The sequence below is a fragment of the Somniosus microcephalus genome, chromosome 25 (genome assembly GCF_052327205.1).
Source record: "Somniosus microcephalus isolate GS21.2 chromosome 25, FLI_Smic_1.0, whole genome shotgun sequence".
Taxonomy (NCBI): domain Eukaryota; kingdom Metazoa; phylum Chordata; class Chondrichthyes; order Squaliformes; family Somniosidae; genus Somniosus; species Somniosus microcephalus.
The window spans coordinates 46,500,425-46,572,513 of record NC_141011.1 but is presented as its reverse complement, the minus strand read 5'-3'; the positions used below and the strand labels follow the sequence as shown (position 1 = coordinate 46,572,513).

General features: G+C 48.4%; 1 long non-coding RNA gene across 4 annotated transcripts; it reads right to left on the bottom strand.

Annotated features, from left to right (window-relative positions):
• Positions 1 to 14,524: 14,524 nt before the first annotated feature.
• LOC147100767 (uncharacterized) lies at positions 14,525 to 57,739 on the bottom strand. Of its 4 annotated transcripts, none has more exons than XR_015073564.1 (6): positions 57,524 to 57,739; positions 57,307 to 57,378; positions 54,298 to 54,479; positions 37,148 to 37,243; positions 34,224 to 36,416; positions 14,525 to 19,648 (listed from the first exon to the last, which is right to left on the bottom strand). It is a non-coding gene; the product is annotated as an uncharacterized LOC147100767 (long non-coding RNA). The 4 variants fall into 4 exon arrangements; XR_015073566.1 differs by having other exon boundaries at positions 54,298 to 54,449; XR_015073563.1 differs by lacking the exon at positions 57,524 to 57,739 and having other exon boundaries at positions 57,307 to 57,478.
• Between the last annotated feature and the right edge of the window lie 14,350 nt (positions 57,740 to 72,089).

Genomic DNA, 72,089 nt, shown 5'->3' with positions numbered 1-72,089 from the left:
ACAGTACTGGAGGTGCGCAGGTGCAGACCCAGGTAGGACTGGGCTGGACGGGGCTGTGATGCCTACCACAGTCGGATAACCTGTTGGCACTCACCATGAAGACTCACATTTGAAGTGTATCCCAAGGAGAGGAGAGGAGGGGGGAAAATTGAAGAGATAAAAAACAAGGAAAATGGAGTGGAATTTCAGAGAAAATCTTCCCTCTTTTTCCTCTGTAAAAGGGTTAATTTCCGTGTCTATGGTGCCAATGGGGAGTCTCTCTGGCCAGCAACACTTGTCAGTAATTTGGGCAATTTCCCCACGATTTTAGGTCTAAGGACACAGCATTTTCGTGGAGCTTTACACACCGGGAATGTACCTTGGGAGTTCATGTGCATGCCCAGTTTGCAGGTCCATAATTTCTGTCCTTCGCGGACAAACTCAATCACTGTCTGCACGCAGAACAGGGAAAAGCATTTGTTACTGGAACCAAATTGTTGGCAAGAATTCAGTACGATACCGACACCAGTACTTCACTGCAGTACTGTGGGAGTGCTGTCTTTCTCATCAGACTTTGAACCTGTACAGGTGGATATAAAAGGGTCCCATGGCACTATTTGAGGAAGTACAGAGAGTACTCTTGCTGTTGTGGCCAACATTCCGTCCTCAACTAACACCACCAAAAAAAACCCAGATTGACTGGTCATTCATCGCACTGCTGTTTGTGGGACCTGACCGTGTGCAGATTGGGGGTGGTGTTTAACTAGAGAACTAGAGAACAACTAGAGAACAACAGTGAACGCACTCAGCGATGAAAGACAGCTCCAAGATTGTAGAGAGGAGCTGAAACCTCAGTGATTTGATGTCTGGATCAGATCCTGCCTGAAGAATCTGTGCTTTTATTTAGTGGGACCCTGTTGCTGGAAACATTTTCAACAACCGGTCCAGTTAAGCTTGCAACTCCTCAACCACCGCCACAATCTGAGACCGGCACAGATCGGGGGATTGACCCTGGGACCTCCCTGGTCTCCTGTAGTTTGGCTACTCACTTCCTAAAGCCGCTGTGTGTGCAGCACTCTTTTTAAAAAAAAAAATCCTGTGCAGTCGCCATTCTGCTTCTTGGCTCCCCAAACCTACACATCCCCTGTGCGATACAAAGGAACGGATACTGGAACCAAGTGTCAAAGAGGCACCTGCCGCTCCTAATGAGGGAGTGGAGCACTTGGGGGAAGTGAAGGAAGGAATAAACACAAAAGCCCTTGCTGCATGTAATACAGCCTGTCCAGTTTAGTTAGTCGTTGAAGATACATAAAGAAAAGAAAAAGACTTGCATTCATATAGCGCCTTTCATGACCTCAGGATGTCCTAAAGCGCTTCACAGCCAATGAAGCACTTTTGGAGTGTAGTCACTGTTGTAATGTAGGAAATGTGGCAGCCAATTTGCGCACAGCAAGCTCCCACAAACAGCAATGAGGTAATGGCCAGATAATCTGTTTTAGTGATGTTGATTGAGGGATAAATATTGGTCAGGACACCGTGCCATGGGATCTTTTATGTCCACCTGAGAGGGCAGACAAAGACCTGGGTTTTAACATCTCATCCAAAAGACAGCACCTCCAACAGTGCAGCACTCCCTCAGCACTGCACCAGAGTGTCAGCCCCGATTGCTTTTTGTGCTCAAGTCTCTGGAGTGGGAACTTGAACCCACAACCGCCTGACCCAGAGCTGAGAGCGCTACCAACTGAGCCATGGCTGACACTTGAGTTAAGGCCTCCAATTAAAATAGTGGAGAGAGAACTCTCAGCTGCACAGATTAAGTGTATGGGTGCTGGTGTGCCACAGTGTCAGTTCAAAGCATCACAGCCTGGGACTTTATTCAGGGAGCAACCAGCCCTGTTCCCCATATGCTGGCTGGGGCTGGAGGTTCATGCAGGGGAGAAGGGGTGGTTTTAGGAGTCGACACTCCCGGCGGTGAGCCTCTCCTGCTGGGTGCCTATGTTGGACACTCTGCCCACTATTTTCCCTCCGTTCTCCTGAAAGCGCTGACACAGTTCACGTTGGCTTCAGAACTTCGCAGGAGTGACAGCTCTTCATCGTATGCGTGAATGCTGGCTGGCTAATGAACCCTGGGGGGCATCAGGGCTGAGTCCTGATCCTGTACTCACACATGTGCTGGGGGGGTAGGATGGGGAATAATTTTGACTCTGGGCAATGGTGTTTAACGGGCACCATCAGCTCGGCCGCCCGTTAAACACCACGCCCGATTTCATTAACTTCAATGGAAACTAAAGTCTGGAGAGGCGCTGGTGACCAAGGAAACGTCCAAAGCCAAAAATGACCCCCACTCACTTTCCCAGAGAATCACTGGATAGCAATCAGGAGCAGGAACCCGGGTTGAACTTTTCCTCCTTAGGTCAACTGTAACACCCCTAAGCACGTCACCGACTGAGATTAGCTGGCCCAGTCAAACCTTCTGGGCCAGCCTCCTCCAGCCCGACAACCTTCCGAGATCTCTGCGCTCCTCCAATTCTGGCCCCTTGAGCATCCCTGAGTTTAATCAACCTGCCATTGGCAGCTGTGCCTTCAGCTGCCAAGGCCCTAAGCTCTGGAATTCACTCCCCAAACCTTTCCGTCTCTCTACCACTCCTCCTTTAAGAAGCTCCTCAAAACCTATCTCTTTGACCAAGCTTTTGGTCACCTGTCCTATTATCTCCTTATGTGGCTCGGTGTCAAATTTTGCCTGATAACGCTCCTGTGAAGCGCCTTGGGACATTTTAGTCTTCTTTCTTAGGCAGTCCCTCGGAACCGAGGATGACTTGCTTCTACACTAAAAATGAGTTCTCAGGTGACTGATGAGTCCAATACGGGACCTACAGTCTCTGTCACAGGTGGGGCAGACGGTGGTTGAAGGGGCGGGTGGGTGGGGTGCTTGGGTTGACGTGCGCTCCTTGTGCTGCCTGCGCTTGGCTTCCGCTTGCTCCCGGCGAAGAGACTCGAGGTGTTCGGCGCCTTCCCAGATGCTTCTCCTCCACTTTGTGTGGCCTTGGGCCAGGGATTCCCAGGTGTCGGTGGGGATGTTGCACTTTTTCAAGGAGGCTTTGAGGGTGTCCTTGAAGCGTTTCCTCTGCCCACCTGGGGCTCTCTTGTCGTGTCGGAGCTCCGAGTAGAGCGTTTTAGTATGTTAAAGGCACTATATGAATACGAGATGTTGTTGCAAGCAGATAATTTTCTCAGTATGTGTCCTTCTGCCAGCATAAATCTAGAGCACTAGTCAATGTTGCAGCTGTAATTCCCAACTGAGCCATTGGGGAGAGCTGTATTTTCAGAATACACATAAAACTGACAAGTCTAGTGATGTAATTTTAATTATGTAGGTAAGCTTGTTATATGTACTAGTGCAAAAATGTGCACCGTTTTTGCCTGAAGAGGCTGATCTCGCACGCATGTTAAACATGAGTCGCAAAGGTATCCTTTTCCTGGTCTAACCAACGGGGAATTGACGGTTATAGGTTTTAATTGGAAGTCAGAGGAGGTAAGTTCTCAAGTTACCGAGTGGTAGTTTATGGGAGGTGAGTGATCTGTCCTGTATGTTCAGATGACCTCCTTGTCTGTTCATTGAAGGTTGATGAGACCCATCACAGCATCATTATTGCCTCAGCCTTGAAACAGGCTGTGTCCAGGCTCACGGCAGACAAAAGGGAAAAAGGAAGTGAGAGTAATTATCGGGTGTTGTTTAAAGCTTAAATGAGGAGATTTGTGGTTCTTAACAAAAAAAGGGGGGTTGGAAATGAGGGAGATTAAATTGGCCACCATCACAATGAAGGAAGGCCGAGAGTTTTCTTGTAAAGAGGCTCTCTTGACGCGTTGATGCTAATGCTCTTTCACATTATTCTATTATTACTATTGTTCTATTCAACATTAAGGTTGTCTAAACACAGCTCCTGGTGTGTGTTGGACAGAAAAAGCCATGTTAAGCAAATAGCCAGCTTGTCCCCAACTTGTGTGCACTCCTGAGTATTCACGTGACGGAAGCCTTCACGAGAAAATTGTGCGGCCAGAATTTCCAAAATGTGTTTCTACTTGGTGAGGCTCAGCCCTGGGAGTGCGGGCTTGTAACATTACCCACCTCTGAACTCCCAGCCCCACCCGCCATATGGGGAACAGGGCTGGTTGCTCCCCTGAATAAAGTCCCAAGTTGTGAGGCTTCGAAGCGACACTGTGAAACACCAGCACCCACACACTTGATCTGTTCATCTCAGATTTCTCTCTCCACTATATTAATCGAGAGGAGCGTGAGATGAACGTGTGAAACGTTTGTGCTCTGGCGTCACAGGGTTTGCGTGTCAGCTGTAGCTCAGTTGGTAGCACTCTCGCCTCTGAGTCAGAAGGTCGTGGGTTCAAGTCCCACTCCAGAGACTTGAGCACAAAATCTAGGCTGAGACTCCAGTGCAGTGCTGAGGGAGTGCTGCACTGTCGGAGGTGTCGTCTTTCGGATGAAACAGAGAAGGATCTGAGGAGGCAAAATCATTCTCCCGGCGCTCAGCTTTGCCAACCAGGAGTGCACGGGCACTTTGGTACCTCCTCCGATTCTGCCCTGTTGAGCATCCCCGATTTTAATCACTCCACCATCGGCAGCCGTGCCTTCAGCTGCCTAGGCCCGAAAGCTCTGGAATTCCCTCCCTAAACCTCTCTGCCTCTCTACAAAACTTACCTCTTTGACCAAGCTTTGTACTAATATCTCCTTATGTGGCTCGGTGTCAAATCTTGATTGATAATCGCTCCTGTGAAGCGCCTTGGGACGTTTTACTACATTAAAGGCGCTATATAAATACAAGTTGTTGTTGTTTTCTATGTGGCACTGTACCAAATTCTAGATATGAGCTCCAGGTGAGTGAAGCCCCAAGCAGGGAGCGCAGATAACAACAACAACCTGTATTTATATAGTGCCTTTAACATAGTAAAACATCCCAAGGCTCTTCACAGGAGTGATAAAACAAAATTTGACACCGAGTCACATAAGGAGCAATTAGGGCAGTTGGCCAAAAGCTTGGTCAAAGACGTGGGTTTTAAGGAGCGTCTTAAAGGAGGAAAGAGAGGTAAAGAGACGGAGAGGTTTAGGCAGGGAATTCCAGAGCTTAGGGCCAAGGCAGCAGAAGGCACGGCCACCAATGGTGGAGTGATTATAATCAGGGATGCTCAAGAGGGCACAATAGGTGGAGCGCAGATATCTTGGGGGGTTGTGGGGCTACAGGAGATTACAGCGATAGGGAGGGGTGAGGCCACGGAGGGATTTGAAAACAAGGATGAGAATTTTAAAATCGAGGCGTTGCTTAACTGGGAGCCAATGTAAAATGCTAAAATGACCAAGTATATTTCCCTGCACTTTCTTTGAGCCACATCTGTGTTACTGGGACATTCTCGCACAAGGTAGCAATTAAACTACACTACCTGTGGCTGCAACATCAGCAACAACTTTGCCTTTAATAGTGAAAACCTCCGAGGTGCTTCATGGCGTGAAGGATATTTTACAGTGACAGTGTACGGGTATTGGCTTTCATGAACTTTGCAGTCAATAGTCAGGGTCTCAGTCGCTATTCATAAGCAGGGTGAAGAAATTGTGTATTCCACAAAGTGATGGCTATTCAGAGGACCAAGAGTGTAGACTAGGGGAAGAGAAGGGGGTGGTCTCGCTCATCAGGCTTGATGTGAGCGCATGGTTGAAGGTGTTATTCATGCATCGTATGCATAGGCTGAACCAAAGCCAGGAGGCGATGCCACATCCCTGTCTGCGAGTCATCCCCTGACCACACTTGAGTCTCGGCTGCCACTGAGAGTGCGGAATACACAGATACAAAAGCGGATGATGGGAAATGTTGCTTTATTAGTGAGAGGGAGGATATGCAGCACCCAGAGAGACAAAGGTCATTAGATCTTTACGCTGCAAGTGAGAGAAGAGAATCTTGGACATTTAACTAAGCAAGGAGTGTGAAAGGAAGCAGAGGAATTCAGTCAACACCAGTAACTTCATGCATTAGGATTTTTGCAAAGAAGGACTCAGTTTTATCTAGGAAGACCAGAAGGGATGCCAGCCTTAGCCAATCCATGCGGGTTTACATTGTCGTTGCTGTCGGTCGTGTGGCGCCTTGCACGTTATAGCGCAAACTCCCCATTGACACGGCTCACATCAAGCCTGATGAGGGAGCCCACCCCTGTCTACACTCTTGTCCGCTCAATAACCATTATTTTGTGGAATACAAAATGTCTTCAACCTGTTTGTGAATGGCGACTGCAGAGATCATGAAAACCAATAGACGTGCAACATCACAATGGCAACAGTAAAATGTCCTTCATGCCGTGAAACGCCTCAAACTTTTTCACTATTAAAGACACTATATAAGAACATTAAGAATTAGGAGCAGGAGGAGGCCATATGGCCCCTCGAGCCTGCTCCGCCATTCAATAAGATCATGGCTGATCTTCTATCTCAACTCCACTTTCCTGCACTATTCCCATATCCCTTGATTCCCTTAATATCCAAAAATCTGTCGATCTCTGTCTTGAATATACTCAATGACTGAGCCTCCACAGCCTTTTGGGGTAGAGAATTTCAAAGATTCACCACCCTCTGAGTGAAGAAATTTCTCCTCATCTCAGTCCTAAATGGCCGACTCCTTATTCAGAGACTGTGACCCCTGGTTCTAGACTCCCCAGCCAGGGGAAACATCCTCCTTGCATCTACCCTGTCAAGCCCTGTAAGAATTTTGTATGTTTCAATGAGATCACCTCTCATTCTTCTAAACTCTAGAGAATATGGGCCTAGTCTACTCAATATCTGCTCATAGGACAATCCCCCCATCCCAGGAATCAGTCTGGTGAACCTTCGTTGCACTCCCTCTATGGCAAGTATATCCTTCCTTAGGTAAGGAGACCAAAACTGTACACAATACTCCAGCTGTGGCTCAGTGGGTGGCAAACTCGCCTCTGAGTCAGAAGGTTGTGGGTTCATAGTCCCACTGCAGGGACTTGAGCACATAAAGCTAGACTGACCCTCCAGTGTAGTACTGAGGGAGTGCTGCACTGTCGGAGGTGCCGTCTTTCGGATGAGACGTTAAACCGAGGCCCTGTCTGCTCTCTCAGGTGGACGTAGAAGATCCCATGGCACTATTTCAAAGAAGAGCAGGGGAGTTATCCCCAGTGTCCTGGCCAATATTTATTCCTCAACCAACATAACAAAAACAGATGATCTGGTCATTATCACATTGCTGTTTGTGGGAGCTTGCTGTGTGCAAATTTGCTGCTGCACCACAACAGTGACTACACTTCAAAAAGTGCTGTAAAGCGCTTTGAGACATCTGGTGATTGTGAAAGACGCTATAGAAATGCAAGTCTTTCTTTCTTTCAGGTGTGGTCTCACCAGGGCCCTATATAATTGCAGTAAGACGTCTTTACTCTTATACTCAAATCCTCTTGTAATAAAGGCCAACGTACTATTTGCTTTCCTAATTGCTTGCTGTACCTGCATGTTAACTTTCAGTGATTCTTGTACAAGGACACCCAGGTCCCTCTGAACACCAACATTTCCCAATCGCTCACCATTTAAACAATACTCTGATTTTCTGTATTTCTTACCAAAGTGGATAACTTCACATTTCTCCACATTATTGTAAGGGGGAGGTTGTTGTTGATGCTGGAGCCAGTAAACCACAGGTAGTGTTTTTATATTGATGTCAGCAGCGCAAACACCTCGCTGGCACCGACGAGAAGCGGCCATATAATGGGCATCTTTTGTTATATCGCCTTTAAGTGTTAGCCGTGGTTCAGTGGGCAGCACCCTCGCCCTTGAGTTAGAAGGTCATGGGTTCAAGCCCCACTCCAGAAACTTGAGCACAAAAATCTAGGCTGACACTCCAGTGCAGTGCTGCAGGAGCGCTGCACTGTCAGAGGTGCCATCTTTTGGATGAGAGGTTAAAACCAAGGCCCCGTCTGCTGTCTCAGGTGGAGGTAAAAGATCCCATGGCACTATTTTGAAGAAGAGCAGGGGAGTTCTCCCCGGTGTCCTGGCCAATATTTATCCTCAATCAAAATCACTAAACCAGATTATCTGGTCATTATCACATTGCTGTGTGTGGGAGCTTGCTGTGCGCAAATTAGCTCCCGTGTTTCCTACATTACAACAGTGACTACACTTCAAAAAGTACTTCATTGGCTGTAAAGCACTTTGGGACGTCCGGAGGTCGTGAAAGGCACTATAGAAATGTAAGTCTTTCTTTTTTTTCCCGTGGCAATTTTCTCAGTCTCCTGAAGGTGCTGGGAGACCATTCCATGGGCAACCAGCTGCCCTCTATTACCCCAGGCAAGCGTCTCATTATTCGTGTGTGAGTCTTGACAGTGATTGAGCTTTGTGGGAGGCATCACAGCTGAAGCTGAGGCTGATCTGACTCAATGTCATCACCTGTGGGCTTCCAGCCAGGATCACTCGAGAGCAATTAGGAATGGGAACCCTGGCCAGCCATTCCCTGCCTTACCCACAAATGCTGAGGCCAAAGATACTGGCCGCGAAATCCCCGTGCTTAGCGCCGGCTGTAACGGCCGGATTGAAGAAAAAAAAAAGACACTTGCCACTCCAAAGTGTCTTCTTCTTCTTAGGGAGTCCCTCGGAGCCGAGGATGACTTGCTTCCACATTAAAAATGAGATCTCAGGTGACTGATGAGTCCAATGCGGGACCGACAGTCTCTGTCACAGGTGGAGCAGACGGTGGTTGAAGGGACGGGTGGGTGGGGTGCTTGGGTTGACGTGCGCTCCTTCCGCTGTTCGCGTTTGACTTCCGCTTGCTCCTGACGAAGAGACTCGAGGCGTTCAGCACCTTCCCGGATGCTTCTCCTCCACTTTGTGCGGTCTTGGGCCAGGGATTCCCAGGTGTCGGTGGGGATGTTACACCTTTTCAAGGAGGCTTTGAGGGTGTCCTTGGAGCGTTTCCTCTGCCCGCCTGGGGCTCTCTTGCCGTGTCGGAGCTCCGAGTAGAGCACTTGTTTGAGTAGTGGCTTGGTGTAAGACATTTTAAAAGTTGTTAAAGTGTGCAGGGATTGTTGCTGGGGACTGCAACTAGAGCTCCCATGACTGGGAGCAAGTGGTGTACTCAGAGGCCTTGCTTTAAGAGCCAATGCCTTGCAAATGCAAGGAAGGCCTCTGAGTACACCACTTGCTCCCAGTCATGGGGGCTCTAGTTGCAGTCCCCCTTGGACTGCAGCATGGCATGGAGACGGAGCAGAGGCAGCAAAGGGGACAGAGGGAGGAGGAGGAGGAGGACTCTCAGCAGGTAGCCTTACCCACCTAGGGCCTTTAGGGAGCGACATGAATCAGTCATTCATGAAAGAAAGACTTATGAAATAATACTGAGCGGCCTACGGGTGGCGCTGTCCAGGGAGAGTATAAATACTCGGGCACGGGCCCAGCTTGCGCAGGACATTCTTAACAGGAACTAGTGAAGGACACAACTAGACCTCCATGTTGTAAAACAGTTGATTAAAGCTTTGTTTAACGCTTAGACCAAGTGCCTAGTAGTTTTCTTACGTCAGGGAGCACTTCTCCTACCTGCACCGAAGCCAGGAGCATTGCCTACAGGCACAAGCATGACTATACCTTATGGGAACCCCAACCCCGACAGGCTGGGGTTGTTTTCCTTAGAGCAGAGAAGGCTGAGGGGGGACCTGATTGAGGTGTACAAAATTATGAGGGGCATAGATAGGGTAGATAGAAAGGAACTTTTCCCCTTAGTAGAGGGGTCAATAACTAGGGGGCATAGTTTCAACGTAAGGGGCAGGAGGTTTAGAGGGGATTTGAGGAAAATCTTTTTCACCCAGAGGGTGGTTGGAATCTGGAACTCACTGCCTGAAAGGGTGGTAGAGGCAGGAACCCTCACAACATTCAAGAAGCATTTAGATGAGCACTTGAAACGCCATAGCATACAAGGCTACGGACCAAGTGCTGGAAAATGGGATTAGAATAGTCAGGGCTTGATGGCTGGCACGGACACGATGGGCCGAAGGGCCTCTTTCTGTGATGTATAACTCTATGACTCTAACTTCTTTTGCTGGCCTACAGGAAGGTAATGAAGTAATACTCTCCTGGGATGAAAGACTGACACAGGGGACTGGCTGCTAGAACCTCGAAGGTGTGAATGCCAACAAATAACACAACGCAGCTAATGTGCAACGCTGACAGTGACAGAAGTTAATCTTTCACACATAACCGTGAGGCGTGAGACAGGTCAAGGTGATTGAAAGCAGAGTGCTATTTGAAAGAGCGGCGAGTGGGACAGCCCTGGCACTACGCTTCATTCGTGCTGCTGAACCTGGCCGGTTCTCTGAATTGGCAGGGGGCGGGTTTCAGGGAATTTTGCTATCGTATTAGGGTTTCAGGGAATGTCAGGGGAAGAGTCCCCTACAGACCTGCACAATGTGGCAGCCTCCTCTGCTGGCTGTGCTGCAGTCTGTCAATGTTTCAGGAGCAGCTACAGTTGGTGGAGCTTTGAAACTAGATGTGTTTGTGAGCAGCCATTACCCACCCCTCTCTAATCTTCTCTCCTCCCCGGCTCACCTGAAGGTGCAGACACCTTCACTGGGACTACAACAACTACTTGCATTTATATAGCACCTTTAACGTAGTAAAACGTCCCACGGCGCTGCACAGACACAAATTGACACCGAGCCAAAGAAGGAGGCATTAGGACAGGGGACCAAAAGCTTGGTCAAAGAGGTAGGTTTTAAGGAGTGTCTTAAAGGAGGTGAGAGCGAAGCCATAAGGTTTGTGGAGCGAATTGCAGAGATTAGCCGGCTGAAGGCACTGTCGCCAATGGTGGGAGCAACAAGAGGCCAGAGTCGGAGGAACGTAGAATTCTCAGAGGGTTGTAGAGCTGCAGTAGGTTTCAGAGATAGGGAGGGGGGCGAGGCTATGGACCGATTTGAACAGTAGGATGAAAATTTTGAAATCAAGGTGTTGCCGGACCGGGAGCCAATGTAGGTCAGCGAGCACAGCGGGTGAAGGGTGAACGGGACTCGGTGCGAGTTAGGACACGCAGAGCAGAGTTTTGGATGACCTCAAGTTTAAGGAGGGTGGAAGGTGGAGAGGTCGGCATTGTAATAATCGAGTCTGGAGGCAAGAAAAGCCTGTTCAAAAGCTATGAAGCGCTTTGGGACATCCTGAGAACGTGAAAGGTGCTATTTAAATGCAGACTCTTTATTTTGATGTTATACAAGCCATGGCGCCAAGCGCACTAAACCAACTGCCTACACTTAGTGGACAGGGCCAAGAAGTTGATCTCCCCGGGAACAATGGAGGTGGGCTTGTTTATATTTACGAGCGCAGATGGTCACAAGGCAAGCGTGTGTTTGGGGTTGGCTGTGCTCTTTTAACAGAAAATCGACTTCAATGGGGCTTGAGCTTCTGATCACACAAGCTCCTGTGGCTGTACAGCCCCTATTCATTACATATGCTGGGGAAAAGGTGCGACTATTAATCAGGGCATGAAAGGGGACTGGTTGCCACCTGCCCCAGGGTGCCAACGTTTATAGTAGTTAGTGCTTCACACTGAATATGAAAGGCAATAATCTCTCACACAAAACCGTGAGCCATTAGTGGCTGAAATGCCTCCTTTAGTTGCAGGTTGCTTTTCCAACTCGGGTTCCCCGGACTCCAGGGGTCCTCAATAATATCGGCAACACCTTGTTTTTTAAAATTTCATCCTTGTTTTCAAATCCCTCCATGGCCTCGCCCCTCCCAATCTCTGTAACCTTCTCCAGCCCCCACAACCCTCCGAGGTCTCTGCGTTCCTCCAATTCTGGCCTCTTGCGCCACCCCGATTTCCAGCGCTGCGCCATTGGTGGCCGTGCCTTGAGCTGCCTGGGTCCCAAGCTCTGGAATTTCCTCCCTAAGCCTCTCCGCCTCTCTACCTCCTTTAAGATGCTCCTTAAAACTTACCTCTTTGACCAAGCTTTTGGTCACCTGTCCTAATGTCTCCTTATGTTGGTGTCAAATTTTTGATAACGCTCCTGTGAAGCGCCTTGCGACGTTTTACAACGATAAAGGCGCTTTGTAAATACATCAGTGTTCTTGCTCAGGCCAACATCCCCAGCATCGAAGCTTTGACCACACTCGATCAGCTCCGATGGACGGGTCACATTGTCCGCATGCCCGATACGAGACTCCCAAAACAAGCGCTCTATTCGGAGCTCTGGCACAGCAAGAGAGCCCCAGGTGGGCAGAGGAAACGCTTCAAGGACACCCGCAAAGCCTCCTTGAAAAAGTATAACATCCCCACCGGCACCTGGGAATCCCTGGCCCAAGACCGTACAAAGTGGAGGAGAAGCACCGAACACCTCGAGTCTCTTCACCAGGAGCAAGCGGAAGCCAAGCGCAGGCAGCGCAAGGAGCGCACATCAACCCAAGCACCCCACCCACCTGCCCCTTCAACCACCATCTGCCCCAACTGTGACAGAGACTGTAGGTCCCGCACTGGACTCATCAGTCACCTGAGAACTCATTTTTAATTAGGAAGCAAGTCATCCTCGGTTCCGAGAGACTGCCTAAGAAGGAGAAGCAGAATACAAATACAAGTTGTTGTTGCTGTTAGTGGCCCAAGTTAGGGAGGGGAAAATTCAGACAAGATCCCACTCTTGTTATCGACTGACCAGAACCCCCACCCGCCAGTGTCCCCGCCCACCCCCGCTTGAAATGCAAGTCTTTATTTTTTATCCCGACGGTAGAATTGTATGAGAAATTGAGGCACGGATGCGGGTGTCTTGGAATCTGAACTAAACAAATGGCCTCTGCTTATGGAAACTGAGGGGCAACTCGCGATCCAGCACCTCTGACCGTGCAGCACTCCCTCAGCGCTGCACTTGGAGGGTCAGCCTCGAGTTTTGTGCCCAAGCCTCTGGAGTGGGACTTTGAACCCGACAACCTTCCGACTCAGAGGTGAGAGAGTGCTACCCACGGAGCCACGGCTGACAATATAAAGGGATTCGGGATTCGGGATCAGCGGTGTAAACGCTGGGGAGCAGCTGATGGACGGGGGTGGGAGGGCATTTTTAACTTAACCCTCCGGTCGGGAAACTCACGGGATGGGGTGCAATGCTGCTCTTGCAGCCGGCCCGATTTTATTCTGCATCTGAAGTCAGTGGAGAGTGTTATTGGCGCGGGGCTTAAAACCGGCATTGCACTCGATCCCGTGGGTATCCCGACGGGGGACAAGGGGAGCGGTGGTTAGGTCAAAAATAACAACAGAAAATGCTGGAAAAACTCAGCAGGCCAGGCAACATCCGTGGAGAGAAATTAGAGTCAACGTTTCGGGTCAAACCCCTTTGTCAAGACAAAGGGTTTTTACCTGAAACGTTGACTCTATTTTCTCTCCACGGATGTTGCCTGGCCTGCTGAGTTTTTCCAGCATTTTCTGTTGTTATTTCGGATTTCCAGCATCTGCAGTATTTTGCTATCGTGGTTAGGTCAAGATTGCCTCCCTCGATCTCCCGGGCTAAACAAATGACAATGGGCAGGGGGGAGGGTGGGAGGTGGAAATGAATGACCATCGTGTAAACAAGTGGACCAGGTCACTGCGTTCACTTTGCTGAAACCGGCTCCTTTAATCCGAGGGCACCTTTTGCAAATTTATGTTTCCCAGACTCCACGATAGTTCGCTTCTCCGAGGCGTAGGGTGGAGTCGAGAGTAGGAGACCCACGTATCTCCCGTCATCCGGGCTGCTATTATATAAAAGCACTTCAAAAGCCTGTGGGAAAAGTTCCATTCAAATGGGCTCAGTAAGTAACCCACGGACAGGAAGGGACTGGGAGGAAGGCAATTGCTAAGCCTGCATGGGTCACACTCGCATTGTCCCGTTCCCATTGTGACTCAGGAAATTAGTGTAACAGGTATTACAGCTCCTAAGCTGTGCTGCTTTTTTTAAAATTATTCAATCAGGAAACTGGCAGGACCGAGAACACACAAAATAATGCTTCCCCCTCAACACCAGCGATTAGAATGCAAATAGTCTTCACGCACTTTGGTGTCGAGTGGCTGAGGCAGTTAATTGATGGTTGTTATTGAATTATTCTCAATGTGCTGAACAGGGACTGGATGGGGACAAGGCTCCCATTTTCAGTAGGGTTGGCTGGCTCGGGCCCCATTGCAACTTGAGGCCGGATTCTACGAGAGCTACCTACTGTTAAATCTGAGTCTCCGGACTGTAGGGCCACACAACAAAAAACACAGGTCCTACAATTCAGGATAAGGGAGAAGGATTTAAAGACAAAATACAGGCATGGAGCTGGCTCATTCCATCAGTGACTACACTTCAAAAAGTACTTCATTGGCTGTAAAGCGCTTTGGGACGTCCGGTGGTCGTGAAAGGCGCTATAGAAATGCAAGTCTTTCTTTCTTTTCAGAGATGCAGGCCTCCTGGATTCCAACCGAAAGGAGCACAAGTATAAAAGTGCCCAAATGCAAAAATCTCTCCTTCACTGTCATAGGAACACAGGAACAGGAGGAGGCCATTCAATAATAATTCAACTTTATTGTCATTGTACAATGCACAAGTACATGAACAACGAAATGTGATCTTGCAAGCTCCCATGAGTCCAGTACAAATAACATTAACATTAAACGTAAATAGCACCGTCCTGGGAGAAGCAAAGCCGCTGCGTCTGTGCGCGCCGCCATTCCATTTCCACCATTTCTCCTGTCTGACAATCTTCAGCCCAACGCCTGGGCCTGCTCACCAGCCGCCCCTCCCGGGGCTCCTTCCGTGACCTTCTCACCAACCGCCCCTCCTCAGGGCTCTTTCCATGACCTTCTGCACCTGGTCTTCCCTGATGGTCACCCCTATAGGTACTAACCAGGCCTGGCTCTAGCTTAGCTTCCAAGCCTTGCCAGTGACCCTGTCCCTAGCCCCTTGAGCCTGTTCCGCCCTTCAGTAAGATCATGGCTGGTCTATGACCTAACTCCATATACCCGCCTTTGCCCATATCCCTTAATACCTTAGGTTAACAAAAATCTATCGACCTCCGATCTAAAATTAACAATTGACCTAACATCAATTGCCATTTGCGGAGGAGAGTCCCAAACTTCTACCTCCCTTTGTGTGTAGAAGTGTTTCCTAATTGCGGTAGAAATTCACCAGGCAGTGAAGCTAAACGGGTGGAATCGCATCAGCCGCCTATTATACGCCCCCGCCCGATATTCAGTTCCATTGAAGGCAATAGAGGTGGTTTTGATGGAACTGGTGGCAATTCTGACCATTTACACGTTGCCAGTATAAAGACCAGATTTTTGTGTCTTATCCCACCACTAAAATACACGCTATCCCTTTTTTCAGTTCTCTCCTTCATCTGCCAGTTTTCTCCCCATCTCCTTGCTCTCCTCTTCTGTCGATGCCAGTCACCCGCTGCACCCTCACCCGTGTGGGCATTCTTCACATATCAGACAGTGTCTGTCCGACCACGAGAGTACTCACTGCTGGATCTGATCCTGCCCTCACCCACTGCCTAAGCATGTGCACTTAGAGCAGGGAGGGTGCCTGATAGCAGGCAACTCTAAACCAGGACTACTGATGCCAAATGGCCCTACGCCCAGAGATCAGCTAACACAGCACAGGCAGGGGATCAAACCTGGGGCTTTCCTGAGGTGCTTACGCACTTAGTGCTTCTGTAGTTCAGCGGAGAGAAAGTAAGACTTGCATTTCTATAGCACCTTTCATGATCACCGGTCGTCCCAAAGCGCTTTACAGCCAATGAAGTACTTTTGAAGTGGAGTCACTGTTGTAGTGTAGGAAACACAGCAGACAATTTGTGCACAGCAAGCTCCCACAAACAGCAATGTGATAATGACCAGATAATCTGTTTTAGTGATGTTGATTGCGGGATAAATATTGGCCCCAGGACACCGGGGATAACTCCTCTGCTCTTCTTCAAAAGAAGTGCCAGGGGATCTTTTACGTCCACCTGAGAGAGCAGACTTGGTTTAACGTCTCTTCTGAAAGACGGCACCTCCAACAGTGCAGCACTCCCTTAGCACTGGACTAGAGTGTCAGCCCTAGATTATGTGCTCAAGTCCCTGGAGTGGGACTTGAACCCACAACCTTCTGACTCAGAAGCAAGAAGTGCTACCCACTGAGCCACAGCTGACGCTGCTAGAGAGTGGCATCCATGTGCCACCTGCCCGTGTTCACATTCCTATAGCCCCGGAGCAGGATCTAAGATTCTGCTGCCAGGATAAGGATGCCTCTGGCTATCTGTAGTAAAACAGGATGTGCTTGTGATTTCGGAGCTGGATAGCCCATCATCACTAGGTGCTAAGTAATAAGTTTGATGGGCGGGGAGGTCAAATTAACATGCAAGCGAGTGGCACGGAGAAAGCTGGTGAATAAGGCAGTGTTGGAACAGTCAACCACCTCCTGAAAAGGGGGCTGAGTGCTTTGCAACAAACGTGTGAGACAGAGATTCAGTCACATCCACACAGTAAGTGTGAGGAGGCAGTAAGGAGAAGGTGCAAGTCTGTCACTGACGGCGTGGGAACTGGGCTGATTTGTATACCCGGAGACCCCAGGAACAGGATCTCACATGGACAGAGAGTCATGCATGATCGATGAGCAATTTGTCGTGAGCGCTCTGCGCAGGCGCCACGCACTTCGCCGCCGGTTCAGAGGGAGACTGGCAGCGTGACTGGGGTATAAGTGCGGGAGAGTGGTATGCTCTTTTAGTTCTGCTCTCCCAACATTTGACAGATTGTAAAATAAAAATCCCATGCCACTATTTTGAAAAAGAGCAGGAGGGAGCTCTCTCCGGCGTCCTGGGGCCAATCTTCTTCATAGGCAGTCCCTCGGAACCGAGGATGACTTGCTTCCACACTAAAAATGAGTTCTCAGGTGACTGATGAGTCCAATGCGGGACCTGCAGTCTCTGTCACAGGTGGGGCAGACGGTGGTTGAAGGGGCGGGTGGGTGGGGTGCTTGGGTTGACGTGCGCTGCCTGCGCTTGGCTTCCGCTTGCTCCCGGCGAAGAGACTCGAGGTGTTCGGCGCCTTCCCGGATGCTTCTCCACTTTGTGCGGTCTTGGGCCAGGGATTCCCAGGTGTCAGTGGGGATGTTTTCAAGGAGGCTTTGAGGGTGTCCTTGAAGCGTTTCCTCTGCCCACCTGGGGCTCTCTTGCCGTGTCGGAGCTCTGAGTAGAGCGCTTGCTTTGGGAGTCTCGTATCGGGCATGCGGACGATGTGACCCGTCCATCGGAGCTGATCGAGCGTGGTCAAAGCTTCGATGCTGGGAACTTGTGGGAGCTTGCTGTGCGCAAATTGGCTGCCGCGTTTCCTACATTACAACAGTGACTACACTTCAAAAAGTACTTCATTGGCTGTAAAGTGCTTTGAGACATCCTAGTGTCATGAAAGGCGCTATAGAAATGCAAGTTCTTTCTTCCTTTCTTGAAAGAGCACTGCAATCAAACTCACAGCAACAGCTCTCTGTATTTATATAACTGGAACAGGCTTGTGAGGTCTAGAGTGCAGCTGGTTCCTGGATCCTGGACTTCGCTACACTTTGGAATGCAGCCAACAGAGGGAGGGCTGCTTGCGTGCCGGCAGTTGGCTGCACGCTTGTAAGTACCTTCACACGGTGACTCTGCTGAGGCACAGCTATCAGCCCAAGGTCTCCCACATATGCTGTCTTTCATTATACCGAGGCACTGCCTTTCTGCTCCAGTGGATGTCAAAGATTCCCACGAAGAAGAGCAGGGAATTCTCCTAGTATCCCGACCGGCATTCCTCTCTCAACCAGCGCCAACAAGATCAAAGTAACGCCGGGTCGATGTTGGCCAGGACACCAGGAGAACTCCCTGCTCATCCAATTTTTACATCCATCTGAACAGGCAGGTGTGGGCCTCAATTTAGCATCTCATCCAAAAGGCAGCGCCTCCAACAAAGGCGTCACTCCCTCAGAACTGCTGCGAGAACTGGTGTAAGCACTGTAAACGTTGAAAGCTATTCCGTGGGCAATAATCCCCCTCACTCCAAAACGAAAATAGTGCCAATATTAAAGCACTTGTATTCCAATGGTCTCCAGGCCGGTCTCCCATCGTCCACCCTCCATAAACGTGAGCCCCTCCAAAACTCTGCTGCCCGTGTCCAAACTCGCACCAAGTCCCGATCACCCATCACCCCCTGTGCTCGCTAACCTACATTGGCATCATCCACCAACGCCTTGATTTGAAAATGATTATCCTTGTGTTCAAATCCATCCATGGCCTGGCCCCTCCCTTTCTGTGTAACCTCCTCCAGCCCTACAACCCTCTGAGAACTCTGCGTTCCTCCAACTCTGGCCTCCATCATTGGCGGCCGTGCCTTCAGCTGTCCAGGCCCTAAGCTCTGGAATTCTCTCCCTAAACCGCTCCGCCTCTCTCTACTCCTTTAAGGCGCCCCTTAAAACCTACCACTTCAACCAAGCAGTTGGTCACCTGTCCTAATGCCTCCTTCTTTGGTTCAGTGCCAATTCTTGTCTGATTTCGCTCCTGTGAAGTGCCTTGGGACGCTCAACCATGTTAAAGGATCTTTATTTGTGTCAGCTGTGGCTCAGTTGGCGTAACTCTCGCCTCTGAGTCAGAAGGTTGTGGGTTCATAGTCCTACTCCAGAAACTTGAGCACAAAAATCTAGGCTGAGACTCCTAGTTGGAGGTGGCGTCTTTCAGATGAGGCGTTAATCCGAGGCCCCGCCTGCTCTCCCAGGTGGATGTAAAAGATCCCGTGGCACTCTTTCGAAAAAGAGCAGGGGAATTATCTGCAGTGTCCTGGTCAATATTTGTCCCTCAATCAGCAGCACTGAAACTGATGATCTGGTCATTATCACATTGATGTTTGTGGGATCTTGCTGTGCACAAATCGGCTGCCGCATTTCCTACATTACAACAGTGACTACACTTCAAAAAGTACTTCATTGGCTGTAAAGAGCCTTAGACGTCCAGTGGTCGTGAAAGGCGCTATAGAAAGGCAAGTCTTTCTTTTGCTCTTATAAATATGAGTTGTTGCTGTATAGTGACTGCGGGATCTACAATTTTGAAGGCAGGTCTGACCTCTTTTTGCCACCATAACCACGGCATTAGGAAAGGCATCCATCATCCACCCAAACAACAGTGTCAACGACCGCACCAGGTCTGGGCTGGCGTGAGTAAGAAGCTATGAAGGCTTGTTTTATGGCAACAGTTCACTTGGGACCACTTCCGTTAATCACAGATGTTTATATTTATATTTCCTGCATTCTCGTGCCTTGTTTCTCAACAGGAGTGCGTGTGCAGGCATGCGTTATAATGAACCTTCGAACCCCTGCAGGCAGTAACACATTCGCTTGTACAGTCAATTCCTGTTCATCGAATAACTGATTTTCTGCACCACTTTATCCAATTACCAAAAGAATTTGGGACTCACGGGGGGAAAAAATTTCTGAAGAGCCAGCTTTGAACATTTCCACCACTGGCATTCCTGTGTGGTACTGGGGGAGCGCTGCATTGTTGCAGGTTATGTCCGTCAGAGGAGGCCTTAAACTGAGGCCCTGTCCGCCTGTTCAGGTGGACGTTAAAGATTCCATGGCGCGACTCAATGAGGAGCATAGTGTTCTTCCGGTGTCCCGGACAGTATTCCTGTCTCAACCAAAAAAAAAAGCAGATTAAATTAAATGGTCACACAGACGGAAATGACGGACAGGAAAAGACCCACTAGTCCATCCAGCCTGTCCCGTATAATTGTGATGTCTTGTGCACCACAAGACAAGAAAGAAAGAAAGACTTGCATTTATATAAAGCGCCTTTCATGACCACCGGACGTCTCAAAGCGCTTTACAGCCAATGAAGTACTACTTACTACTTAGGCAGTCCCTCGGAACCGAGGATGACTCGCTTCCACATTAAAAATGAGTTCTCAGGTGGCTGATGAGTCCAATGCAGGACCTACAGTCTCTGTCACAGGTAGGGCAGATGGTGGTTGAAGGGGCGGGTGAGTGGGGTGCTTGGGTTGACGTGCGCTCCTTGCGCTGCTTGCGCTTGGCTTCTGCTTGCTCCCGGCAAAGAGACTCGAGGTGTTCGGTGCCTTCCCGGATGCTTCTCCTCCACTTTGTGCGATCTTGGACCAGGGATTCCCAGGTGTCGGTGGGGATGCTGCACTTTTTCAAGGAGGCTTTGAGGGTGTCCTTGAAGCGTTTCCTCTGCCCACCTGGGGCTCTCTTGCCATGTCGGAGCTCCGAGTAGAGAGCTTGTTTTGGGAGTCTCGTATCAGGCATGCGGACAATGTGACCCGTCCATCGGAGCTGATCGAGCGTGGTCAAAGCTTCGATACTGGGGATGTTGGCCTGAGCGAGAACACTGATGTTGGTGCGCCTATCCTGCCAATGGATTTACAGGATCTTGTGGACGCAGCGTTGGTTGAACCTCCCCAGTGCTTTAAGGTGCCTGCTGTACATGGTCCATGTCTCTGAGGCATACAGGAGGTACTGAAGTACTTTTGAAGTGGAGTCACTGTTGTAATGTGGCACAAGGCAGACACGCCTCACCCCACCTGGAGCCATGGAATCTTGTGGGAGAGGCGAGAAACCAGTTAAAATCCAAACCAATTAGGGGGAGGGAAAAATTGGAAAATTCCTCCCTGACCTTATTAGACGATTGAAACTAGCCCAGGAGATCACATCGGCCCTGCTTCACATTGCAGGATGACCTCCCTCTTGTACGAGGTGATCTCCGCGCCAGCCAGAAACAGGCCCCGCTCTCTCTTGAAGATATTCAGCCAACCTGCGTTCACTGCACGAGCCGGCAACCTGTTCTTAGTGCTCTCTGTGGGATCTTGCTGTGCACTAAATGGCTGCCACATTTGCCTCAATAATAGTAAACGTACATTTAAGTAGTACATCGTATTGAGATATTTCTGAGAGGTGTGATGAAGCTCTCTATAAATGAAAGTTATTTCTTTTATAATTACTTAGCGAATCCAGAATGTTTCAACACAGAAAGAGGCCATTCGGCCCTTCAAGTCTGTGCCAGTGTTTTTCTACACGTGAACCATCTTGTCTAACCCCACTCGTCTGCTCACTCCCTGTGACCTTCTCAGGTTTCTCCTTTTACATAAGGACATTAAGAAATAGGAGCAGGAGTCGGCCATTTGGCCCCTCGAGCCTGCTCCGACATTCAATAAGATCTTGGCTGATCTTCTACCTCATCTCCACTTTCCTGCTCTATCCCCATATCCCTTGATTCCCTTAATATTCAAAAATCTATCGATCTCTGTCTTGAATATACTCAATGACTGAGCCTCCACAGCCCCCTGGGGTAGAGAATTCCAAAGATTCACCACCCTCTGAGTGAAGAAATTTCTCCTCATCTCAGTCCTAAATGGCCGACCCCTTATTCTGAGACTGTGACCCCTGGTTCTAGACTTCCCAGCCAGGGGAAACATCCTCTCTGCATCTACCCTGTCAAGACCTGTAAGAATTTTGTATGTTTCAATGAGATCACCTCTCATTCTTCTAAACTCTAGAGAATATAGGCCTAGTCTACTCAATCTCTCCTCATAGGACAATCTCCCCATCCCTAGAATCAGTCTGGTGAACCTTCGTTGCACTCCCTCTATGGCAAGTATATCCTTCCATACCTCGGGAGCCTACTGTCAACAAGGACAGACGTCGACGACGAAGTCCAACACCGCTTTCAGTGTGCCAGTGCAGCCTTCGGTCGCCTGAGGAAGAGAGTGTTTGAAGACCAGGACCTCAAACCTGGCACTAAGCTCATGGTCTACAGGGCAGCAGTGATACCCGCCCTGCTGTATGCCTCAGAGACATGGACCACATACAGCAGGCACCTCAAAGCAATGAAGAGGTATCACCAACGCTGCCTCCGCAAGATCCTGCAAATCCATTGGCAGGATTGGCACACCAACGTCAGTGTTCTTGCTCAGGCCAACAACTCCAGCATCGAAGCTTTGACCACGCTCAATCAGCTCCGATGGACGGGTCACATCGTCCGCATGCCCGATACAAGACTCCCAAAACAAGCGCTCTACTCGGAGCTCCGGCACGGCAAAAGAGCCCCAGGTGGCCAGAGGAAATGCTTCAAGGACACCCTCAAAGCCTCCTTGAAAAAGTGTAACATCCCCACCGACACCTGGGAATCCCTGGCCCAAGACCGCACAAAGTGGAGGAGAAGCATCCAGGAAGGCGCCGAACACCTCGAGTCTCTTCGCCGGGAGCAAGCGGAAGTCAAGCGCAGGCAGCGCGAGGAGTGCACGTCAACCCAAGCACACCACCCACCCGCCCCTTCAACCACCGTCTGCCCCACCTGTGACAGAGACTGTAGGTCCCACATTGGACTCATCAGTCACCTGAGAACTCATTTTTAATGTGGAAGCAAGTCATCCTCGGTTCCGAGGGACTGTCTAAGGAGCAGGAAGGATCCTTCCTTAGGTAAGGAGACCAGAACTGTACACAATACTCCAGGTGTGGTCGCACCAGGGCCCTGTATAAATTTCAAGCAACTTCCAACAACAACGGTTTATGGTGAAGGTTTCCACATTCTGTTCACTTCCTGTGTAAATAAATTATTTCTAGCCTCGCCTTTAATTCTTTTTTGTTATCAGGTGAGAGGATAACATTCTTCTGACAGACTTTACAGTTGAATTTACTCAAGTGTTAATACAGGAATGAATACAATGGGTGTAGATAGAGAAGTGTTTGGTATTTCCCACTTTTATTCTTTAATCAGAAACACTCACTTCAGTGCAGAGTGATTGTACATTCAAACCAAACAATGAGAGACAGCAACTTCTAATTTTAAAATACTTTCAAATAAGTTTGCTGATCTGATCGAGCTGTGAGGGAAAGATAGGGACACCAGCTGAGTGACCCCCGGTGCTGTCCCACATTGTCCCGCCTGCCGTTTGCCGCGACGCCACCGTGCTCCGCGAGATGGGAAAAAATTCCTGAGCAACATCGACCTTCCCATTCACCAAGACTTGAAAAACCACAAAAGCGCTTAAAATCGCGCCGGCCATTCTGGGAAACCGCAGCCAGTATTCACGCAGCTGGTATCAACCCGCTATCCAGGTGGGGGGAATCGTGGGACCCAACGCAACATAAAGAACCAACAGCTCATCGCTGACCCAACAGCACAGGTCCCTGGCTTCGACCTCCCTCGAGGACAGTGGACAGTGCTCAACCCAATCCACACAGGGTACGGACGATGCGGCTGCCTGCTCCACAAGTGGAAGATGAGGGGACGGCCCGAAGTGCGACTGTGGCCACGAGACCCAGACCGTGGAACACATCACACCACCCCGCCCACTGAGATCTGTGGCGGGAGGCACCTCATTTCTCCACTCGGCATCTCAGGAGGCCATCGAAAGGAGAGCCAAACTAGACATCCCGTTATAAGCTTTTCTCATCATACGAAACAACAAAGGCCCTCCATAATTTAGCTCAGGTCCCTTTCCCGCTCACCGAGGTGAAATTGCGCTAGAGGTTCTACTCTTGCTTGGTGTGTACTTACGCTGAATGCAAGTGTGCACGTGCGAATGTCGGGTGAGGATAGAATCATTCACTGTCAAGGCACTTGCACAAAGAATGGCTACTTTCAGGTAAGACATTAAACCGAGGCCTTGTCTGCCAAGTGCTGTAACCTACAGGGCTATGGACCAAGAGCTGGAAAGTGGGATTATGCTGGGTCACTCTTTTACAGCCAGCACAGGCACGATGGGCTGTATAGCCTCCTTCTGTGCCATGAATTTCTATGATTCTATGATTCTATGTACTTTTCAGAAAAAGAGCAGCAAATTCTCCCAGTGTCCCAGCCAACACTCTTCCCCCCAGTCAACACTCCTCCCCCAGCCAACATCATCAAAAATAGACTATTCTTGCTATTTGTGGGACCTTGCTGTGCACAAATTGGCTGCCATGTTTGTATAGCATTACAACATTGGTTGTGAGCTGTTTTGGGATGTCCTGAGGACAGGAAAGGGGCTATATAAATGTAAATGCTTTCTGTACTTGGTGAAGGCAGAGGAGAGTGACCAGTCCATGTGGAAATGTGCCCTAGCGACAGAGTCAACACCTTGAGGAGAGGAGGGGAGAAATTTGTTCATAAATAAATGGCACAAGTACAAATCATTCTGGAACACAACCCACAACAGCACACTAGCCGGGACTCTGCCTCATGATCCTGCACCAAGTTAGGTGGGGTCTCTGCGAAGAATGAAGGAAACTGGATATAGTGAAGCCTACTGCCATCTCACTGCCCGACCTGCATTCCCTTTCCCCACCATCAGGACCTCTATCCCTGCCCGCTTCATGTAACGGGGGACAGGGATGGCCACTGAGCCAGGATCCCTTGATGGATTTCTCTCCCATCTACCCTGTGTTATCGCTGCTTCCCAGAGCCGTCATGGGGAAGGTGGTAATAAGAAAGACTTGCATTTCTATAGCGCCTTTCATGACATCTCAAAGCATTAAGTACTTTTTGAAATGGAGTCACTGTTGTAATGTGGGAAACGCAATAACCAATTTGCACACAACAAGGTCCCACAAAGAGCAATACAATAATGACCAGGTAATCTGTTTCTGTTATGTTGGCTGAGGAATAAATATTGGCCAGGACACTGGGGATAACTCCTCTGCTCTTCGTCGAAATAGTGCCATGGGATCTTTTACGTCCACCTGAGAGAGCAGACGGGGCCTCGGTTTAACGTCTCATCCAAAGGATGGCACCTCCGACGGTGCCGCACTCCCTTGGAATGTCAGCCTAGATTTTTGCGCTCAAGTCCCTGGGGTGGGATTTGAACCTACAACCTTCTGACTCAGAGAGCCACTGAGCCACAGCTGACACTATAAGCACCGGGAAGCAGCCGTCACGGCCCTTAGATGGTCCCATAGATGGAATGGCCTTGTAGCAGCTTTCTCTCCCTTCATTCCGTCCCCTATATTCACCTTAAAAGGGCAGAAGATCGCAATCAATGTCCCACTAAAGTGCCTGAGCTGGCGTGTGCCAGGTGGAATTTGAAAGCTCGGGCTTGTAGACAGACAGAGAGTGGCGTTTTACAGTGCCACAACATTTGGGATTCTGGCGTTCCCTGAGACTGCGTGAAGAAGCCCTGGGGTCCAACATAAAAGAGAAGATTCCTCTGCCGTTCCCTGCAGCGATGAAAGGGAAAAGCAGGGAGTCGGCTGCTAATTGTGGGGGTGATAAAGATCATTGCTTCACGGGGATTGTTCACGGCACATGCAGCAGCAAAGCAAGTTACAGGAAAATAAATAACATCAGAGATTTCCTAAAACTACATTTCATTTTGCTGAATGTTACTTACAGGTTGTACAGTTCCTCAAGGACAGACTGTTGTTCAGATATTTCCCATTTCATCACCATATAGTCAGGACTGTATCGATAATGGAACTGCCCCACAACTCCCTATCTCTGTACCCTCCTCAAACCCTACAACCCCTTACCCCGAACTCTCTGTTCCTCTGACTCTGACCTCTTGTGCGTCCCCCCTCCCTTTGCCCCACCATTGGCGGGCATGCCCTCAGCCGCCCAGGCCTCACGCCCTAAATCCCTCCGCCTCTTGAACGCCCTCTTCTCCCTTAAGCCCCCCCATAAAACCCACCTATTCGGCCCAGCCTCCAGCTTGTTTTTTTTTGACTGTGGAGTGTTTTGGGGACATTTTTCTATGTCAGCGGCGCCATATGAATGCAAGCATGTTTTTTTGTTGTTGTTTTCAAATGCTGGATCTGCATCGCCTCTCCGGCGGCGGAAGGTTGTCGGTTCAACTCTCCACTTGGTGCTGAGTTAGCAGCTCTCAGCCTCAGTAGCAGCAGAAGAGCGATAAATGGCTACGGCGCACCTTGGGCTAGGGAGGGAAGAAGAAGCACCCGGGGCTCGTTACCAAGTGGCCCCTCCCATTGGGAGAGAAATCCATCAGGGACCCAGGCCCAGTGGCCACTCCCACCACCAGTTACTTGAAGCGGGCGGGGATAGAGGCCAGCGATGGTCCTCATGGATGGGGAAAAGGAAATACGGCTTCTATGTTAAAGGCGCCATATAAATGCAAGTTGTTGTAGCTGTGTTGCGTGGATATTGGGTAGGGACAGCTGTAATGCTCCCTGTTAATTAACCTATTGACACTCGCTGTCTCTGCTTGTGTTTGAAGAATGACCACCTGGGGTGGGGATACCAAAGGGTTGCCGGGGGCAGCGGAACCCAACCCCAGCATGAGCCAGTGCCTTGTATCCATGGCAACGTTCATGATACTTACTGTATTTTATCTCATAGAATGCAACCGTCAACTCATTTCTTGCCTATGTCGGCATCACAGTGACAAGGGTTTGTTCTTGGTCTGACACCTCCCTGCCCACCCCCTCACCCCCGCCCCCCCCCACCCACCCCCTCACCCCCAGGATGACAACAGTTCTTCTTTAACCAGATATGCGATTTTCTATCTCGTTCCCTATTTTGGCAACAAAGCCAGCTTTGAGCCCGCGCGATCAGTGTCAAATCTGTCGACTACCATCGATGTTTCTTTTCTTGCTACTGTGTGTGCGTAAGTCTTGGATCTTTTAGGGATGTCCTTAGAATTTCCCTGGAATTATCCAGAATCTTTCCCCACATTGTAACCACCTTTACTACAGCAGCAAATCTTACCACCGAATGTGTTGTGCGTGAAGTGGTTCAAGACATTTCTCAGGGATGTGATATATAAATGCAATTTTGTCCAGGACAACTAAGGAACTCAAAAGATAGCCCGGCACTCCAGGAACTCTTGGTTTTAGTTAGAACCGTAGTGATGAGGAGAGATTTGATTTTTGGGGGATTTTCTACCATTGCGGCGGAAAAGCCAAGAGGTGATTTAAATAGAGGCTTTTAAAATGATAAAGGGTCGTGATAGGGTAAATGGAGAAACACTATTTCCTCTGGTTGGGAGTCAGCGACAAGGGGGTCATCAATTTAAAACCTTGACTAAGAGAGCGAGGAGAAAGATTAGGAGAAATTCCTTTATGCAGAGGGGTATTGGAGCATGGAATGCTATGCCACAGGGAGTAACTACTGCATATTGTTACGGGAAAATTGGATAAATATTTGAAGCAGAGGAGTGTTATGGAGAGAGAGCGGGGCAGCGGGATTAGTTGTGGATTGCTCCAGTAAGGAGCTAGTAAACTAACATGGTTCTATTTAGATCTGTTCGGGCCAATATTATTTGAAAGAAAAACAAAACTTCAGATTGTGCCAATAAATAACATGTATGGCGGTGATCTGATTACTTCACGTTAGCTTCTCCTCGGTCGGTTTACAGCCTGTGTGTCCTTGCTTTCCTTTCTTATTCGCAAAGCTTTGAATCCTGCCTTCTTTTTTCATTCCTTTGCACTCCTGGCTAGACTTTAATCTTGGTGACTTTTGTTTTGGGCCCTTGCCTCCTACCAGAGCCTGAGCATTAAGACAAAAGGCTGTTTACACTAATAGACTCCAGGGCCTTTCAAGCCAGGAACTAATAGCACAGTGGTAACCGAATAGAATTGAACATTTCAACATTTTTCCATCTGTTCACAAAACCAATATTGACCCAAGCCCCCCCACTGCACGTCTGCCTTAGTCAAAGTTTTACCAGACAAATAAGGTTTAAACAGAACGGACCCCAGGAGGTGAGGCTAAAGGAGAGAGGATAATAGGATCCCCAGGGCGGTGCTCTCCCACCAGCTCAGTGGACGGGCCAAACTCCCTTGTCTTAGCCCGCAGGAGTATGGCTTATCTCGACAGGCCTGACTCCAAGCAGCCTGTCTCAGTGGGCCTGTCTGAGGCCGTCCATTGTCCTTCCCTTGAGGAGAAGGCTGGCCCAAGGTGACGGTGATCGCTTCCATCCACTTATGTTATCTGGAGAATTAGGTTTTAACAAAACAGATCACGTTTAATTAGAATCTAATTCAAAATACCTCAAGTGAAATGATCTGGGATGCAAACGTATAAGGTCCATGCAGGCCTCAACTGCAAAAACAAGATTAATTCCCCTATTCAATATATATTATTTAAAATATATATTTTAATTATATTTTAAAAAAATCAATTTCAACAGCAACTTGTATTTATTAACGTAGTAAAACATCCCAAGGTGCTTCACAGGATCGTTATCAAACAAAATTTGACACCGATCCACATAAAGAGCTATTAGGGTCAGGTGATCAAAAGCTTGGCCAAAGAGGCAGGTTTTAAGGAGCGCCTTAAAGGAGGAACGAGAGCTGGAGAGGTTTAGGGAGGGAATTCCAGAGCTTAGACACTTAGCAGCTGAAGGCACGGCCGCCAAGGGTGGAGCGATTAAAATCAGGGATGCGCAAGAGGCCAGGATTGGAGGAGCGCAGATATCTCGGAGGGTTGTAGGGCTGGAGGAGATTGCAGAGATCGGGAGGGGGGAGAGGCAGTTTTCCGCAATGATGCGTGTTCCTTTCTAGTATGTAATGAATCTTGTTAGCTGAATCCAGCAACTAATTATGGGCTGGTTAGCAGAAAGACCAATGGAAGCCATTGGACCAACTTTACCACGTTACCCAATAAACTAGAAGTGTTCGCATATTCCCAAGGTCTTAAACGGTAAGTGCGCCATGTGTAAAATCACAAGAGCTTTCCCAGTGCTAAAAGCTTTCCTGCTAGAAAATGAGCCTGCATAGTCATCGTGTGAAGACAACATCAACTGCAACTTGCAATTATAGAGCGCCTTTACTGCAGAAAAGTAACCCAAGGCACGTCACAGATGCATAATGAAACATGAATGCCAAGCCAAAGGGGTGAATGAAAGCTTGGTCAAGGAGATGAGTTTTGTTTGATAAGGTTGTTGCTGTTGAGCTGCTCTGGCTATGATCAGATAGGCAAGAGTGGAACCAACAACAACCTGCATTTATATAGCACCTTTAACATAGTAAAACGTCCCAAGGCGCTTCACAGAAGCGTTGTCAGACAGAATTTGACACCGAGCCACATAAGGAGATGTTAGGGCAGCTGCCCAAAAGCTTGGTCAAAGAGGTAGGTTTTAAGGAGCGTCTTAAAGGAGGAAAGAGAGGTAGCGAGGTTTAGGGAGGGAATTCCAGAGCTTAGGGCCTAGGCAGCTGAAGGCACGGCCGCCAGTGGTGGAGCGAAAAAAAATCAGGGATGCGCAAGAGGCCAGAATTGGAGGAACGCAGAGATCTTCGAGGGTTGTAGGGTTGGAGGAGGTTACAGAGATAGGGAGGGGTGAGGCCATGGAGGGATTTGTAAACAAGGATGCAGAATAGCTGCTTAGGTGAGGCAGAGGAGGGCTGGCAACACCTATGGGACAGTAGTTGAGCAGAGTACAGAGTCTCCAAGAGAAGGGAGAAAATAAAACTGGTTTGGTCACCTGTCCTAATATCGCCTTGATATTAGGGCAGGTGTGGTCCAGTTGGTAGCACACTCACCTCTGAGTCAGAAGGTTGTGGGTTCATAGTCCTGCTGCAAGAGGAATTGAGCACATAAAGCTAGCCTGACACTCCAGTGCAGTGCTGAGGGAGTGCTGTACTGTCAGTTGAGTCGTTAAACCGAGGCCCCGACTGCTCTCTCAGGTGGACGTAAAAGATCCCATGACACTATTTTGAAGAAGAGCAGGGGAGTTATCCCCGGTGTCCTGTGCCAATATTTATCCTCAATCAGCATCACTAAACCAGATTATCTGGTCATTATCACAGTGCTGTTTGTGGGAGCTTGCTGTGCGCAAATTGGCTGCCGCATTTCCCACATTACAACAGTGACTCCACTTCAAAAGTACTTCATTGGCTGTAAAGCGCTTTGAGACGTCCGGTGGTCGTGAAAGGCGCTATAGAAATGCAAGTCTCTCTCTCTTATGTGGCTCAGTGTCAAATTTTGTTTGATTCCCGTTCCTGTGAGACACCTTGGGACGTTTTACTACATTAAAGGTGCTATATAAATGCAAGTTGTTGTTGTGTGTTTGAAGTTTCACAAGTTACTTCATGATGTATATTGTGACAATCTAAACGCAAGAGGAAATAAATGATCCCGCTGTCTAATCTTTGCATCTTGTAAGTACTGGTGTTACACTAAAAGCCCACAATGCAGGCAGAGCCCTCTATTACATGTTGTAAACTTAAGTCACTAATGCAAAATCCTAGGCTATAAACTAAGGCCCTTGTAGATCAAATGCACCATCATTAGCTGGTAATGAAAGTGTTTTTTAGAGTTTTATTACTGTCATTGTCTGCCCACGCTACTATCATCACCCTTTCAGAGGGAGTACATCTTCCCTTCATGATACGAGCACCAGTAAGCCTGCAGTATGTGTGGATAAATGCACAGGTTTCATTTGTTATTTCAGTTATTAACAAATCACCCTCCTATTAAACAATTCTCTTAATGTCTCCTCACCCCTCCCAGACCTTCCCTTTTGTTCTTCCATCCCCTCCCCCATTTCCCAGCTCCCAAACTTGCTTCATAATCTGTTTCATTTCCTGCTTTTTTCTCTCAGTTCTGACGAAGGGTTTCGGCCTGAAACGTTGACCCTGTTTCACTCTCCACGGATGTTGCCTGGCCTGCTGAGTTTTTCCAGCGTTTCCTGTTGTTATTATAAACCATTCTGTAGATTTCTTTTCGGATTTTTGCAACGATAATCGTTTCAGCCAGTGTCAGCCAGTGGCTCAGTGGGCAGCACCCTTGCCTCGGAGTCAGAAGGTTGTGGGTTCAAGTCCCACTCCATGAGACGTGAGCACATAAAGCTAGGCTGACACTCCCAGTGCAGTACTGAGGGAGTGCCGCACTGTCGGAGGTGCTGTCTTTCGGATGAGACGTTAAACCAAGGCCCCGTCTGCTCTCTCAGGTGGACGTAAAAGATCCCATGGCACTATTTTGAAGAAGAGCAGGGGAGTTAGCCCCGGTGTCCTGGCCAATATTTATCCCTCAATCAACGTAACGAAAACAGATTATCTGGACATTATCACGTTACTGTTTGTGGGAGCTTGCTGTGCGCAAATTAGATGCCACGTTTCCAACTTTACAACAGTGACTCTATTTCATTGGCTGTAAAGTGCTTTGAGACGTCCGGTGGTCGTGAAAGGCGCTATATAAATGCAAGTCTTCCTTTTTGTATGTGATCCCAGACAGGGGCAGCCACAGGGGTGTCAACACCGACCTCACTGACCATGAGCTGGTGGGGGTCGGAATCAGCTACCCGCCTCTGATCGGACTCCAGTGATCCCGGCCGGAGGCGCGCGAGGGTGACCATCAGGGTCAGGTACACCCATGAAGTCTCTCAAACTTCAACAGCCTGCGGTCATAGGCCGAGGTACCAGAGGCAACCGGATTTCTCCCCCCCACCGCCCCTCTGCTCTTCGGACTCAAATGGTTCCACGGGTGTTGGTTGCAAAGCAAAGGCCTAGAGATTTGACTGGCCAGCCCCGCCTCCTTTGGGTGCTAAACGCCTTACTAAGCCTCCAATAGGGTGGGCTGAAAGAGCACACCCCTTACAAGTGGGAAGTGGGGCGTCCGCCATATTGGTAAAGGACAAAAAAAATCAGCGTGCATTGCCCACATGGCCTGAAACAGGCGTTGCGCCCTTTTCAAACTGCAAATAAACGCCTGTTTAAGGCCCCGTTGGCAAGATTGGTTTGCCCTGAGTACAGCTGGCGCTGGCTGTACTCGGGAAAAACCAGGCTTACCTGCAGCAGGTAAGATTTTTAAATGTTTACTTACTTTAATGTGGAGCCGGTCATCCATTCTGCTTCGCTGGCAAGCTGCCTGTTACTCTCCGCAGCTCACCAGCTTGATGATAATGAGGCCCCCTAGCCCTATTATCAATGTGTCTTGGAACTCACCGTTCAGCCGCAGGGATTGGTTCCTGCGGCCCTCGTGTGGCCCAAATATGACATGCCTGAATTTCTGAGCCATGGGGCTGGATTTTCATTGAGGAGGCGGGTAGGGGGCGGGACTACAACTTTCGGGGTTGTAGTCCCGCCTCCATCGAGTTCTAGCCAACCCACGCGATTTTCACTTGATTGACCTTGTTGAGCCCACCCAGCGAGCTCAGTAGGCCAATTAAGGGCCACCCGGCAACAGGTGACATCACAGATTGATATTTCATCTGTCAAGACCTTTTGACAGGTGAAATATCAGTGTTTGACAGCTGTTTGAACCTGTCAAACACTGACAATCTGTACTCCAGGTTAATTCCTTCCTCTCAGGATGATTTAGAGATCTCTCCAGAACAGAAAGCTGAATGGTACAGATTTTTGACAGATTGCGGCCATTCTGCTTTCTGTGCCGGTGAGATGAGGGACTCCCAAGACCTGAAGGAAGGCTGTAAAGGTAAGTAAAACTTCTTTAAACACTTTAAACACACGAAACACACTTACCTCTGCACTCATGCACCCATCACTCACCTGAACACCGGACATCTCGACCCTGCCTTGCTAACTTGGTGTGGTTTGGAGCCATCGGGAATCCCACACTTCAAGAATAAAAATAGGGATTAGGCTAAAAACTGCCTGTTAACTACCTGTTAACAGGCACTTAATTGGCACTAATCCCCTTCCCACCTCAGGGAGGCGGGTCCCAGTGCGGGTCGGGTATCCGCCTCCTTTGAAACTGGCATGAAGGCGGGTTGGGGGCGGGATGGGTTCGTGCCCCCAGATTTTGGGATTTTAACCCCCCACACGCCTCCAATCCCGCCTCCACGGCCCAATGAAAATCCTGCCAATAGACTTTTCGGTCCTCATTCTGGGTTTTTTCTGCCAATTAAAATATTTTTAATTATGCTTCAAATGAGATCATGAACTGGCTGAGAGGAAATAAATGAACCAGAATTTAACCCTTCTACTACAACAACAACAACTTGTATTTATATAGCGCCTTTAACGTAGTAAAATGTCCCAAGGCGCTTCACAGGAGTATTAGAAGACAAAAAATTTGACACCGTTCCACATAAGGATAAATTAGGGCAGGTAACCATAAGCTTGGTCAATGAGTTGGTTTTAAGGAGCGTCTGAAAGGAGGAAAGAGAGGTAGAGAGGTGGAGAGGTTTAGCCAGGGAATTCCAGAGCTTAGGGCCTAGACAACAGAAGGCACGGCCACCAATGGTGGAGTGATTATAATCAGGGATGCTCAAGAGGGCAGAATTAGAGGAGCGCAGATATCTCGGGGGGGGTTGTGGGGCTGGAGGAGATTACAGAGATAGGGAGGGGCATAATCCTTACTTTGTGTCGAACGATCTGGGGTAGTGTCTTGTGAATGAAACAGAGGAAATGTAATAAGGATTGGAGCAAAACTGCAAAAAACAAATATCCGTATTGAGCAAACAAGGCAATGTCCAGGGAGAACGGTTCTCTTACAGTCTGCGCACCACAAAGCTGCTTGGTGAAACGGGTTAAGGTGAGCTCCATGGATGGGGAGAAAAAGAAAAGAAAGAACTTGCATTTATATAGCGCCTTTGACAACCTCAGGATGTCCCAAATCGCTTTACAACCAATGAAGTACTTTTTGAAGCGTAGTTACTGTTGTGATGTAGGAAATGCAGCAGCCAATTTGCACACAGCAAGCTCCCACAAACAGCAATGTGATAATGACCAGATAATCTGTTTTTGTTATGTTGATTGAGAGATAAATATTGGCCAGGACACTGGTGATAACTGCCCTGCTCTTCTTCAAAAATAGTGTCATTTAGGATCTTTTACGTCCACCTGAGAGAGCAGACGGGGCCTGTAAGGTTCGCAAAATTCCCACATTCCCCAAGGTTATTAATGAAAGGGACCCTGTATGGACAATTTTAAAAGGGTACCCAAAAGATGGCGTCCGCACCTCGTGGCCAAAAGCCTGTAAGATTTTACAAGCTTGGACTCTGCAGCACAAACAGGCAGTTTTGGGAAATCGAAACTTAAAATGCATTTCTGTGAAAAGGACTTTGTGTTTGAAAAACCAGACAGCTAGGCAAACCCTGAATGTGCATTGTGTCAGATCGAAACAGGTCAAACCCAGTTAGGCCTAAACATGAGGCCATTAGTTTGTCCACGTAAATAATCGGAAACAGCTCAAGGGAGCCACCAAGGCTGGACAGGCCGATTAAAATGCATTAATGACAATACAACCCGGACATCGGGGCCATCGGGTACGATAAACAGTCATCTAAAGCCAGTTAACTTAGATTGGTATAATCATTTAAAACAGCCCGCCAAAAGTTGGACAATAGACTGACCTGATTTGGCGCGCAGACAAGGGCCTTCAGAAGGAGTATAATTGTAGGCCCATCGGTAACCAACGCTCTCTTGCTCTCTTCCTCCCGCGCTTGCTGCCTGGCCACTGCTTGTGTCTTCCCAAATCCATCATGGACGCCCGGTATCGCACCAGGCAAACACGGGCAAACCAGGCCAGACGAGACGGGACGAGATGAGATGAGATGAGATGAGACGAGACGAATTGGAAGAAGATTGAAGAACGCTTCGAATAATCGGGCCTTCAATCCAGCTAGCCTGCGAACATCTTCATGCAAAATTCGACTGCTGCCACCCGAAGAAGAGGAACCATCACCCCTGCGAGGTAAAGTACCCAAGCAAAGACTTTAATTTCGGGGTACTTTACCTGGACGATGCCCTTGCAGCGCCCTGAGACCACGTGACGACGGCAGGCCCCAGAGAGCACAAAGAGCGAACCCCAAACCCCACAACCGTTTTAACTCAGCAGATCTTGACTTGGTGAGCATGAATTCCTGGCCCCTCTTAGCTTAATCTAGTTAGGTATAGGGGTGGGATAAGGATAAGGGGATTGTTAACGTAGTTTGTTTTCCCTCGATGTGCCGTGTGTTCCCCATTCCCATTTAAGTGTATTTTCTTTTTGATAAGCCTGTAACTACATAGTGATTTTCTCAGTATCTGTAATTTTTATTATCGTTTTAATAAAGTTCACGGTTTTCTTGTACCAAACCAACTGTCTACTCGTTTTTCTGTATCGGCGCCTACACCTAAGTCCGGTGTCGAGAACCCAGGGGTGTGGGAGCGATTCGAACCGCTCACAGGCAGTCAGGGGCATAACTGACTGGCCACACGCCACCCCCTACAGGCCTCGGTTTAACGTCTCATCCAAAAGACGGCACCTCCGACAGTGCAGCACTCCCTCAGCACTGCACTGGAGTGTCAGCCTAGATTTTTGTGCTCAAGTCTCTGAAATGGGACTTGAACCCACAACCTTCATGACTCAGAAGCAAGAGTGCTGCCCACTGAGCCACAGCTGACACATTACAGCTGTACTGGGTTAAGCAGGGAAAAATAACCACACAGGGACTGCGTTCAGTTCTGGGCCCCGCACCTCAGGAAGGGTATATTGGCCTTGGAGGGGGAGCAGCCCAGATTCACCAGAATGATACCGGGGCTAAAAGTGTTGTTATTAGCACAGGCCATATAGACTAGGCTTGAATTCTCTTGAGTATAGAAGATTAAAGGGTGATCTAATTGAGGTGTTTAAGATGTTTAAAGGATTTGATAGGGTAAATACTGAGAAACTATTTCCTCTGGTGGGGGGAGTCCAGAACAAGGGGGCAGAACCTTAAAATTAGAGCCAGGCCGTTCAGGGGTGATGTCAGGAAGCACTTCTCCACACAAAAGGCAGTGGAAATCTGGAACTGTCTCTCCCAAAAAGCTGTTGAGGCTGGGGGTCAATTGAAAATTTCAACACTGAGATTGGTAGATTTTTATTAGGCAAGGGTATTAAGGGTTAGGGAATCAAGGTGGGTAGATGGAGTTAAGATACAGATCAGCCCTGATCTAACTGAATGGCGGAACAGGCTCGAGGGGCTGAATGGCCTATTCCTGTTCCTATGTAGAAGCTCCATTTCTGATTGCTGTCCAGTGACCTCTCCCGGAAAGTGTGCGGGCGTGGGTCTGGGGTGAGGAGAGGACCGGCCTCAGCCGTGATCCCGCCCACCAGTCGTGATCAAAACAGCCCGCTGACGCTGTCTGTCTAGACTCTGACGTGAAGAACGGTCATCTGGGTGAGGTAGGAGAGGGCGCTGGTGCCCATTGCACTGTAACCCATCAAGAGTCGGCACCTTCGGGAGAGATGGGCGGGGGGGGGGGGGGCGGTCAGAAAAAAGAGAAGTGCTTGACGAAATGTTTCGAAGAGGTTGTGCGCTGTTTGAGCTGTGTATAACATCCTCATGCATTCCGATGATGCGGGAGGTACGATTTCACTATTAATTCCTGACTTCAATTAAAAGCTTTAATCGCTCAGCTTAAAAGAGAGGCCGTAGCAACAAAAATCAATCCATCTTAAGAACGCTGCTGTGGATTTAGTCCAGCGTATACCCGCTCCATCCAATTTGCTCGTGGATAGTTTTATATTTTGTCTGCCTGATTTGTTGTTTCTCATTGAAGTAGGAGTTACGAGTCTCAAGCTCCTGTGGAGAGTGAATAAAGAAGCCTGTGGTAAATACTGACAGAAAAAGTAAATTAACATTCCCACTGGCTACATATTTTACGCTTTGCTGAGGAGCCTTTTTCTTCGAGTGCCCATTTTTTTTTCACTGAGAAAACACCTCAGGGTGGTGAACTGTGGAGTTTATTAACTAGGCCGAGACACTCTGCCCAGCAGGGCTCCTCCCGCACTCCTGAGAGAGGCCAACAGCGCGGATAAAACACTATCTGCTGCAGGATTCTGGGAAATGGTTCATCTCCATGCTGTGCGTCCAATCAGGGCTGAAAGGGAAAAGCAGCCACCTGCAGAACGGCTCCCCCCCACCTCCCCCCACCCCCCGCTGCTCGCCTTAATCTTCAAGACCTGGGGCTGTGGGCACTTCATCCCCACCCCTTCGCTTCTGAACCGAAGGAGGGCATTCTTTCATTATCCTCTGATGCTGTTAACCCTCTGCCTCCAAAAAACAAAAGCAGCAATCGGCGCCGAAATCCGTTTGCAGAGCTTCCCCGCACCACATTTTCCCCGCCTGCAGAACTCCCTCCCCCCCCACCCCTGCGCAGGGGTCGCTTTGAGGAGCGTGCGAGAGCCGTGCTCCCCCACTGCCCCCCCCACCCGCACCCCACAGCAGCGTGCGTCTGTAAAACCGCCGCTGGGCTCGTTTCTTGGCCTCTTCCCTACAGCCGAGCAGTTTAAACACAGTTAGCCATTGCTTACTGAACCAGTAGTCGCTGCTCCAGTAGGGGGTGGCCAACTCTCCAGGATTACCCTGGCGCCTCCAGGAATCTCCAGGAGACCGCCTCCAGCAAATACCTGGGAGGAAATCATAGGAGGCATTAAAAAAAAAGGTACGATAGCAAAATACTGCAAATGCTGGAAATCCGAAACAACAGAAAATGCTGGAAAAACTCAGCAGGCCAGGCAACATCTGCGGAGAGAAAATAGAGTCAATGTTTCAGGTCGAAACCCTTTGTCAAGACGAAGGGTTTGACCTGAAACGTTGACTCTGTTTCTCTCTCCACGGATGTTGCCTGGCCTGCTGAGTTTTTCCAGCATTTTCTGTTGTTATTAAAAAAAGTGGCCTAGAAATTCAGTGGGCTTTGCGCCCAGTTAAGGCCCAAAGAGGGCCTCTGCGCCAGTAGAGGAGGTTGCGCTGATATTGAGCTTGGCGGTAATGGCGGCGGTAGCCGGTAGCGCTGCGCCGGCACCGATGACGTCATCGGTGTGCGCAGTGCCCCGTTTCCGCCCCGATGCCGGCCCAACCCCCATATTCAGTTGCCGCCGCCTCCTCCGTGGCGGCCGCTACTAACATCCGGAGATCAGGGCCTTACTGCAGCCTTAGTGGGGCGCATAAAGGTGGAGGTGCGACCGGCTGCTTTTTCGGCGGCCGCCTGCCCGCACCTCCTTCCCCAGCTTCCTCCACCACCCGCCCCCGCGGCATTGCCGGCTGCTTTCCGCGAGCCCGGCACTTCTCCGTGGTGCCGGGCTCATTTGCCGGCACAATCCAGCGGCGATCTCCCCGTTGCAGGCACCTCCACCTTAAGAGAAGGAGGAGGCCTGCAGTACCGCAGCCTGCCGCACCGCATCGGGTGGCGCAGCGGCACCTAGAGCGCTGAAATTCAGTTTCAGCGCCCCAAGCGGGGGCGGGCACACCCTGGAACAGCGCCCAGTTCCGACTTGGGGCGCAAAAACTGAATATCTCACGGGCGCAACTGGCTCCGCGCGCAGCGCTAACTTTTGGGCGCAAGCCAGCTGGCGGGCCCAAACTGAATTTCTAGGCCAGTGTGTTTTAAAAGAAAAATTCTTTCGAACACCGATGGCCCAGATTTTCCGGGGCCTCCGACTTCGCGAGTGAGGCCCCCTCAAGTTTCGGGCTTCCACGTGCGATGCACGTGCGCGAAAACCTGGAACTTGCGATCTGTCAAGATTTTGCTCGACGGACCGCACGAATCCGCAGGAAATGGACGATCGCGGGCGGAGAGTCGGGCTATTTGCCCAACTACTGCCCAGCGAATGCCCGCGAAACCCTTACACCCGGTAAAAGCCAGTGTAAGGCCTGCTTTTACAAGCGTAAGAGTTTAAATAAATATTAAAGCAACATTTTTTAAACATCCACAAACATTTAAAATTAGTTTAGGTTACTTCTGGCCCTGTTGAAAAAGTGTCACAATTTATTTTCAACATATAAAATTTTTGTTTTAAATGTTTAATTAGATTTTAATTAATTTTGAACATGTGTGCATGTCACTGGTTGCGTCCTGGTATGTTATTCATATTTTGGGTTTTTTTTCCATCTCACCAACTTCACCCCACCCCCATTCTCCTCATCGGAATACAGGGTTAGAACTTGGTCTTCGATGCGCCCAAGTCCTGACAGAAAACCGGGCCTAAACATACCGATTTCGCGGGGCTGTGTCCCACATCCCGGCAACACCTTACATTTATATAGCGCCTTTAACATAGTGAAGTGTCCCAAGGCGCTTCACAGGAGTGGGTATCAGACAAAATTTGACGCCGTTCCACACAAGGAGATATTAGGGCAGGTGAGGTAGAGAGGTGGAGAGGTTTAGGGAGGTAATTCCAGAACTTAGGGCCTAGGCAACAGAAGGCACGGCCACCAACAGTCGAGCGATTAAAATCGGGGATGTGCAAGAGGGCAGAATTGGAGGATCGCAGAGATCTCGTGGGGTCTGTAAGAGGTATTAACCCATTTAAAACAAGTAGGTTACTAGTCTCCAGGACTTCCCCCTGTCCCTAGGTCTAACTAACCTCCAGGAACCAATACTAGGTCAACCCCTTGATCTGCATTGCTCACTGCACGTAGCCATGCAAAGAAACCCAAGTGTATCATTGCTCTGTTCCTGCAAGCACCATGCAATCAAGGGGTGCAGTACTTCCATAAATATATGTGAAGCTACATTGAACTCTACAACGGCTCATAAATATATGAGAATGTACGTCTAAATATACAAATGGATTAATAAAATAAAAAATAAACAGATTGATGCCTGCATTAAAATAGCAGACAGAGGAATGTTATACGAGTGTGTTAAGCATTCACCGGTTTATTGTCACCAGACATTTTTAAGCTAAAATAACTCAAAAAGTGGGTGAAGGAATAAAATAACTAACCATCGCCCTAACAATAAATTCTTTGTCGGAGCTTGTAGTGTAGGTCCTTTCCTTTCCTTCCCCTCGGTGGTGAACATGGCTCAGTGGGCAGCACCCTCACCTTCTAACTCAGAAGGTTGTGGGTTCAAGTCCCACTCCATGACTTGTAGCACATAAATCTAGGCTGACACTCCAGTACAGTGCTGAGGGAGTGCTGCACTGTCGGAGGTGTCGTCTTTTGGATGAGAAGTTAAACCGAGGCCCCGTCTGCTCTCTCAGGTGGATGTAAAAGATCCCGTGGCACTATTTCGAAGAAGAGCAGGGGAGTTATGCCCGGTGTCCTGGCCAATACTTATCCCTCAATCAACATCACTAAAACACAGTGGCCTAGAAATTGGGTTTTGGCTTAGCCAGGGCTTTAGCGCCGGAAATTAGTGCCGGCGCTAAGTCCCCTGCGCACGCCAAAAATTCAGTGGCGCCGCGCCCAAACGGCTGCCGGCGCTACTGAAGGGTCTTAGCGCCTGGAAAAGGGCGCTAACTGCCGTTTCGCGCCGCAATTCCGGTGCTGCGGCACCCGATGCGGTGCGGCAGGCTGGGGAAGTGCAGGCCTCCTCCTTCCGTTAAGGAGGAGCTGCCTGCACCCGGCCGCGGCCCGCGCAAATCTCCTCAAAAATGAGCCCGGCACCTCGGACAAGTGCCGGGCTTGCATCTGTTCCGGGGGGAGAAGTCTGGGGAGGGAGCTGCGGGCAGGCGGCCGGCGGGAAAGCGGCCGGCCGCCGCGCCTCCTTAAAGCGCCGGCGCAGACTCCGGCAGCACTCGTTTGCCGGAGTCCCGGCAGCACTCGTTTGCCGGAGTCTTAGTTGCGGCTGCCACTGGCGAGGCGGCCGCAACTGAATTTCGGCTTGGGGCCGGGTTACCACGGCAACCGGGACGCTGCGCACACCGATGACGTCATCGGTGCCGGCGCAGCGCTACCGGTCTACCGCCGCGGAAGGGCCCCAGGCAATTTAGGAACCGGCGCCAATTGCAGCGCTAGGCCCTCTAGCGCCGCAAAATCGGTGCTAAGGGCACTGAATTTCTAGGCCATTATCTGGTTATTATCACATTGCTGTTTATGGGACCTTGCTGTGCGCAAATTGGCTGCGGCGTTTTCCACATTACAACAGTGACTCCACTTCAAAGGTACTTCATTGGCTGTAAAGTGCTTTGGGATGTGCTGAGGTCATGATAGGTGCTATATAAATGCAAGTCTTTCTTAAGTCTCCTCAACTTTATCTCCTCTATTCACTTATAAGGCACTTTGAGGTATTTCTCTGCGTGCATGGGTGCTATACAGTGGCAGGTTGTTGTTGACTAGAAAGAGTTAAAAATGTTGCCAGGCACTCGCACGTTCACAGCGACATGCTGCACAATAAGGTAGCAAATCAGGGAAAATTGATGCTGAGAATTTTTATGGCGAGCGAACTGTAGGACCTCATCAAATTAATAGCATTTCACTGTTCTCCAGGGTCAACCTGTGGGTTCCACAGACGGTTCTCATTAGACTGAGCTGCTGTTTGCACGGTTTCTGTCTTGCTCGAGTATATTGTGCTTTTTTTTTCCTTCAGGAATTTCAATAAGAAAGAGAGAGAGGGGGAGAGAAAGACACCGTTGCCGTGTTTCTCATCATTAAAGGTGCCTGGAATCCAGGCCAGGCCACAGTGGGAGGTAACACTAGCTTCCAGCCTGCCTGGCCCTGACTGGTGACATAAATAACCTTCAGTGCGACATGTCATCTGCTGAGTGCTGGCTTAGGCTGCTAATATGGCACGCTCGTCGAGAGAAAGAAAAACTCATCTGCTCGCTGGCGAGATGGTCTTGGAAACACGAAGCGATTTTTAAGGTCACTCTTTAGGCACATGGTCATTTTAACCCGAACTCTCCGGGCGGGAGACCCGCGGGATCGGGCGGAACACCGCTTTTAATCCCCGTCCCAGTATTGCTCTCCATTGACTTGAACGGGGAACAAAATTGGGCGGAGTGTGAAACCAATGTTGCACCCGATCCCGCCAGTTGCCCGACGGGTGGGTGAGGTTAGAATTGCTCCCAAGGTTAAGGGGTTATTTGATTGAGTGTTTTAGGATTTTGAAAGGAATTAATAGGGTAGATAGAGAAAAACTTTTTCCGCTGAGGTGGGGGTGCTGGGTGGGTACAGGACAAGGGGACATATCCTTAAACTCAGAGCCTAGCCTTTCAACAGAGACGTTAGGAAACACTCCTTCGCGCAAGGGGTGGTAGAAGTGTGTCGCTCTCTCCCACCAAAAGCAGTAGATGCTAGCTCGATTAATCATTTTAAATCTGAGATCGATAGATTTTTTTTTCTAGCCAAGTGCATTAAGGGATAAGGAGCCGAGACAGGTGGATGGAGTTAGGATACAGATCAGCCATGATCTTATTGAATGGCGGGATAGGCTCGAGGGGCTGAATGGCCTGTTCCTATGTTGTGAGGAAAGCTTAGCTCGAGCTGCCCCTCCTTCCAACTCCCAGACCAATGCTGAGCAGTTACATTGGGTGCCAGCCTCCCTCTAGCACCTTGCCCAAGGGACCATTCTTCATGGGGGAGCGAGGTGGTATCACCCGGGTTTGCCGACCATGGAGTGCACCACAGCTCAGGCCCGAGCCAGCCTCTGCCCCCATACCGTCTCCAGCAGGGGCTATGGGATGGCGAGCAGGGGTTTGTCACCCTGGTTAATTGTTCCCCTCCCTCCCCAGAAGCGTGTTGACCAATACACCCAGCTGAGATCAACTTGCCCGGCAAACTCACGGAATAAACCCCCCATCTTATGGCAGCGGCACGCGCCCGAATTTCCAACTTGCTCTCCAGGCGGGCGAGGCTTCCCACCAGCAACACGGCATTGTTAAATTACACCTCGACTTAAAGTAATATTTTGTTTCAGAAGCATTGCTCCCCATCGGCACACCACGCCTTCGAGCATGTTACTCCCATTTAAACACAGGGCCCAGCACCCAAAGTACAGAGCAGAAAGCTGCAGCGTGTCTTCTGAAAGTATGTGCCAATCAACGTGGCCTAAGGTCAGGCTCAGAAAATAAAACCCATTTCCTCGGCAACTCACTTAAAATTGGAACCATACCCCCAGGCACATGAGCCGGGCCTGTGTTTAGTGGGGGAATAATAATGACTGCTGTCCTCTGAGTGTTGTTAGGTTATCATTGACTGAGCTGTAGTCAGTCCAGCTCTAGCATTAAGACCAACCTCACAGACAGACCCTGGTGGAAGGGGAGTTCTTTAAAGGCGCTGTGACAGGAAGCACTGGCCATCCACTCAGACTTCAAACCTTTTCACCTTGCAATCCAGTTGTGAGAGAGCGACACCGAAACGGCCTTCATGAACCGCGCCCCCGTCTTGGGCTCCTTTCTCGTCTGAGGCCCATCAGAAACCGATTTGGAAAACGGAGGCTTTGGACTCCTGCGACAGGTCTGCAGGAGGAGGGAGGGGCCCAGATGATAATATAATCTATGTGAATGATTGCTGTTCTCGGAACGGTCCCTATGTGTTTTTAAAAAAAAAAAAAATTAACTTGGATTCTGTGAGCCTGGGAATATCGAGGCAGGCTTGTGGGAAGTGTTACTGAGCCAGTGTTGCATCAGAACAACAACAACAACTTGTATTTATATACCACCTTTAACGTAGTAAAACGTCCCAAGGTGCTGCACAGGAGCATTTTAAGACAAAAAATTTGACACCGAGCCACATAAGGAGAAATTAGGGCAGGTGACCAAAAGCTTGGTCAAAGAGGTAGGTTTTAAGGAGCGTCTTAAAGGAAGAAAGAGAGGTAGTGAGGCAGAGAGGTTTAGGCAGGGAATTCCAGAGCTCAGGGCCTCGGCAACAGAAGGCACGGCCACCAAAGGTGGAGCGATTATAATCATGGATGCTCAAGAGGGCAGAATTAGAGGAGCGCAGATATCTCTGGGGGTTGTGGGGCTGAAGGAGATTACAGCGATAGGGAGGGGCGAGGCCATGGAGGGATTTGAAAACAAGGATGAGAATTTTGAAATCGAGGCGTTGCTTAACCGAGAGCCAATGTAGGTCAGCGTGCACAGGGGGTAATGGATGAACGGGACTTGGTGGACTTTGATTTCAGGAGATGGTTTTATTCCTGTTCCTGGCTGGGGTGGAGATCGCCTTTACAGAAGGTAAGTACTGTAGAAAATATATGGACAGAGTGATCTCCTGGAAGAATTTCGATCGCCTAGATGGGTCGGAGAGGAATTTCCCAGATTTTTTTCTCCCAAATTGGCCATTGGGTCTTTGTCTGGTTTTTCGCCTCTCCCGGGAGATCACATGGGTTCGGGTAGATGCAGAGTGATATAAGATTTGAGGTTGGGATCAGATCAGCCATGATCTTATTGAATGGTGGAGCAGGCTCGAGGGGCCGATTGGCCTACTCCTGCTCCTATTTCTTATGTTCTTATGTTCTTACAGTTCTGGATGAGCAAAAACTTTATCCAATTAAATATTGGGAAAACCAAAGCCATTGTTTTCGGTCCCTGCCACAAACTCCGTTCCCTAGCCACTGACTCCATCCCTCTCCCTAACATCTGTCTGAGGCTGAACCACACTGTTCGCATCCTTGGTGTCATATTTGACCCTGAAATGGGCTTCCTACCACATATCTGCAGCATAACTAAGACCACCTATTTCCACCTCCATAACATCACCCGTCTCCACCCCTGTCTTAGCTCATCCGCTGCTGAAACCCTCATCCATGCCTTTGTTACCTCTAGACTTGATTATTCCAATGCACTCCTGGCTGGCCTCCCACATTCTACCCTACGTAAACTTGAGGTCATTCAAAACTCGGCTGCCTGTATCCTAACTCGCACCAGGTCCCGTTCACTTATCACCCCTGTGCTCGCTGACCTACATTGACTCCCAGTTAAGCAACACCTCGATTTCAAAATTCTCATCCTTGTTTTCAAATCCCTCCATGGCCTCACCCCTCCCTATCTCTGTAATCTCCTCCAGCCCCACAACACCCTGAGGTATCTGCGCTCCTCTAACTCTGCCCTCTTGAGCATCCTTGATTATAATCTCTCCACCATTGGCGGCCGTGCCTTCTGTTGCCGAGGCCCTAAGCTCTGGAATTCCCTCCCTAAACCTCTCTGCCTCACTACCTCTCTTTCCTCCTTTAAGACGCTCCTTAAAACCTACCTCTTTGACCAAGCATTTGGTTATCTGCCCTAATTTCTCCTTATGTGGAACGATGTCAAAGGTTTTGTCTTATAATCCTCCTATGCAGCACCTTGGGACATTTTACTACGTTAAAGGCGCTATATAAATACAAGTTGTTGTTGTTGTGTCAGGCCTCAGTTTGTTTAATGTAATTTATCAGACCCAGCTCTTGGGTTCAACTCTCTTTCATTTTTCCCTGGCTCTGTAATGATCAGTAACCTGTCATTCTGGAATGGTACACTAGGTGGTGCTGTATGTATATAAGAGTGGGCTACCCACGATGCACCAGGCTACCCACAAGGCAGCAGTCAAGATGGATGCCTCTACAGATACTGTACCTAGTTCACATGTGCTCAATAAAGTGTCTAGCAAAAGCTAGCTGTTCTTAATAAAAACAACTAGTTATTAATGAACATAACATGGTACCAGGATTGGTAAGATCTGCTGAATATTGTGCAACGCGACATGGAGAATTTGAAGCCACCAGAGCGTTTGAAACTCACAGGAAATATCGACTACAATTGGCAGACTTTTAAACAACAATTCGAACTCTACATTGCTGCCATCGGGTAGGGTACGAAGCCAGACACAAGGAAAATAGCGTTGCTGCTCACGGTTGCAGGCCCACAGGTGATAGAGGTATTTAATACATTTGTATTTAATCCAGAGGAGAACAGAGAAAAATTAGACGATGTGCTAAAGAAGTTTGATACACATTGTTCTCCCAAAAAGAATGAAACCTATGAGAGGTACATCTTCCGTTCTCGGACACAGCAGCAAAATGAGACTTTTGATAGCTTTATGACTGATCTGAAACTGAAAGCACAGACATGTAATTTCTCTGAGCTGAAAGCATCCATGATTCGTGACCAGATTGTGTTTGGTATTCATGATAAAAAAAGTCAGGGAACGTCTGTTGAGAGAAACCAAACTAACATTGGAAATTGCTGTGAAAATATGCCAAGCCAGCGAGCTAGCTCGAAAGCACGTGAAGACTTTCAGTGAAATCAATAATGATGCGATTGTAATGAGTGATAATGCTGCTGTCGGTGCTGTGTCCTACAAGGGGAAGAAACGTGGGCAGAACAGAAATGAAAAGCAATCGGAGGATGACATTTTTAATTGTAAATGCTGTGGTTACAAACACCAGTTAAGACAATGCCCAGCGTTTGGAAAAATGTGCACAAAGTGTAATGGAAAGAATCACTTTGCCAAACAATGCTTTTCAAAAGTAAAAACAAAGAAAGGGCAACGAGTTAATGTGATTGAGGACACTGATTTAAGTGAGACATTTTTTGTAGGAATGGTGTCATGTGACAATATAGAAAAGGATACAGAAAATGTGCAGCCCTCAGGAATAAACAATGCTGAACATAATGTCAATGCAGTAAAAGAGGACAAATGGATGATCCCACTGTAGGTAAATGGAGCATTAGTTACATTGAAACTAGACACTGGGGCAAAAGCAAACTTAATCAGTATGAGTGACATTAAAAACATGAAAGAAAAGCCCAAAATACAGAAAAAGTCAGTACTACTGAAGAGCTATAATGGACAGAAAATAGATAGCTTAGGTGTATGCAGACTTAAAGTGACAGTCAAAGACAAAGTGCATCATCTCATGTTTTCTGTTGTGGCTGAAGGACTTGATTCACTACTGGGTGACAAAGCTTGTGAGGACTTAGAACTGGTCAAGAGAGTCTACCGTATAAACTGTGCCATAAGCAGACCAGATGACTCAATGGATTCTGTAGTGAGTAATTTTCAGGATGTGTTCAAAGGATTTGGAGTTCTACCATTCACTTACAAGATCCAGCTAAAGGAGGATGCTCAGCCAGTGGTACATGCTCCACGAAGAGTTCCAGCACCCCTGCGTGACCGGCTCAAGAAAAAACTGGACAGAATGACCACATTAGGAGTCATCAGGAAAGTCGAAGAGCCAACAGACTGGGTTAACTCCATGGTATGTGTAAAGAAAAAGAACAATGATCTAAGAATATGCATGGATCCAAAGGACTTAAATGCAAACATAAAACGTGAACACTACCAGATTCCCAAGCGAGAAGAAATCACCAGTGAAATGTCAGGTGCCAGATACTTTACAAAGCTCGATGCCTCACAAGGGTTTTGGCAACTAAAACTGGATGAAGAGAGCACCAAATACTGTACCTTCAACACACCATTTGGCAGGTATTGTTTCCTCAGAATGCCTTTCGGGATAATACCTGCATCTGAAATCTTTCATAGAGCGATGGAACACATAATTGAAGGTCTGGAAGGAGTTCGGGTCTATGTTGATGACATCATCATCTGGGGCTCCACACTGAAAGAACACAATGAGAGACTGACTAAAGTGCTACAGAGCATACGCCGGAATGGACTGAAGCTCAACAAAGCCAAGTGTCAGTTTGGCGTCCAGGAAGTCACTTTCCTAGGAGATAATCTATCTGGTAAAGGAACAGAGCCAGATATGGAAAAAGTAAACGCCATACTCAAAATGCCCCGACCCACTGACAAAAAAGGAGTGCTACGCATCATGGGGATGATAAACTTCATTGGAAAGTTCATTCCTAACTTGTCAGCCAAGACAGCCTGTCTGCGAGACCTGCTACGTAAAACAAATGAGTTCGCATGGACAGAAAGACATGAACAAGAGTGGATAAACCTCAAAACAGTGCTGACAACCACACCTGTACTCACCTTCTTTGACCCAACAAAAAGAATCAAAGTGTCAACGGATGCATCAAAAGATGGCCTAGGTGCAGTCTTGCTACAAGCAGAGGGTGAAGATTGGAAGCCTGTTGCCTATGCCTCCAGGTCTATGACTGATACTGAGTGTCGATACGCCCAGATTGAAAAGGAATGTCTAGGCTTGGTAGTTGGACTAGAAAAGTTTCATGGCTACATATATGGACTTCCCACCTTCACAGTTGAGACAGACCACAGCCCACTGGTTGCCATCATAAAAAAGAACCTGAATGAGCTGTCTCCAAGGATTCAATGACTCATGATGAAGCTGCAAAGATATGACTTTGAACTGATCTACACACCAGGCAAATACATAGTGTTAGCAGATGCACTATCCCGAGCACCCACAATGAGTCATGTGAGCTCTACTGAAGAAGACGTGGATGTTCATGTGAGTATGGTCACTGCTGCGCTGCCCGTGTCAGACACAAAATCAAAGCAAATGGCAAACGGTTGGTATGGACCTTTTTCATTTAAATGGTAAAGACTATCTAATAGTGATTGACTACTATTCTAACTATCCTGAGATGGCGCTGCTCTCAAGCACCACAGCAAGCAGTGTCATAATGCATGTGAAATCCATCTTCGCCAGACATGGAATTCCCAGGATTGCCGTTAGCGACAATGGTCCGTGCTTCAACTGTAAGGAGTGGCAACAGTTTGCAGCACATTATGACTTTCAACACATCACATCCAGTCCTTTGTATGCTCAGTCGAATGGTAAGGCAGAGAAAGGTGTTCAAGTTCTCAAGCAGCTACTGAAGAAAGCAACAGAAAGCAAGTCTGATCCTTATCTCGCCCTGCTGAGCTACCGAGCCTCACCTTTAGACTCTGGTTCTTCACCTGCTGAACTCCTAATGGGTCGCAAGTTGCGTACCACGCTACCCTGCTGTGCAAAAGAAAAGCAGAGTAAGGAACTGAGACAGAGACTTCAACTGTTAAAGCTGAAATAGAAATCATACTATGACAAGTCATCCAAAACTCTGAAACCATTGACAAGGGATGATGTTGTCAGGATTGAAGATCCAGATGCATGGAACAGGAAAGCTACAGTTCTTGAGGAAGTAGGACCAAGGTCATACACTGTTAGAACTGAGGAAGGACAGATTCTCAGGAGGAACCGCCGTTCCCTCCTAAAAACACAAGAGACTATCGAAGAGCAAATCGATGACAATGCCGCAACTGAATCTTGTCACTCACCACCAGAACAATCTAACACAAATACACATACAGGCTCTCATGAAAACACATCAGACTTACCTGTGCTGAGAAAATCCACACGTGAAGTAAAAAAGCCTGATAGACTTAATCTTTGAGTACAAAGAAAACTACATTGAAAATGTATTGACTGTTGAAGATGTTTATGTTGTTATGATTGATTGATATTGATTGATACTGATTTTGTTTAACCTCAAAGAAAGGGGGATGTAATGATCAGTAACCTGTCATTCTGGAATGGTACACTAGGTGGTGCTGTATGTATATAAGAGTGGGCTACCCACGATGCACCAGGCTACCCACAAGGCAGCAGTCAAGATGGATGCCTCTACAGATACTGTACCTAGTCCACATGTGCTCAATAAAGTGTCTAGCAAAAGCTAGCTGTTCTTAATAAAAAAGACTAGTTATTAATGAACGTAACAGACTCTGCTTGCTTTCCCCCAAACAGATCTGGCTGTAATCCCTGATGTAAATAAGTTCCAGTCCCAAGCTCCATTTATTCAGCTCATTCCAACACAATGGCATCCGGTGCACTTCGGTCCAATCAGTTATAGATTGTATCAGTGTAAATATGGAAGTGCCCTGGGGCCGACTCTTTGGGATTCTTCCTGGAGGCTGGCTTGAGTTTATTAAACACAGAAGGAATGTCGTGCATGCTTTAAACGTCGGCAGAGACAACACCATGGAATCTGCTCCATCGATCCCAGAATGTGACGTGTTGGCGAACGTACTTCGCCTGACTTCTCATGACACTGCAGAATTGAGAGTTCTCATAGAGATCCAGGTTGGAGTTTTGGAAATGCAAATTTGTTATTGGATAGAGGGACATTCAGCCATGGGGGCATCTCAGTCAAGTCCTGCCCTCGCCTGAATTCCCGCCCGTGTGCCCATTCCGGGTAGAGTTACTGGATGGTAGTTGTGGGTGTCAACCTGTCCAATTTGCCCCCCGCTCCACCCCTGGAGCACTGAAGCTGAACTTTCACCTCTACCGCTGGCCTCCTGTGACAAGGTAATGCAGCACTGACTGGGGTTTCACGCTGGACTGGTCTACGGTATGTGGGTTAACTTGCACCCTGAAACAAAAGACACAAAGGTGCCTTTATACAGCACCTTTAATAGGGTTCCCAAACACCTCCCCCCCACAAACACCAAACCCCCCCACCCCCGGAATAACCGGGAGTTTCCCGGAATCGGGGGGCGGTGGGGGGGAGGGGGGGTTGGAGTACCTCCCCTGAGCGCTGCCTCCAGTGATTTGAATTTTTCTCTGCAGTGCGCACTCCCTGCTCAGTGATGTCAATGGTAGAGAGTCGCGGCCACGTGGCACGCAGTCGGGAGGGGGCTGACGAGCCGGGAATCGGGGAGTATTGGCATTCGGGGAGTCCCGGCAATCAGGGAATCTCATCAATCGGGAGTGGGGAGTGGGTCCCTCGGATTCCCCTCTCACCCGCCCCTTCGCCTGCTCACGGGTGGCCTCCTGGTTCTTGGAACCTGTCGCACAACAGCTGCAGACACGAAACCGCGAGCAAAAATACTCAACTCCAGCGGACCCAACATTTTTAAGGAGAATGCAGCAACATTCGTAGAAGTCACGTGATCAGATGTCACGTGATCAGGCGCACATGGTCGGAATGTCACATGATCAAACCTCCAGCAGTGCATCCAACCAGAGTTGGCAAACTGAGCACGGTATCATGTTGCCAAAGCACCTCAACGTTTCATCGCAGTGAGAATTCCTTCTGAAATGTTATGTGATGCAGCCTTGCTCAGTTGCAGAGCCAGAAGATCTGGGGTTCATGACCTGGGGAGTTTGGGGACCTCCGTTAAAGGGGAGGAATTTCTCTTTTAGTCTTGTACAATGAAATTGCAAATGGGCTTTGTTAATGCATTTTACAATGTGGCTAAACCAATCGCCTCCCTCCATGTTTCAAGTTGAAACATTGAATTCTGCAATCCCAGGGTTATATTTGCCTTGGCGACCATGACCTCACATTAATTGGGCCCTTTCAATCAATGATCAACAATCACACCCATATCCTTTTCTTCCTCCAGTTTGTTAGTAGTTGTTGATTCATTAGGTGCTGGTGTTTCTTGTGCAATGACCTTATTGTACAGTATTCCAGTGTAAATCACATCTACCATTCTTTAGCCTATCTATTTAACTTGTCCAGAGCCTGCTGAATATTAACAGTTTTGCCAACAGCCAAGGTTTCATAACTAGAAGCTAGAAACGGCTCTTGGAGGTAGTGGTGGATGAATGGCTGGTACATTTGTATGACAGCCCTCTGTCCATTATTGGGTTAAGCCCTCCATTGAAATAGTGGATAGAGGAACATGACCAACCCTACCTGCTGGGTTTGATTTTGATCAGTGATATGCATAAATGCCTGGATCTTCCAATGCTCTATTCCCAGGCTCTCCTGGCCAGCCTTCCACCTACCGTCCTCCGTAAACCCGAGCTCATCCATAATTCTGCTGCCCGTGTCCTAACTCGCACCAAGTCCCGCTCACCCATCACCCCCTGTGCTCGCTGACCTACCCTGGCTCCGATTTAACGCCTCGATTTAAAAATTCTCATCCTCATGTTCAAATCCCTCCATGGCTTCGCCCCCTCCCTATCTCTGTAACCCCCTCCAGCCCCACAACCCTCCGAAATCTCTGCGCTCCTCTAATTCTGGCCTCTTGAGCATCCCCGATTTTAATCGCTCCACCATTGGCGGCCGTGCCGTCAGCTGTCAAGGCCCTAAGCTCTGGAACTCCCCCCCCCCCTCCCAAACCTCTCCGCCTCTCTACCTCTCTCTCCTCTTTAAGACGCTCCTTAAAACCTACCTTTTTGACCAAGCTTTTGGTCACCTGCCCTAATTTCTCCTTGTGTGGCTCGGTGTCAAATTTTGTTTGATAATCGCTCCTGTGATGCACCTTGGGACGCTTTACTACAATAAAGGCATTATATAAATGCAGGTGGTTGTTGTTATGTACAGTAGGTGTGATGAGGAGGTGGTTTAAGAGTGGGCGAATCACAAAGTTCTCCCTAGTCCCTGCTGGTCTCATTCAGCCATGAATCCGGCACTATAAACAGCTTGATTCTGTTTAACTTATGTAGGAGGTGAGAGATTGTCATGAAAGAACCACAAAGAGTAAAATATTCTCCACTCCACTGTTATTAACTCTGCAAAATACCGCTTACAAATGATCTATAATTCATTCTTTTGTTTCTTTAATTTTGAGCAAATATTTAAAGATTCTTTCAAACCTTGAGTTTGAAAGCTGGTTCATGGCTCTTGCAGCTGCTTGCAATGTGGTTGACAGCTCCTGTAGAGGATCTGCTCAGTGTTTGCAAGCTGCGGTCCCTGCATTAACGTACCTACATTACAGCAGCAGCTACACCTCAAAAGTACTTCATAAAAACATAGAAACACAGAAGATAGGAGCAGGAGTAGGCCATTCGGCCCCTCGAGCCTGCTCCGCCATTCAATGAGATCATGGCTGATCATCCAAATTCAATACCCTGTCCCTGCTTTCTCCCCATATCCCTTGATCCCTTTAGCCTTAAGAAATATATCAAACTCCTTCTTGAATATATTTAATGAATTGGCCTCAACTGCCTTCTGTGGTAGAGAATTCCACAGGTTCACCACTCTCTGGGTGAAGAAATTCCTCCTCATCTCTGTCCTAAATGGCTTACCCCTTATCCTTAGACTGTGACACCTGGTTCTGGACTCCCCAGCCATCGGGAACATCCTTCCTGCATCTAGTCTGTCTAGTCCTGTTAGAATTTTATAAGTTTCAATGAGATCCCCTCTCATTCTTCTAAACTCCAGTGAATATAAGCCCAATCGTCCCAATCTCTCCTCATCTCTCTTCATTGGCTGCAAAGCGCTTTGGGACGTCCTGAGGTTGTGAAAGGCGCTATATAAATGCCAGTCTTTCTTTTTTTCTTATCTGCATGGACTTGGGACCAATGCTTCTGTTTACGTCACTGGGAATGATTGACTAGTGTATAAATCAAGATGAAAAAAGAAAATAGAAAGACTTGCATTTCTATAGCGCCTTTCATGACCACCAGACACCCCAAAGCGCTTTTCAGTCAATGAAGTACTTTTTGAAGTGTAGTCGCTGTTGTAATGTAGGAAACGCAGCAGCCAATTTGCGCACAGCAAGATCCCACAAACAGCAATGTGCTAATGACCAGATAATCTGTTTTAGTGATGTTGATTGAGGGATAAATATTGGCCAGGACACCAGGGTATCACTTCCCTGCTCTTCAAAAATGGTGCCGTGGGATTTTTTATGTCCATTTGATATAGAAGATAGGGTCTCGGTTTACTGTCTCATCTGAAAGACGGCACCTCTGACAGTGCGGCGCTCCCTCAGTACTGCACTAGAGTGTCAGCCTAGATTTTTGTGCTCAAGTGCCTGGAGTGGGACTATGAACCCACGACCTTCGGACTCAGAGGCGAGTGTGCTACCCACTGAGCCATGGCTGACACCAGAGAACCTCCTTGGATCAGACAGGTCTCTGGAGTAGATATTTATTGTGCAATGATTGGGGTTTTTTGTTACTGAATAGGATTTTCATTAGTATTGCAGCAATGCACTGAACATGGGCAGTCAGAGGCACCCTGTGTGTCCTATTTTAACTTAGCCCATTCCCACCGGAACAACCACAAGTAATTACCCCATCACCCACATCCCGCCCCACCCACACCAATGCTAATACTTAACGGATAGCCTGTCCAAATCAATAGTTAACGTCAGTAAATTTTTAAAAGACAATTTTAAAATCGGGGTCCATAAAGCCTTCTTTATCCTGCCGTGCCTGGCTCCAGGAAGCTTCTAGCAAGGTCGTCCTCCATGGTCACGCGCGTGTGTGCCAATGCTCGGAACATGGCAAGCAGTCAACGGCACCCTGCGCTCTGTTTTGTCCTTGTTTTGGACAAGCTAAAATCAGTATCCAGTCATTGTTTAAACAACTGTTGTCAACCGTGGGTCAATGAAAGCACCTTGTGTCCTGTTTTGCTAAGGCCTATGAGGGTGGAATCGAAACCACTCCAAGCACCCAGGGCACCATTAGTAAAAGAGTTTCAATGTTTTACACAAAGGCAAAATACTGCGGATGCTGGAAATCTGAAATAGAAGCAGAAAATGCTGGAAATACTCAGCAGGTCCGGCAGCATCTGCGGAGAGCGAAACGGAGTTAACGTTTCAGGTGGATGACCCTTCGTCAGAACTGAAAAATGTGTTTTATATTGTGTTTGGTATGCAATTTAGAGACGTTCCCTTAGCGATCAGTCCCTCATAATATACCAAGTAGGCAACCAGCTAGACCTAGACTGCAGGAAGGACGAGTCTGGAAGATGGAGTTTGTGAGCAGGAAATGTTACTGTTTATTACACAGTTTTAATTCTTATTAAAAACCCTGTTTCATTTTATCTTAGATTACAAGGAACCCTAAAACAAATTGAACTGAGAACACTGAGGCACACGAAGCTTGGGGAGCGCTAGCTCGTTTAGCTTCCCCTTTAATGCTTGTTTTCGACCCAGTCTCCACACTTACCCAGGCAACAGGCGGGGGCCCTGCTCCAATGCCTCCATCCATAGCGCTCCATAACTTGGGGGGCGATCCTTGCTTTCTCGCCTCTTCCACGTTCCCTCTCTCCTCACCTCCAGATCTTGCCTCGACAGCCCAGCTTAAATCAGACACTCGCTCTGCAGACCGAAATTTGTGCTGTCACGTGACTGGAAAGAACAAAAGAAAGAAAGGCTTGCATTTCTATCTCGCCTTTCACGACTACCGAACGTTCCAAAGCGCTTTACATAGAAACATAGAAGATAGGAGCAGGAGTAGGCCATTCGGCCCCTCGAGCCTGCTCCGCCATTCAATGAGATCATGGCTGATCATCCAAATTCAGTACCCTGTCCCTGCTTTCTCCCCATATCCCTTGATCCCTTTAGCCTTAAGAAATATATCTAACTCCTTCTTGAATATATAGCTTTACAGCCAATGAAATACTTTTTTGAAGTGGAGTCACTGTTGCAATGCAGGAAATGCCAATTTGCGCACAGCAAGCTCCCACAAAGAGCAATGTGATAATGGCCAGATAGTCTGTTTTCTTGGTGTTGATTGAGGGGTTAAGTATTGAGGAGGACACCGGGGAGATCGCCCCTGCTCTTCTTCGAAATAGTGGCCGCGGGGATCTCTTGTGCCCACCCGAGAGGGCAGACGGGGCCTCGGTTTAATGTCGCGTCCGAAAGGCCATCTACGCGCTTCCATTTTATTTAACACTGAGCTTTTATAGGAAGCCAGTGCCCACAGGTGTTGAGTAAGATGGTGGACAACCAGCGCTTTGGCAAGCTGCGAAGAACCTCGAGGATTCATTGGGTTTGGCCACTTTTTTGGCACTGAGCTCCACTCGGGTGTTGAATGACGACCAGGCAGGGGTGACCTAAAATCCAGTCTGTCTGGCCAGCTAAGTGTTTTTCTGATTAACATACCACATCTGTGGGTCATTTTGAGTGAGATGTACATCCAGAACACACAATGAAAAATTAGCAGTATGAGGCAGTGGGAGTAACAGCTGACGCACGGCTCCCTGAGAGGCTGCAACACACATGTCGAAATCCCAGCTGACGGAAGCAGTTCTGGCGGCGAGATCTGGTCGAGCGTGGGCTGGAAATTGGGATGTTTTTCGAAGCCGCCGGATCCCCCTCCCACGGGCCGTCCCGCGCAAAATCACGGGCCTCGTTGTCTGGCAGCCAGCATTCCTTGCTCGCGCGCGCACACAATGCTGCAACGTCTCGTGACGGCCGCGAAATGTACTCGGCCAACGAACAACGTGGCAGGGTTTGTCAAGGCATGCGGTGCCCAGACTGAGCGCAGGCTTTAAAGACCGGTCACAATCTGAGGGGAAAGCTTTCTTAAAGCTGAACTGCTCCAAACACTTTTGCTGCAATTGACTTAAAAGTTTTGGGGACTGGATTCTATGCCGTCTTCTTGCTAGGTTCTGCCCTTCTCCAATTCTGGCCTCTTGTGCATCCCCGATCTCCTTTGCTCCACCATTGGTGGCCGTGCCTTCAGCTGCCTGGGCCCCAAGCTCTGGAATTCCCTTCCTAAACCTCTCCACCTCTCGACCTCTCTTTCCTCCTTTAAGACGCTCCTTAAAACCTACCTCTTTGACCAAGCCCTGTTCTAATATCTCCTTATGTGGCTCGGTGTCGAATTTTGTCTGATAACTCTCCTGTGAAGCACCTTGGGACATTTTACTACCTTAAAGGCGCTATATAAATGCAAGTTGCTATTGTTGTCGGTTTGTTAGACGAGGACAAAGACCAAAGAAGAGATGCCAGGGAGATAAGAATTCTGCACATGTCCACAGCCGCCATTACCCCAGCACCCATCTCTACAGGCTACCTGGCAATGTCGGAAGAGAACTCGCTTCACAAGCTCAGTCAGAGCATGGAGGCAGCTACAGAGCGGCGCCACCTCTTGCAGACCTGCAGTGCACCCCGATCGCAGGAATGGTAGCCCAGTCTATCACCATCCTCAACTTTTATACCTCCAGCCCTTTCCACAGTGGACATCTGTAATGTAAGGCGCCAGCCAGTGGCTCCGTGGGTAGCACTCTCACCTCTGAGTCAGAAAGTCCTGGTTTCCAGTCCCACTCCAGAGACCCGAATGCATAATCTAGGGCAACACACCCAGTGCAGTACTGAGTGAGCGCCATCTTTCGCAGGAGACGTTAAACCGAGGCCCCGTCTGATCTCTCTGGCGTGGACATAAAAGATCCCACAGCACTATTCAAACAGAGCAGGGAGTTCTCCGCAGTGTCCTGGAAACAACATCTATCCCTCAACCTACACCTAAAACAGATGATATGGCCATTTATTTAATTGACGTTTGTGGGAGCTTGCTGTGCACAAATTGGCTGCCGCGTTTTCTACATTAGAATAGTGACTATGCTTCAAAGGTACCTCATTGGCTGTCAAGCACTTTGGGACATCATGAAGCCGTGAAAGGCGCTATATGAATGCAAGTCTCTCTGTCACACGCGAGTGCACCTATTTCACATACATGTGCACATGCAGACACTTACTTACAGACACATGGCCACACGTACAACAGTGCAGTCTATTCCCTCATCCTGCACTCACCCAAAGCTGCATGGAATTTAGTGCTGCTTAATATATGACAGGGGTGGAGGGAGGGAATAGGCTATACATCTTTCAGCAAACAGTTTATTTATCACAACCAGTCTGTGTTTTCTTTGCAATGTGACCCTGGAGTTACCTGTAAAGTCCAAGAGAGGTGGCCACCTTATCAGAGCCTGGGATCAGTGTTGGTGCAGCTATCGTACTGGGAGAGTAAAATAACATTTCCTGCGCGGTGAAATAACCAGTGAGTTAATCCCCTTCGGGTGCGGGCTGTAACATCACACTCACTGTGCTGCTCGCTCAACTAGCCCCACACTAATTCAACCCAGAAACAGCCCACAGGTGCAGGAGGGAGGGGGGGCGAAGGGTGTGGGGGAGAGAGACCAGAGAGTGAATCCAGAATAAAAAGTCTCACCTGTGTAATGAGCAGAAAAGCAGAGTGTGCGAGTTGGAGAATCAGTTCAGCACAGCGAACTTGGTTTGCAAGCTGCGAGGAAAATGTGACACAAGAGATTAAGTTGATGCCACCATGTAAATTTGGCAACAACACAGCAATGAATTGGTTACTGCCTTGAGGAGTGATGGGGAGGAGGATTCACAGATGACACACAATCTCACGCGAGATCACTTACTTCCACCGCCAGAAGATCGCCCCTCTCATCTCTAAGTTAACGTGAGTTAATGTGCCTCTCACGGAACATTACATGAACGTGACTCAGCGCCATCAGAAGATGCTAGAAAGGGGGACATTTTAAATTTCAAAACTTAATTACATTTACTTTAAAAGCTTTCGTTATTATTAACATCCAATTACCATTATTATAAGTGAAGAGAAGGTTCCTCTGGGGCTGGACATATTCTGGGCACAAGCGCCCTCTAGTGTGGTTAGCAAACAATAAAAAGAAAGAAAGACTTGCATTTCTATAGCGCCTTTCACAACCTCAAGACATCTCAAAGCGCTTTGCAGCCAATGAAGTACTTTTGAAGTGTAGTCACTGTTGTAATGTGGGAAACGCGGCAGCCAATTTATGCACAGCAAGCTCCCACAAACAGCAATGTGATAATGACCAGATAATCTGTTTTTGTTATGTTGGGTGAGGGATAAATATTGACCAGGACACCGGGGATAACTCCCCTGTACTTCTTCAAAATAGTGCCACAGGATCTTTCCAAATTCGATTGGCCAGCCTACCAACTATGACTGTCAAGGCTCACATATGAGTAACAGCTACTTAAGTGAGGCACCGACCCTCCTTAAAGTCTACCTCTCACCTAATACCTCCTTATGTGGCTCGGTGTCAAATCTTGTCTTATAATACTCCTGTGAAGCACCTTGGGACATTTTACTACGTTAAAGGTGCTATATAAATGCAAGTTGTTGTTGTTTGGTTACCAAGGAGCAAGCACGGATTGAGTCTCCTCTTAATCCATAATTGCTTCATTCAAATTATTGGATAATTTACAAAAGTGACTTTTGATGACCAGAAGTCCGACTGTACGTGGTGCTGGGTAACCCTGGCACCACTGTCAGCCGTGGCTCAGTGGGCAGCTCCCTCGCCTCTGAGTCAGAAGGTCGTGGGTCCAAGTCCCACTCCAGAGACTTGAGCACAAAACTCTAGGCTGACGCTCCAGTGCACTGCTGAGGGAGTGCTGCACTGTCGGAGGTGCCGTCTTTCGGAGGAGATGTTAAACCGAGGCCCCGTCTGCTCTCTCAGGTGGATGTAAAAGATCCCATGGCACTATTTCGAAGAAGAGCAGGGGAGTTATCCCTGGTGTCCAATATTTATCCCGCAATCAACATCACTAAAAAATAGATTATCTGGTCATTATCACGTTGCTGTTTGTGGGAGCTTGCTGTGCGCAACTTGGCTGCCGCGTTTCCTACATTACAATACTGACTACACTTCAAAAAGTGCTTCATTGGCTGTGAAGCGCTTTGGGATGTCCAGTGGTTGTGAAAGGTGCTATATAAATGCAAGTATTTCTTTCTTAGAAAACTTTACAGAGTTTGATGTACTCAACAGAGCACAGTTGTGTTACAGCGCCCTCTAGTGTTAGTTTGAGAAATTAGTCTCCAATACAGGTAAGTGAGCAGTGAAATCGATTTACAGCACAGATTATGGTAGGTGTGTTTAAAATTATGAAAGGATGGGACAGGATAGTTAGAAGCAGCCTGTTTCCAATAGTTGAGGGCTCATAAACGAGGGACCATAAAGATAAGATTAAATGCAAGAGATTTAAAACAGAGGTCAAAAAGAAAAGAATGACTTGCATTTCTATAGTGCCTTTCACAACCACCGGATGTCCCAAAGTGCATTACAGCCAATTAAGTACTTTTTCAAGTGTAGTCACTGTTGTAATGTAGGCTTTGTGCACAGCAAGCTCCCACAAACACCAATGTGATAATGACCGGATAATCTGTTTTTTAGTGATGTTGGTTGAGGGATAAATATTGGCCAGGACACTGGGGATAACTCCCTGCTCTTCTTCGAAACAGTGGCCACGGGATCTTTTGCGTCCACCTGAGAGAGCAGACGGGGCCTCGGTTTAACATCTCCTCCGAAAGACGGCACCTCCGACAGTGCAGCACTCCCTCAGCACTGCACTGGGAGTGTCAGCCTAGATTTTTGTGCTGAAGTCTCTGAAAGTGGGACTTGAACCCACGACCTTCTGACTCAGAGGTGAGAGTGCCACCCACTGAGGCAAGCTGACATCAGGAGAAACTGCTTTTCACAGAGGGTTGTGAAACTCTGGAACTCACTTCCAAGGTTATTGGTTAAGGCTGGAGCTGTGTCAACATTCAAGATTAGATTGGATAGAAGGATGAAGGAAAAGGGGGTGAACGGGTATGAGAACAGGGTAGGTAAATATGATGAGAACTATATAAAAAAGCAAACCAAGCACTAGGGTTTATTTCTAGAGGGATAGAATTGAAATGTAGAGAAGTTATGCTGAACCTGTATCGAACCTTGGTTAGACCACACTTGGAGTACTGCGTACAGTTCTGGTCGCCATATTATAAAAAGGATATAGAGGCACTGGAGAGGGTGCAATAAAGGTTTTACAAGGATGGTACTAGCAATGCAACGCTATACCTCTCAGGAAAGGATGAACAGGCTGGGTCTCTTGTCTCTTGAAAAGAGAAGGCTGAGGGGTGACCTAATAGAGGTCTTTAAAATTATGAAATGTTTTGATAGAGTGGATACAGAGAGAATGTTTGTGGGGAAGAGCATAACTGGAGGCCATCAATATAAGATAGTCACCAAGAAATCAAATAGGGAATTCAGAAGAAACTTCTTTACCCAGAGAGTGGTGAGAATGTGGAACTCGCTACCACAGGGAGTGGTTGAAGCGAATAGTATAGATGCATTTAAGGGGAGGCTGGACAAACGTATGAGGGAGAAGGGAATAGAGGGTTATGCTGATGGAGTTAGATGAGGAAAGACGGGAGGAGGCGCGAGTGGAGCATAAACACCGGCATGGACTGGTTGGGCCGAATGGCCTGTTTGTGTCATGTAACTTCTATGTATGTAAGTAGACAACCCAGTCAGACATGATGAAGTAGGTAGTAAAATCAGGCAAATGCTTAATACGCTTGTATTTGTGTTTGGCAATCGTTCCTGTGAAGCACCTTGGGACGTTTTACTACATTAAAGGCGCTATAGTAATGCCAGTTGTTGTTATACCATTCTTCTGTCTGCTATTTTAACAGAGGCGCTAACTTACTAAAATAAATTTCTATCCTATAGGGTATATTTCACAGAATCAAAGAATGATAGAATCATGCAGCACAGAAGGAGGCCATTTGGCCCATCATGCCTGTGCTAGCTCTTTGGTAGAGCTCTCCAATTAGTCCTAGGGGTCACAGTCTCAGGGTAAGGGGTGGGTCATTTAAGACGGAGATGAGGAGGAATTTCTTCACTCAGAGGGTTGTGAATCTTTGGAATTCTCTGCCCCAGAGGGCTGTGAATGCTGAGTCTTTGAGTAGATTCAAGGCTGAGATCGATAGATTTTTGGACTCTAGGGGAATCGAGGGATATGGGGATCGGGCGGGAAAGTGGAGTTGAGGTCGATGATCAGCCATGATCTTATTGAATGGCGGAGCAGGCTCGAGGGGCCGTATGGCCGACTCCTGCTCCTAATTCTTATATTCTCACGTTATTATGTCCTCTGCTCTTTCACTAATAGGCCTATACATTTTTTCCCTTTTATTAAATTTGCCATCTTTTTGCAACTATAAGGCGCAAGTAACATAAATGATTTGTAATTAAATAAGAGTTTATCCCTCAGCAAACATCACTGAAAAAATGTAATTGATCATTTACCTCACCGCTGTTTGTGGGACCTTGCTGTGCACAAATTGGATGCCACATATCCCTACATTCTTCTTCTTCTTCTTCTTAGGCAGTCCCTCGGAACCGAGGATGACTTGCTTCCACATTAAGAATGAGTTCTCAGGTGACTGATGAGTCCAATGCGGGACCTACAGTCTCTGTCACAGGTGGGGCAGACGGTGGTTGAAGGGGCGGGTGGGTGGGATGCTTGGGTTGACCTGCGCTTGGCTTCCGCTTGCTCCCGGCGAAGAGACTCGAGGTGTTCGACGCCTTCCCGGATGCTTCTCCTCCACTTTGTGCGGTCTTGGGCCAGGGATTCCCAGGTGTCGGTGGGGATGTTGCACTTTTTCAAGGAGGCTTTGAGGGTGTCCTTGAAGCGTTTCCTCTGCCTACCTGGGGCTCTCTTGCCGTGCCGGAGCTCCGAGTAGAGCGCTTGTTTTGGGAGTCTCGTATGTTCCCTACATTACAACAGTGACCACACGTCAGAAGTACACTGTTGGCTGCGAAGCGCTCTGGGACGTCCTGAGGGGGCGAAAGGTTCGATATAAACACAAGTCCATTCTTTCTTTCCTTGTTAACGCAGCTGCCTGATGGCTCAGCATTTGAACTGACCACATGTATTGAGCCTCTCATAGTGGGAAGGACCCGCTTTGATTCCAGGTCTGAGCTGAGATAAAGAATCTCAGCCGGGGCGGCAGGAGACCCTGCTGGATAAAGAGCGGTCAGTTGAGGTGTGGGAAGGCTTCCAGCACCCACGGAACAACACCCGGACATGAGGTCAGTGCTTTCAGGAGAGAAAGGGAGAAATCTGGAAGAAATATTCTAAGACGATAAGAAACAGGAGCAGGAGTCGACCATTTGTCCCCTCGAACCTGCTCCGCCATTCAATGAGATCGTGGCTGATCTGATCTTAGGCTCAGCTCCATTTCATATTCCCTTCTCTTACTTCATTACCTTCCCCACTTTCTGTGTCCAGAGACTTGAGCACAAAAATCTAGGCTGACACTCCAGTGCAGTACTGAGGGAGTACTACACTGTTGGAGGTGCCGTCTTTCAGATGAGATGTTAAACTGAGGCCCTGTCTGCCCTCTCAGATGGATATAAAAGATCCCACGGCACTATTTCGAAGAAGAGTAGGGGAGTTATCCCTGGTGTCCTGGGCCAATATGTTTCCCTCAATCAACGTCACTAAACCAGGTTATCTGGTCATTATCACATTGCTGTTTGTGGGAGCTTGCTGTGTGCAAATTGCCTGCCATGTTTCCTACATTACAACAGTGACTACACTTCAAAAAGTACTTCATTGGCTTTAAAGTGCTTTGGGATGTCCTGAGGTCGTGAAAAGCGCTATATAAATGTAAGTCTTTCTTTTTACACCTATCCAAAGTAAACGACCTGAAATGTTGGATGCTATCGTCATAACTAAGGGCTCTAAGATTTAGCATCATGCTGGTCACACACCTCTGCACCTTCTCCAAAGCCTCAGTATCCTTCACTATGTGTGGGGACCCACAACTAGATACAGCACTCCCAACTGCAGGCAAACCAGGGCTTTATATCGCCCAAAGTGTGGCCTTCTTCCTCTTGCCCTTGATAGATCTAGCAACACAGACTGATACCCTATTTGCTTTCCCTATTGCCAGCTCACATTGCTTGTTCACCTCCGATGAGTAATCAATTAATACTCCCAATACTCGCTCTTGATCCATTATCTGTAGTGGGTGCTCCTACGTGGGATGGCTCTGGCTGGAGATTCCTAACTCCAAGTGCATGAGACGACACTTATCCACTCATGAAATGATATCAGCCCCACACAGGCCCATTCTCCTCACTGAGCTAAATTGGCCTGCAACCTAGGGTTGCCAACTCCTCCAGTGTTGGCCTGGAGTCTCCAGGAATTAAAGATTCATCTCCAGGACACGCTGCAGCGAGCGAAAACCCAGCAGACAAATCTTAGGGGGCTTTAAAAAAAAAATTGTGTGTTCTTTTCATTTTTTTTTTGGACCGTTTCTGTTTATTAGTTGTAAAAATATTGGAGATGGGCAAAAAATAAAAGGCTGCTTGATTGACTGCCAGGAATCATCCGATCGGGTAATGAAGAGTTTTCTCGCTTTCCGATTGGCGCGGGAAGGCGGGAGGCCGCGAGGTTGGAGGTGTTAGAGTCATAGAGTTATACAGCACAGAAAGAGGCCCTTCGGCCCATCGCGTCCGCGCCGGCCATCAAGCCCTGTCTAATCTAATCCCATTTTCCAGCTTCTTGAATGTTGTGAGGGTTCCTGCCTCTACCACCCTTTCAGGCAGTGAGTTCCAGATTCCAACCACCCTCTGGGTGAAAAAGTTTTTCTTCAAATCCCCTCTAAACCTCCTGCCCTTTACCTTGAATCTATGCCCCCTTGTTATTGACCCCTCTACTAAGGGGAAAAGTTCCTTTCTATCTACCCTATCTATGCCCCTCATAATTTTGTACACCTCAATCAGGTCCCCCCTCAGCCTTCTCTGCTCCAAGGAAAACAACCCCAGCCTGTCCAGTCTTTCTTCATAGCTGAAGCGCTCCAGCCCAGGTAACATCCTGGTGAATCTCCTCTGCACCCTCTCCAAAGCAATCACATCCTTCCTATAGTGTGGTGGCCAGAACTGCACACAGTACTCCAGCTGTGGCCTTACCAGCGTTTTGTACAGTTCCATCATAACCTCCCTGCTCTTATATTCTATGGGCGACCAATGGCGGGAGTGTGGGGGCGGGGCGGTTGGAGGCGGGAGGTCATGTGATGAATCCTCCAGGAATACGACCAATCAGAGTTGGCAACCTGCTGATTTACATGAATTCCGAAGCACCGGTCACATTTTGTATCCTCCGTGAATATAAGAACGGCCCCGTTTGAACATTCCTCTGGATAGTCAATGAAAATGGTGAGCAGCACCAGCGCCCTGTGGATCTCCTCCCATAACTGGGCCCCAAAACATGGAGCAGCTGCAAGAACTAATGTCAAATGGCGCTTACTTTTAAAATTCTCATCCTTGTTCTCAAATCCCTCCATGGCCTCGCCGCTCCCTATCTCTGTAATCTCCGCCAGCCCCGCAAGCCCCCGTGATATCTACGCTTCTCCAATTCTGTCCTCTTGTGCAGCCCTGATTTCCATCGCTCCAGCATTGGCGGCCGTGTCTTCAGCCGCCTGGGCCCTAAGCTCTGGAATTCCCTCCCTAAACCTCTCCACCTCTCTCTCCTCCTTTAAGACGCTCCTTAAAACCGACCTCTTTGACCAAGCTTTTGATCATCTGCCCTAATATCTCCTTATGTGGCCCGGTGTCAAATTTTGTTTGATAATTGTTCCTGTGAAGCACCTTGGGATGTTTTACTATATTAAAGGCGCTATATAAATGCAAGTTGTTGTTATTGTTTTTTAGAATAAAATAAACCGGTTTAAAAATCGAGGCTTATATTCGCTAGTGTTTAGAAGAATGAGAGGGGATCTCATTGAAACTTATAAAATTCTAACAGGACTAGACAGACTAGATGCAGGAAGGATGTTCCCGATGGCGGGGGAGTCCAGAACCAGGGGTCACAGTCTAAGGATAAGGGGTAAGCCATTTAGGACTGAGATGAGGAGGAATTTCTTCACCCAGAGAGTGGTGAACCTGTGGAATTCTCTACCACAGAAGGCAGTTGAGGACAATTCATTAAATATATTCAAGAAGGAGTTAGATATATTTCTTAAGGCTAAAGGGATCAAGGGATATGGGGAGAAAGCAGGGACAGGGTACTGAATTTGGAGGATCAGCCATGATCTCATTAAATGGCGGAACAGGCTCGAGGGGCCGAATGGCCGACTCCTGCTCCTATCTTCTATGTTTTCTATGTTTCTTTCCTTTAAAGCTAAAACAAGTTTGGGCCAAGTCATGTGATAAACTTGTCCCCTGTCTCCACCTGACAGCGCACTTTCTAACGGGGTCACTGAAAAGCAATCAGAAGCGTGAACCCTGTCTGATTTCCCTTTCCTTCGTGTTCAGGCCAACTGCAGTGCCCTTGCTGCTCCCCTGACTGAAACAATGCTGACTCCGTACAGACTGCGCAGCTCTACACTCCCTTCAACAGTTGAATTTAGCCCAACACAGGTTACCCCACGCATACTGGCTATAGGGTGACAGGAGGATGAAGCGAGGGGCTGTTACAACCACACAAGGGGCTTCAGCTGCTGTCGTTAGCCTTAAGGACGAGGCACAGATGATTTAAGCACTTCATGTGATTCCCCACAATGTGAAACAACTTCCTACAAATGTTTAACTGGGGCCAGGTGGGATCCCTGGTCCGTGCTGAGTTAGAAAAGAAAGATAGACTTGCATTTCTATAGCGTCTTTCACGTCCACAGGACGTCCACAAAGCACTTTACAGCCAATGAAGTACTTTTGAAGTGGAGTCACTGTTGTAATGTAGGAAACGCAGTGGCCAATTTGTGTACAGCAAGCTCCCACAAACAGCAATGTGACAATGACCAGATAATCTGTTTTTTAGTGATGTTGATTGAGGGATAAATATTGACCCGGACACCAGGGATAACTCCCCTGCTCTGCTTCGAAATAGTGCCGTGGGATCTTTTACGTCCACCTGAGAGAGCAGACACAGCCTCAGTTTAAAGCCTCATCCGAAAGACGGCACCTCCGACAGTGCAGCACTTCCTCAGCACTGCACTGGGAGTGTCAGCCTAGATTTATGTGCTCAAGTCTCTGGAGTGGGACTTGAACCCACAACCTTCTGACTCAGAGGCGAGAGCGCTACCCACTGAGCCACAGCTGAGACAAGTTAGCTGACGTGTCAATAAGGGTACAACAATTGACTTGCGTGTCTTTAAGCTGAGGTGGCTATGAGGCAGGGATCCCCCCGCCTATCTATAGTGACACCGGCTGAAGGTGGGTGCGGTAAGTTGGGCCTGAATGACGAATCCTCAACTTTATTTATCTTGTGATCGTTTATGTGTGGATTTTTTTTTCATTCATAGGATGTGGACATCGCTGGCAAGGCCGGCATTTATTGCCCGTCCCTATTTGCCCTTGAGAAGGTGGTGGTGAGCTGCCATCTTGAATAAGTAGCTTGCTCGGCCATTTCAGAGGGCAGTTAAGAGTCAACCACATTGCTGTGGGTCTGGAGTCACATATAGGCCAGACCAGGGAAGGACAGCAGATTTCCTTCCCTAAAGGACATTAGTGAACTAATTAGGTTTTTACCACAATCCAGTAGTTTCATGGTCACCATTAATGATACTAGCTTTTTTATTCCAGAATTATTTAATTAATTGAATATAAATTCCCCAGCTTCCATGGTGCGATTTGAACTTGTGTCTTGCAGATCATTACTCTAGACCTCTGGATTACTCCTTCTTCTTAGGCAGTCCCTCGGAACCGAGGATGACTTGCTTCCACATTAAAAATGAGTTCGCAGGTGACTGATGAGTCCAATGCGGGACCTACAGTCTCTGTCACAAGTGGGGCAGGCGGTGGTTGAAGGGGCGGGTGGGTGGGCTCCTTGGGTTGACGTGCGCTCCTTGCGCTGCCTGCGCTTGGCTTCCGCTTGCTCCCGGCAAAGAGACTCGAGGTGTTCGGCGCCTTCCCGGATGCTTCTCCTCCACTTTGTGCGGTCTTGGGCTGTCGGACCAGGTGTCGGTGGGGATGTTCCACTTTTTTCAAGGAGGCTTTGAGGGTGTCCTTGAAGCGTTTCCTCTGCCCACCTGGGGCTCTCTTGCCGTGCCGGAGCTCCAAGTAGAGCGCTTGTTTTGGGAGTCTCGTATCGGGCATGCAGACGTTGTGACCCATCCTGTGTCAAGTGAGGTTAGGATCAGGTTCGGCTGGTCTTGCTCCAAATAGTTGAATATCCTCCCAACTATCAGTGACCATGGTAACACTCAAATAATGGCCACTTGGGGCAAGGACCTAGACAGCTGGTGTTGTCAACGGGATTGTACCCGACCTCAGCAAGTACCTCTCGGGAAGGAGAGGACTTGTTCTTTTAAAAACAATAGTTACATAAGTTGTACCATTTTTGTCACAATGCCATCACATGCGCCGAGGTGATGCTTTGTGACGCAGCTCACATTGCAAACATGAAACAGGTTCAACCAAGGAAAGTCAGCCAGTACATACTTGTAAAGTCTAATTATATTTCTTGTGGCCACTTTGGTCACATCCCAACAGAATTAATCCACAGGTGTTTGAGTGATGAGCTGACAATGAAGACGGAACACGACAAACAGCAATTCATCTTCCAACTGTTACAATACCATGGGTTATTAACAGAATGCAGCCTTACCCAACTGTTTTTCGGATGAGACGTTAAATCGAGGCCCCGTCTACCCTCTCAAGTAGATGTAAAATATTTCAAAGAAGAGCAGGGGAGTTCTCCCCAGAGTCCTGGCCAATATTTATTCCTCAACCAACACTAAGATTATCTGTTCATTATCTCATTGCTGTTTGTGGGACCTTGCTGTGTGCAAGGTCCTATGCATTTTTCTGTATGTTCGTGTTTTTAGCAAATGTCTTTCTGGGGGTAACTTTAACCCTACCCACCTGGCACAAACCAGGCGGGTGGGCAGTTAAATTGGCCAAATGTCAGCTGTTGCTCAGTGGGTAGCACTCTCGCCTCTGATGTCAGAAGGTTGTGGGTTCAAGTCCCACTCCAGAGACTTGAGCATAAAAATCTAGGCTGACACTCCAGTGCAGTGCTGAGGGAGTGCTGCACTGTCAGAAGTGCCGTCTTTCGGATGAGACGTTAAACCGAGGCCCCGTCTGCCCTCTCAGGTGGATGTAAAAGATCCCGTGGCACTATTTTGAAGAAGAGCAGGGGAGTTATCCCCGGTGTCCTGGGCCAATATTTATCCCTCAATCAACATCACTAAAAACAGATTACCTGGTCATTATCACATTGCTGTTTGTGGGAGCTTGCTGTGCGCAAATTGGCTGCCGTGTTTCCTACATTACAACAGTGACTACACTTCAAAAGTACTTCATTGGCTGTAAAGCACTTTGGGGCATCCAGTGATTGTGAAAGGCGCTATATAAATGCAAGTCTTTCTTTCTTTTATACCTGATACCCAGTAAAGCCAGTGTGTAGCAGAGGGTCCTGGATTCGATTCCCCGGGGGCGATTTTGCCAGCCCTGGGGAGGCAGGTATGGAGGCAGGACTGCCGGGAAAATGGCAGAATTTGGGGGCGGGTGCCCAACCCGCCTCCGTGCCATCTTGCCAGGAGGCGGGTAGCTGTCCCGTGCTGGGTCCCGTCTCCTTGGAGGCAGGAAGGGATTAAAGCCTATTAACTGCCTGTCAACAGGTAGTTAACAGGCAGAAAATAGGATTATCCCCTTTTTGCCCTCACAAGTACGGGCTTCCCGAAGGCTCCAAAACCCACCAGCTCAGCGAGGCGACTACTGGGTCTGCGGGGGTCGGGGGTCGGGGGGTGCAAAAGTGTGGTGTGAAGGTAAGTGATGGGCGCAAGAGTGTAGAGGTGAGTATCTGAGGTAAGTGGAAAGTGTTTTTAAAAGTGTACTTACCTTTGTTTCTCCCTGCAGGCTTCAGTCTCGGACCTCCGCGTTGGAGATGAGAGATGGCTGTTGCATTCTCAGATGCAACAACCGTCTCATTTCTGTAAAAGAAAGGTTGATGAGGTCTTGTATGCAAGACCTCATCAAACTGCAGAGAATGTCACTGTTTGACAGCTTCACAGAGCTGTCCAATGATGACAATTCATCTGTCAAAAAAATTTTGACAGATGAAACGTCATGCGTTGACGTTCTCTGCAACCGGCTTTCCCTTATTTGACCTGCTAAGCCCGCTGGGCGGGCTTAACCAGGTCAATCAAGGGAAAATAGCATGGGTTGGCCACAAATCGATGGAGGCGGGATATTGACCCAACAAGCAGCAGTCCCGCCTCCAATGCGCCCCCAGTCACAAAATCGCCCCCCCCCCCACATCTCTCCTGAGCTAGCTGATCACAGCTGGAGTGTCAGTAAGGGCCAATTAGCTCCAGGGCCAGTGTTTTAAGGAGCACCCACATTAGCAAGTAGAGAATCAACCCCATTTTTAAAAATGTGAGTATTCGATTTCTCGATCATAGAATCATACAGCACAGAAGGCGGCCATTCAGCCCATCGTTTCTGTGCTGGTTCTTTGAATGAGCTCTCCAATTAGCCCCACTCCCCCAGCTCTTTCCCCATAGCCCTGCAACTTTGTTCCCCTTCAAGTAATGATCCAATACCCTTTTGAAAGTTACTATCGAATCTGCTTCCACCATCCTCGCCTCTGAGTCAGAAGGTCGTGGGTTCAAGTCCCACTCCAGAGACCTCAGCACAAAAATTAGGATTGACACTCCAGCGCAGTGCTGAGGGAGCGCTGCACTGTCGGAGGTGCCGTCTTTCAGATGAGACGCGAAACCGAGGCCCCGTCTGCCCTCTCAGGTGGACGTAAAAGATCTATGGCACTATTTCGAAGAAGAGCAGGGGTGTCCTCGCCAATATTTATCCCTCAATCAACATCACTCATTATCACATTGCTGTTTGTGGGAGCTTGCTGTGCGTAAATTGGTTGTCACGTTTCCTACATTACAACAGTGACTCTACTTCAAAAAGTACTTCATTGGCTGTAAAGCGCTTTGGGATGTCTGGTGATGGTGAAAGGCACGTTTTACCCGCTCTGGAGCCGATTTGCCGCAATTTGAACCTGCTCCACTGAGCAGGCAGCACGGGCACCCGCTCAATGTCGGTGGGGACTTTTTTAACATGTACATGTCAGATCCTGATGATGCCATCGGGACCCGACTGCAATTTTTACTGGGAGGCCTGAGCGGGAAAGGGCAGCGAGTTTCTCAACTCAGGCAAACCCAGTGGATCGGGGCCACACGAGGCCCGAAAAGGTGGGGGAGGAAGGAGCAGGAGTGCTCGCCCAGAGCCCACAGAGAAACCTCAGGCCTCCCCTGTCCTGATCTCGCACCCCCCCCCCACCCCACCCCCAATCACGGGGCTGACCGCGGGAGGGCCTGGCAGACCTGCTCACTGGGTGGCGCAAATATCAGCCACACTGTGCCCGGAAGGGACGGGATGTCGGCCAGCGAAATTTAAACGAGTCCCGAGAGTGAGAGTTAGCCTGGGCCTCTATTTTGCTGCAGTGGGTGAATTGCATAGCAGTTACAGCACAGAAACAGGCCATTCGGCCCAACTGGTCAAGGGAGTTGGAGTATAAGAGTAAGGAAGCCTTGCTACAATTGTACAGGGCCTTGGTGAGACCACGCCTGGAGTACGGTGCGCAGTTCTGGTCTCCTTATCTAAGGAAGGATATACTTGCCTTGGAGGCGGTGCAACGAAGGTTCACTAGATTGATTCCTGGGATGAGAGGGTTGTCCTGTGATGAGAGATTGTGTAGAATGGGCCGATACTCTCTGGAGTTTAGAAGAATGAGAGGTGATCTCATTGAAAGTTACAAGATTCTGAAGGGGATTGACAGGGTAGATGCAGGGAGGTTGTTTCCCCTGGCTGGAGTGTCTAGAACTAGGGGGCATAGTCTCAGGATAAGAAGTAGGCCATTCAAGACTGAGATGAGGAGGAATTTCTTCACTCAGAGGGTTGTGAATCTTTGGAATTCTCTGCCCCAGAGGGCTGTGCATGCGGATTCTTTGAGTATATTCAAGGCTGAGATCGATAGATTTTTGGACTCTCGGGGAATCAAGGTATATGGAGATCGGGCAGGAAAGTGGAGTTGAGGTCGATGATCAGCCATGATCTTATTGAATGGCGGAGCAGGCTCACGGGGCCATATGGCCGACTCCTGCTTCTAATTCTTATGTTTTTATGGTTTATGCTCCACATGAACCTCCTCCCACCCTACTTCACCTCACCCTATCAGCATATCCTTCTATTCCTTCTCCCTCATGTACTCATCTAGCCTCCCTTTAATCCCTGCTATTCGCCTCAACTATTCCCTGTGGTAGCGAGTTCTATGTTCTAACCACTCTCTGGGTAAAGAAGTTTCTCCTGAATTCCTTAATTGGATTTATTAGTGACTGCCCTTATGTCTCCTGGTGAGTTTTGAACTGACTCACCGAAAACTGCCCCCCACCTAGTTAAAATCAGGACCCCTGTGTCTTACCTTCCCTGACAGTACGCCCAACAAATTAAAAGTGTCCATTAGCAGGGAAACGGATTTTGCGCTTTTCTTTCGCTCTGCCCTTCTGTTGTTTATTTATCCTCACAACTGCTGCAGTCCTGACCTAAATCCAGAAGAGGTCATGTTAGGGGTCACAGGTCATCCCTCCCCTTCATTGTGCGGGGGAAGAAAGGAGTCGAGAACATGCTGCCCACACCTTTCGGGAAAACGGAAGAATGTGCAGCAACAGCTAGGTCAGTCGTTTACACTTTGTTTTCCTCAAATAGATTGGAAGGGGTTAAACAAAGGTGAAAGGATCATTCTATCAGATTGGAAGGGGACGTGTCAAAAGTTCCCCCAGTTTGATCTTATCCTCTGGTGGCGCATTTGCTGTGATTTTGTATAAAAGGAGAAGTTCTGGGTCCACTGCAGATCAGAATCATATTTACAAAGACCCCATGTAGGAGGCTGCAACCATCACCAAAAGCTCTCCGCCACCCTTCGTTTACTTCTGACGGGTACGAAAGGTTCACATGGGCATTGCCACCGGGTCAAGTGCCATGGCTTGCTCGGTGTCGCAGAATATCGTCCTTCAGCTGCCTAAATCTCCGGAATCCCCTCCCTAAACCTCTCCGTCTCTCCACCGCTCTCTCCTCCTTTAAGGCGCTCCTTCAAACCTACCTCTTCGACCAAGCTTTTGGTCACCTGTCCTAATTTCTCTTTATGTGGCTTAGCGTCAAACTTTGT